Source organism: Saccoglossus kowalevskii, chromosome 12 (assembly GCF_978046115.1).
Source record: "Saccoglossus kowalevskii chromosome 12, keSacKowa6.1, whole genome shotgun sequence".
NCBI lineage: Eukaryota > Metazoa > Hemichordata > Enteropneusta > Harrimaniidae > Saccoglossus > Saccoglossus kowalevskii.
In genome coordinates this window covers 29,784,331-29,856,419 of record NC_140652.1, presented here as the reverse complement: position 1 = coordinate 29,856,419, position 72,089 = coordinate 29,784,331, and the positions used below count along the sequence as shown (strand labels likewise).

Below are 72,089 nucleotides of genomic sequence, written 5' to 3'. Positions count from 1 at the left end.
GTGCAGAATGTAATTACTACAGTTGTATTCACATCCAGACTGTAATTACTAGTTTTATTCACATGCAGACTTCAATTTCTACAGTTGTATTCACATGCAGACTGTTATTACTAGTTGTATTCACATGCAGACTGTAATTACTACAGTTGTATTCACATGGTGACTGCAATTACTACAGTTGTATTCACATGCAAACTAATTAATACAGCTGTATTCACATGGAGACTGTTATCACTAGTTGTGTTCACATGCAGACTTATTACTAGTTGTATTCATATGCAGACTGTAATTACTACAGTTGTATTCACATGCAGACTGTAATTACTACAGTTGTATCCACATGCAGACTGCAATTACTACACATGCAGACTGTTATCACTAGTTGTGTTCACATGCAGACTTATTACTAGTTGTATTAACATGCAGACTGTAATTACTACAGTTGTATTCACATTCAGACTGTAATTACTACTTTTGTATTCACATGTAGACTGCAATTACTACACATGCAGACTGTTATCACTAGATGTGTTCACACGCAGAATTTAATTACTAGTTGTATTCACATGCAGACTGTAATTACTACAGTTGTATTCACATGCAGACTTATCATTAGTTGTATTCACATGCAGACTGTAATTACTATAGTTGCATTCACAGGCAAAATTCACTATTTTCATATATGCACAAAACATCTGTGGTTGTCGTCGCCCGTGTGACATTTGCGTTCCCACAATCCAATGTTCTTTTCTAATGAATTCACGAGTACGTGTTTTGACCTGGGACATTCACCATTTACCACCGGTGACTATTTCAATATCATTCAATCACCAAAGAATATTTATTTATTATTTTGATTAAAGCATGGTAACCTCTCAGTTTGTACTCGTTGGTCGGCGGAAATGTCAAAGTCGCCATCTTTGTTAATACGAGATATATAGCTCATACATGCGTGACAAGACGACCACCGTTTTTTTTTAAGATGGCCGAATGGCAGCTATTTTAAGGTCAATGTGCACCAAAATCACATTGTTAACATTTCGTAACCAGTTCTTAGTCATGGTTGACAGATTTGGTGTAAACGTAGTAACCACACTGTACCATGGACCATCATGCACACAACTTATTTTTTTACGATTGAATTGAAATGACCAACTGGTAAATATTTTTCTTTAAAGAATGTAGCCTCAAATCAATACACCTAACATAATAGTAGGGAATTCATCTCTAGGGAGCGTTGGTTAATGACTGTGATGCTCGCTTTAAAATCGCTATACGGGGTGACCAAGTTATGGACAACCTGAGTTGTAGCGACTGTGAAACTTTACTCATTTCACCCAACCTCCCGCTCACTTCCGCTTTTCGATTGTTTGTTTTTTTCTTGAATTCGATCGGATAATTAGGAGGACATCAGTACCGACGTCTGTTATTCAACACAATCAGCTGAGACAGGACAGACATTGACAATATTTCATAGGAATCATGGTCCGTAATTTGAGTTCTGAAAACTCAAATAACTAAACAAGTACTAATATACATTATATATAATTTCATCGCCAAACTATAAAAGAACTACGTTGTGCCAGTCAAATGGTCAATTTCAACTATTTATTTCTTACATTGAAGTGAGCAAAATAAAAATTCCAGGAACATCGGAGAATATATTAATAACTACTCTTACTAATTGCTACCTTTTTGCTACCCGTTTTTCCGACATTTGTGCCAAGAATGGTTGAAAATGTGGGTGTGGCTTTCTGGCATAGTCATGTACATAATACGGAAAAATTTGCTTCTGACGCCCAAGTCGTGCTTTGATCAGGTGAATTTCGGCCAATCAGTGATGTTGTAACAAAGCGTATTTGACGCAAATTAAAAGGTCGTCTCACCATCCAAACACCGATGTAAATTTCATTCATTTTTGTCCTATGACAGGATTATTCACTCTAGCAACGTCATCATAGGGGTAGTACTTGACCTCAGTTCAGATCGTCGTACGTTGCATATGTCGTCACTTTCACTTTAGTTCCTCTGCCGATTTTTCTCCAACCAACAACGCGATTTTTTATTCGGGATTTTGAAAAAAAACTTATCATCAAAATGAGTATTACATGAAACAGTATGGCATCCGCACAAAACCTCACCATGTTTTAACTTTTAAATTGTCAATAACATTCTATGTGATTGACGTACTAGAATGAATGGGTTCAATTATCAGTGTTCACTGATGACGTCATCGACTAGTCATCTAAAGACGCCATGCAAAAAGAATGTTTGTTTCACAACCCGTTTTATACCCAATATATAGGGCATTCTGCAGCACATATATGTTGTTTTTATTGCAAGAATTCATTCATAGATCTCAAACCCCCTGCACAGAACAGCAAATGTCAGACATCTGCTTCCCTTTAAATTTGGCTAATTATTATGCAAATCAGATCATTCATATGCACAAATTTTAATGTAAAAATAATAAGGTATGTACATTCCCCTGAAGCATCAGTGTACTGGTTCACATCTTCTTGATTTTTGTAATATACGTCTTGAACCGGATAAACACCCGGAAGATCTCTTCCTGTGCCTAATAGCATTCGTTATCGCACACCATGGTGAAACAATGACAGATGATGACTTGAGAACTATAACCATTTCATAATGACCTCACAAACTAATTAAACAGCACAATATGACTGAGCCATAGGCTCGGACACTGGCTTCGATGACACCTGAGATCTCGCAAGCATTGAGCTCTATTTTAGATGAAATCCGTACGACTGAAGATATCATTGTTATGCTCTCAGCTTCTTCACAGCCTCAGAAGTACGCATAACACCAAACCCTGCAAATTATCCAAATACACAGCACAGAGAATGCAAAAAGGTCTCATACCTATTATGTAAGCAGGCTCAACATTCATTTCCTCAGCAATTGTGACACCCAGACCAAGATCATAAGTTCATGACCCGACAGATTGCCAATATACTTGACGAGAATCCCAAGTACATAAACACAGGCGATGATGAGGTCAGTTACTCTAACACTGCAGACTTTCCAATTGCAAAAGATCTTAGCATCCCAGCATGTCAAGCAGATGGTTAATCACCTGTAAAAGCTGTGGCCGAGACAAAATTCGCATTGAATATTGATCAAGGTTGTTGAGAGTCTGGACGTCGAAATACTTATCCCTTTTATATAGGCTAATGATGCAAGTGCAAGTGTTTTCCGAGACAATCATATACATATGTATATGGTTCATCGCCGCAGGGCATTCATCGACCTAGACTTGCCTTCTGAAAACAAAGACTCAAGTGAGACATTTGCACTTTAATCACGATTAGAATACGGATTATGAATCGGTCTGACAAGCCACTAACTTGCAATGAACATTATTACGATCACACAGAAGTTATTTCTAGATTTTTTTGGTAAGAATGTCACTGGGTTCCTGCAGAAACTGTTCATTTGTCTTGAAGTGAGGAAGGACAAGGCCTGATTAATTTACCGACAAGGTTTGCCTCTTTTCAGCTAGAGTATATTCAGCGATATCTGTATTCTAACTGTTTAGCATCCTTTTTTAACGTTCAATGACTTTATTCCGATACAATTTTATAATCTAAAATATGACAAGCAGCTATTCGTCACTGAGCATCCAGATGTTTATGATGTCGCCAATTTCTACGTACGAAAATGTATGCCAAGGACCACTGGCCGAGATTCATTGTGTAACCAGTGCTACTTTAGAAGAACATTGCTTAAAGTCCGCAGGTGCTTGTGTTTGACAGAGCTTGGTTGATGTCAGGATAGCGCATTAAATTTGATTATAGCTTCTTTGGTACAAATGCATTATGTGTCAGCACTAACACTTGCAATATAGAGACAACAGTGACATTCGATGTTCGAAACTGTCGCCCGGTACAAAAACATTTAAAAAAAAAATAATCATAGTGCATGTGTTTTTCTGAGTCTGGCCTTGCCTCAGACAGAAATGAAATGGAAACACTTTTTTGTGTTGCTGTTCTCTCAGTTGAATGTTTGTTCACTGCGATTTGTTGTGTATAGCTATACACGAAGGAATAGTTTACCTACTTGATTTAGTATTGGTAAAAAACATTTCATGAATTCTTGTTTCTCACAACAATTCTTCGTAATTTGCATGTGGCTAACGTATCTGCACTAACATGGGACGTCCATTGATGTCACAACGCATTTAAACGATACCAACTGTTCACATTTAACAAAATTAGTCATCCTAGTGTATTTTATTTTCTACAAGAAACACGCACTACTCAATCCGATCAATCTGCATGGCAAGTGCTCTAGAGGGTACACATTATATTACTATATACTATATTACTTATATATTAAGCACAACTAATATCGGGTAGCAATACTGTTAAAATGAATGTTTGATATTTTAAATCTTGACAATGTTGTTACAGGACGACTACTATTATATATTCATATTGATGGCCACCGGTTCATTTAATAAATGTATATGCACCTACCAGTGGTCCAGAACGAGTTGTATTTTTAGCTCCGCTGTCGACTTTGTCGAGCGGAGCTTATCATATGAGTGATTGTCCGTCGTCGTCCGGCGTTCGTCGTCCGTCGTCCGTGTCAATGTTTTACATTTTCGACTTCTTCTTGACAACTACAAGCCTGAAAGTTTTGATACTTAGTGCATATGTACCTTGGGTAGACCTCTGTAGACCATATGTAGACCATATAGACCATATGTACCTCTTTCAGATTTGTTCATTTCGTGATGATATCTTCAACTCTCTAATTTTAGTGAATATTTTTGTCATTTTTGGTAAAAAGTGATATTTTCGACTTCTTGTTAAAAACTGCAAGTCCAATTGCTTCGATATTACATGTATAGGTACTACATGTGGATCTCTCTCAGATTTGTTCATTTTGTAATGATATCTTCAATTCTCTATTTTTGGTGAATATTTTTGTCATTTTTGGTAAAAAGTGATATTTTCGTCTTCTTGTTAAAAAACGCAAGTCCAATTGCTTTGACATTACATATATTGGTACTACATGTGGATCTCTCTCAAATATGTTGATTTTGTAATGATATCTTCAATTCTTTAATTTTGGTGAATATTTTTGTCATTTTTGGTAAAAAGTGATATTTTCGACTTCTTGTTAAAAACCACAATCATTTATGGTGAAAAATGATATTTTTGAATTCTTGTTGAAAACAGCAAGTCCCATTGCTTTGATACTATACATATTGTTCATTTTCTAATGATATCTTCTGTTCTTTAATTGAAATACGCTATCTCAGCCGAGAGGCTGCTTGTTTTATATGCAAAACATCACATTGTTAGATTGAATAATGATCCTCATCACAATGGCGTACTCTTCATGCAACCACAAAGCAATTCACGTGGTCAAGGCGGAAAATCGCGGATTGGTACATTTGACGTCTCAAAACATAATATATCAAAAGTTGAATCATCATCAATTTAATCATACTGTAATATGTTCGATTACTGCCCTGTTAAACTACTCATAGCATTTAATCACGTGAATAGTAGGAATCCGGCATAGCATCCCAATCTTAACCTCCTTCAGGATGAATATTATGTAAAATAATAAATGATTATTGGTTAAAATGGCGTCGAAAAAAACAACAACTAGCTTCGAATGTGTGGTGGGATATTATTGGTAAGCTGGTGAAGTTTAAGTTCTCCATACAATACTCTGCTAAAATAGCAAATATCTACAAACAGTATAGAATCTAGTTAAATAATGCAATTAAATTCATTTAACAGGGAATGGTTAATAATTCTGCACTGAGTAACGAGCTGAACAAAACAAAATCTCTTGCTAAGAACAGAATCTAAAGAATCGGCTCTTAGATCACGCTATAAAATCTTGAGAAATGCAAAGGAAATAGGGAATGATTGACGCAAGTAGAACAACCAAACGGCGCGGTTACTGAACTACAATGCGGAATGCGCTACTCCATATTTAGGAGATAGAAGCTTATCTTAAATACAGGTCTAATAATAGCATGCTTATCTTATAAGTCTTCTCCCTTCAGCTTGTCCGCTACCACGGAATGGGGATTGCTTGGTGAAAGTATGTCACTACAACTGAGGCAGTGCAGGGAGGGAAATATACCGATAACGAATGCAATAAATCAAATAAATAAATAGAGGGGTGCTAGTCACTGAAACCAGCAAGGAATGGGGATATGCAGTAAACAAATAAAGCTTAGGACTTGGTCGATGCTGCAGTGGTTCCTGTTGATCAGCAGGGATTACTGCACAACACGTCTGCATATATAACTTTACAGGCTACAGCTCATTGGAGCCAGGAATCAGCATCACAGGCTGTTACAGGATCAAATCAGGTCGCCTTCCTGACTAAAGATTTTCACCCTGTCTCAAGGACTGGACTGCGTCTGTTCTGGTGTACTCGCCAAGACCAACTAAAACAACTTTATTCATTTTCAAAACCTTAACCAATTACAAAGCAGTTAAAAGACTCTAAGGCGTAACCTTAATCATACAGTCAATCACACTAAGTACTGAACACGTCATATCTTTTGATTAATCATTCACTACATTAATAACTGCGAATACTAACTGTCAGAAATAGTAGTCCGAATAGCGACGGTTATCTTGTAATTAGTTCCAAATCACTGAGCCAAGTTCCGTCCAGAACCTCAAATGGGCCGAAACGATGACAAACATAACACAGCCATTCGCTCGTAATCAGCTAATTAAGTCGATCAACAGATACGTGCAAATAATTTCATCATAGTAAAGAGGATGCACATTTTGGTAGTGGAATAAACCACTTTTTATCTAACTCTACCAATTTAAGGATGCGGTAGAGTTATTTTCGTGAATTTAGCTTTTTTTGTTAATGAAGAGTTATTACTCTCGTGAAGTTATTGGGCTCATAATTTTATCCAAATTTAAACTGAAACACATCTAGAATACCTTTTTTTTCAAAAAAATAAGAAAAACTACTTGTATAACGGGATACTGTACACTTTGTTTTTGAGATAAAAGTCTGGACGCAAACAATAACATTGACTTATTGCGTAATTTGCATAATCCCTTCACGACGGAAACAGTGCACACTGAAGACGATGGGGTCATATTAACTCCGGCTCTAGCCCTGAGTACAGTCATGTAGTTTGGCTTTCTTCCGCTGATCCTTTGGCCCCCACAGTTCTGAGAAGTCGCAAAGACCGAGGATTCGACACCCGCCTACAAATTTATGGCGGAGAACCGTTCTGCAGTTTTCATGATTGTAACCAGCTAAAACATCTATCGACCAATCTAGCGATCACAAATACTTTTTTTGTGGCCGAAAAATGAACCTACATTACTGGAACGTTGGCGAAAGCTAGTTTTACGCAACGAAACAATGTTTTGTTAATAAATACGTCAAGAACAGGATGGCGGCGTATATTTTCGGTTGACGTTGGAAAATGTCGATTTGATCGATCCTAGTGGGAACTCTTATGTAATTTCGCTTCCAGTTAGGGTATTTAGAATAGTTGGACGTATCGACCTACTTATTTTTTTAACTGCAAAGCTGAATGCCTCTTAAATCGCCCGATGCATTCCTTCACAATAGTGTCGAATCCTCGGTCTATGTGACTTCTCAGGACTGTGGGGACCGAATGATCAGCGGAAGGAGGCCAACCTACAGGACTGTACTCAGGGCTACTCCGGCTCCTGATCAATCACTGCAAACAAACAGAAACGAAATCTCTAGTTCTACTACGACTGCTGCATCTTTTCATTGTTTCGGAGATTTATCATGACACAAAAATAAGGCCCCAAGGAAAAACTCAAAACGCAGTTCAGAGGAAGCGAAACTTTACCTATAACAGAAACGCATTGCCGAAAGTACAATGGGGTTCACACTTCAAGTTTGACTATTCAAACCAAGAGGATAAAATTTCGTTAGCAAAACATGATCAATTTTCATTTTCCAAAAAGTCGGGCAGAAAATTTAATATCAACCGAAAATCTGTATTGGTCGGACGAGCAGTTCAGTTGGGAGAGGTCGGCGAGGTTTGAAAACACTAGTGTCTTATGTGGGATTGCCGCCGGACCACCCATCCACAAAGGTCCGTACAAGAACGCCGTTTCCGAAGTTGTGGTGGAAGCCGAGTGTCAGCTAGAACAAGACATAACGTCGGATGTTGTTGAATTAATTAGCACTAGGGGTTGGCGTTTAGGCATGTCGACCTCTTTCTCCGGTTACTAAGCAAGCGTTTGTTTTACAGACCACGCTTTGCAAGTAAACATGATTTGAATATATGATGAGATGACGTCATTTATCTCTCTAACTGTTCAACGTTATGCCGGGCCGCTGTGTACTGTAACAACTTCGCTTCTTTTTAGAGGACGAATACGGGCCCAACACTTTATAGTTTTTGATTTTAATACTGCAAGGCTATTAAGTGACTCCATGATATGTGTTTTGTTGTAAAAATCAGTCAATCTGATGCTTTAAATGTCCAAAATTAGCGCAACGTGACAAATGTTTTGTTTTTTGGCGTTTTCAGGCAGAAGAGATCTGACGCCATAGAGGTCATTCAAGTGAGTTGTGCGTCGTCAGAAATTGACATACTTTCATGAAATTCACACACATTGATAACGTATTGGCACAGAATAAAACCCTTGAAGCATTTTTTGAAAATACCTCGCAATGAAAAATAAAAGTCTTTTGAATTCCTTGTCTATGCGTGAAATAAAAAAAAATGTAAATTGATGTAATTGTAAACAAATATGCGATCCATGTTCTAACACTCTCGAGGCATTGACGGGGCTGATGCTGCCTTGATTTTTCAGCTTTCTTTTTTTACAAAACATCTACGGTTTTTATACAAAACTCATTTTTATTCAAAATAACACCTCTATGTTTACTTAGTAATCACGTGACTAATTCGTGGTACATGTCGCAGATAATTTTTTTTCAAAAAGCTGAGAACAAGGGTTTCAAGAAAATATATAATTTGCTTTGCTTCAAAACACTTTTCCCCTTGAAAACAGCTTTTACTTTTTAGAGCATGATAACTCATCGCATACCGCATCCTTAAAGTAGGAAACTTTTCTTTTTTCATCCCCACACAACGCTGGGCTCAGCACATTCCAAGGTATTTAACAATCACCACCCTACTGTGTGGGACATACCATTATACCACAAGGTGGAGACATGATGTATGTATATCAAAATCTGCAGAGAGCACAATCCAATGATTGTAATTAGCAGTTTAATTAACATTGTGCGAGCGCGCGCGACTAAGATCGGTTTTTTTTCAGGAATTCTCCCTGTAATAACTATACCACATTGGAAAGTAAGTTAAAGCAATTGACGGAACAAAATTGCTGCTTAAACGTGTTTATGCATTTTTCTTCTACACAGAGAACCATGCAAGAGAAGTAGCATTAAAGGAAAGTGTTATTACAAAATTAAATCATACATTAACTGTAAAACAGGACGAATTACTACAGCAAGAACATATCATGGAAATTAATAAAGGTGAGCATCGTCTTTTGAGTCAGCGAACTCGATGACGTAGATTGACTTTGTACGAATGCTTTGTTGCTTGGTTTCATTTGGTTATTCAGAGTCACTGGTGAAGCTAGCGACTAAGATCTTGTTGTCAGGGTTGGTCGCGTTGTTAGCTCGTTACGATATATTCTACTTGAATATAAAAACATCCGATTTGTCAATACGGATAAATTTTCGAAAACAAAATTACTCATTAAAAGTGTTCATTATTTTTACTCCATACAGAAAACCATGCAAGAGAAGCAGCATTAAAAGAATTTGTAATTAAAAATTTAAATTATACACTAGTTACAATACAGGATGAAACAGTTCAGCAAATTCATGAAGGTGAGAACCGTCTTTTATGTCAGTTAACTCGATGACATAGACTATCTTTGTACTAATAACTTATTCAGAGTCGCTAGTGAAGCCAACCAGTAGTTCTTTGTTGTGGGTCTTTTCAGTCCCGCATCTCACATGGCAATCAGTTTGCTAGGTTGACCCATAAACATAGCGTCAAACGTGAATCAGTTTATGGTGTCAGCCTTTGAAATTAACGTTCGCCTGAGTCCATCAACTTTTGTGTTGGGCCACAAAATTTTGTAACGTCGTCGCCTGGTTGTACACCTACTGTTTTGAGCGAGAGCTTATATGTTGAGTATCATTGAGGTTATAAACTATCTAGTATACCGTTTTCTGTAAATTCTTCAAGAGAAATAGCAAATTAACGAAATATTAAAAAGCCATATTTGCATTGTAAATATTTACGAGCTTGTGCACATAAATTGTACCGCGCTTGTTCCACAAATATACAGCACGCCACTGAGTATAATTCTGCCTTTTTAACAAATGCCACTTTCGCTGACACAGTAATTTTGGACAATTTCAGTGGGACATGTATTATGTCATCTATGTATTTTTGATGATTCGTTTTCTAGATTCATTGTAGCATCCAGAATCTGTAGGAAATTCTAAGGGATGGTATAGGGTTGCCACTGGTTATTTACTTAAGAAAGCCTAAAGGGGCTGCACCCTGCTTTCAAACCATTTCGGTTATGAAAGGGGAGATGTCAGTGAGAGCATTCAAAGTAATAATGTCGACCGACAAGTAAAAATCATCACATTTCAAGGAAACTTGTGTTTGACGCTATGGGCTTTCAATAATGATGTTATATTTTATCACAGTATCAATATATTATCTTACACGCATATTCAATTAGTGCATTGTACATTGTAGAACTCGTGGTAGAATGTTACCGAAGCCAACAATAGGCTCCACTATTATGATAGCATGTCATGACGGTCAAATTTGGCTAGAGGATGGAAAGTTGACTCTATTTATTAAACCTAATAGTTTCAACGAGTTAGTCGATTTTGACCGTGTCGAAGTAACACAAAATGCAGTAAGCCCTAAAAACAGGCTTCACCCGAGTTCCTGACTATATGGTCTACTGTGACCTGGTTGATTCCATTCGTCAAGAAAGCTGCACATATCATTGATTACGTCCTATAATTGCAGAACACAATGGACATTAGTGAGAAGGTTATCTACAATATCATCAACCTACTTCAATTTCTCTGAGGCAGACTGGTTTGTTATTTAACTTACCAGGCGAATAATCCATTAGACTCCCATATTTTAGAGTCACATTTGGTTTGGAGATATTGTAGATATATACCAAAATTTACAGTTGTGCAATAATCAAACGTACAAGTGGATTTCACTCGAACTACTCAAATTTCCTACAAATTGCTGCAATGCAATTACATGCTGATAAAAAACAACGATGATTTAAACCTTTCTTACCTCGTTTATTGGCATCATCCCTGACCACTGTGGAAGTCTTAGCAATCCTTGGCACATTTTACAGAAAACTAAACACGGCAGGACAATTCAGAGAAGGCACGTCTTCACTCTTGCAGAACCACATGCAGAACTAGAGACAATAGCCTAGCCTAGTTTAACCTCAGGTCTAACAGGTGAAACAAAGGAATCTAACTATGCAGTCACTGTCACATGTGTATAACCAATCGGAGGGGAGGTTTGCACAACTAAATGTGGTGTTGAGGCTGGAGACCCTAGCTGCATGTGAGAGCCAAAATCAGGGTCGAGATGGCCAGGCAAATAGCTGTGAGAATGCTTGCGAAATTGGTGCCTTGTTCCCGAAAGAGTGTGCGGCTGCACTCAACCAGGGTAGTTCAGAATCTGACTGTTTCTCTGACATGACTGATTGGGCTGCATGGCTTTATCTAACTCACATATCTCACATAGGTTAAATGGAAGGTTGTCCGTTGTTCCGACAAGCTCACCAGTGAGCGTGTTGCCAACCATAACAACAACTGAGGCAGTATGTACATCAGCTCCGAGGTCTTGCAACTGTAGTGACTATTATGGCAGCGTAAACTTTCCTCAAGAGCAGTGACTGCTTTAGAGAGTAGTTGGTGATTTTTTTTATATTTGGATCCAATCAGTAAACTCCCACCAGGCTGAGAGACACTGGCTCTGGTGTTTATGTACTTGAGGCCAGGCTAGGCCTTTAATCGGAGTCAGCCACACACAAGCTCACATTTTTGAGGGGTTACAGCTGAGGCTGGTATTAGCCCATTTTCGGCAAGGGTATTATAATAGTCATGACAGCTATTTTGCAGGTGCTCATTTCCTAATGTGGAACTCAGAATCACCTTCATTTCTGGGAAAAACATACATACTGTCTTGGCCATACCATCTATGATCAATATGTCATCATCAAAAGAACCAGGCTCGTATTCAAGTTTATTTAAGGCTAAAGTCTGTCATATTAGATGTATAATTGACAGAATTACTGCCAGTTCAATAATTATGTCTACAAAGGTGAAACGTGTGTGTCAGTCTTAATCACCACCGCCCACAGTATGAAAGATATACCAAGGTGTTCCACAACCCACATATCTAGAAGGTTGAAGGGTGTTCCCAACCAGCACTTCAGCCAGGGGCTGTATGCCTACCAGTCATGTGATGAAGCAAAGATGGTCGCAAAAGACATGCAGCTGGGAGAATATCTCACTACTAAGTATGCAATGTTGCTAGACCTCGGAACTACTGACGATGTCTAGCTGCATGGCACTGACAGTTACGCAGTAAATGACTTGAAGGGTGTTATGATCAACCCAGACCCAGATGTCAGTACACTCTACAAAAAATTCAAATACTTCAGTAAATTACATACATCAAAAGAACGTCACTCTGCTATTATCACTATGCTGACAGGCTGTGGAAAAACAGTTTTTATCCCTGATGAGAGGGCCCCTACCTCAGCATCTTTCAGCACATTTTGTTCCGTTGTGCGACAGTCTGCTATAATCCAGAGTTAGCGAGACCAGCGCAATATAGACGTTACCTTGGGATTGTGTTTTCCCGACTGTTCAAATAATAGAAGCTGACATTTTTTGGACTAACGTTATGTATTTGAAAAACAAAACAAAAGTATTAGATGGATTACAAAAGAGGCTATAGTTAATATGGGCAAATGATTTCATTGAGCCATTGGTAAATTTATGATTTTGCTGTGACAATGTATACATGTATGAACAATTATGTGAATATGGTGTTGTGTATTAGACATCACTAGCATGACTAGTTGGAAGACAACCATGTAAAAATAGTGTGAATAAAATAATCGTTAAAATAAACAAGGAAATAATAAAGTTTTTATTTTTTATCTTAACTAACAATAAACAACAAGTTTACAAAAAACATTCGAGTAAGAATAGAGTAAAGAGTTTAACCAATAAAAGATACAGGTGATTGTTGAATCATCTCGCCTGGAAGAAAATAAAAAAAAACAAAAAAAACAAGTAAGTGGTAAGGATTATATAATTGTAATGAATTATTTGAGTCAGGTGTTGATTAGCGGAATGTTCAACAGGCAGAACATTGTTGAAATAGATAATGCTTTGGAAATGATTGGACTTTACATAATTAAATCTTCAGGCACATTGTAAATAACTGGTGAGAGGATGTTGAAAGCACTACCGTGCATTCAAGCATCCTCTCAATGACAATAACACAGGTTATGCACATTTACATTATAATGAGGTAAATTAATGTTGTAAACAGAGTGTCATGATTAAATCTGGTATGATGTGCATGGAACAACTTACGGTGCAAAAGCGCATAAGTGTTGACGGAAGATTCAAATGATAGGTATCACCATCGACAACCAATTTGGAGGTAGTCATATTGCCGAAAATACTATATCTTGTTGTTTTCAATAAGTATATGCGCTGCAACAATAAACTGTACAAAACCAGTAGTTAACAACATTGTACAAGACAGTATTATAGACCCATATAATGCGAAGTTACAAGGTGTTGTACAATTATATCCCCTTAATTTTAGGCTATTGTATGTTCATCCAACTGTCCATTCAGAATGAATAGGAAATAAAGTAGGTGCAAAGAGACTATATGGAATGTAATTGTACTTCATGGGAATATCATTGATGATATCAATCCATTCAGACTACCCCAGACCATTCGTCCCGGTGTTATCGCTATCGCCACACGAGACTCCAGCTTGTCTCCTATACAATTTTCCTTCCGCCCACTTAATTTTAATATTCATATGACCTTTGCACTGACATCGATAGCCAATCGCATTCGACCGCGGACGTCACTCTAAATAAACAACTGAATAAATTAATATACCATATTTGGAAGATAGCGGGTAAATTCAACGTTGTTGGTGTGTTCCTTCGGGTTCCGAAGTCGCACGAAACGAGTTCATGTTCCGTTATCTTTCGCAAGTAAAACAGGTCGATATGTATTAAACATGGCATTTGTTTTCTTGTTTTAACCCCCTTATTACGCAAGCTTCCGTCGAAGTGGTGTTTTTTTCGACGATTTGTGGCATGTTGCAAAACGAACGAAACATTGCGGCATTCTTAGCGGTGGATAAGGGATCGATTATGTCGTCACATTTATGTCTCGTTTGAAAGAGAATAAACAACCGCTCAGAAAAATATGTTGCTAATATTTAAGTGCGGTGCCTTGAAATCGCCTGCCCGACGTCCAAATTTCAAAAGGATGTTCGATTTGCAATGACGACCGTTCATATGTACTAGGCGACGTTACTAATTACTACTAGGGTCGGTGTTTGCATTAAGAATTATAGAACAAAAGATCAGCAAAGCGGTGCTTTTGTCGGCGATTTTGTCAAAGGGAATATTGATAAAATGTTGCAAAACAGAATCGCGAGTTGGATGAAAAATCGCGCCGGCGGCATTCTCAGCGATGGCGACACCCGAGAAACACCGTGTCACGGTGCATTCGTGCATCAGTACACCGAAGAAATACATACATATTGTTGCGGACGACTATTGTAGACTGTGTTCGTGTAGTCTTCGAGTTTGTGGACAGTTAAAGTCGTGTGTGAATTTATTCAAGCCAGGAAAAGCAGGAGGGATAACTTATGGAAATCGTCTTTCCAATTTGATCCAGTGCGACGTTGTGAAAGGAGCGACTCTGTCGTCTCATCTATGTCTAGTTTGTAAGAGAAAGATTGATAGCGCAGAAAAATCCGCCAATAATGTAAAACAGTGGCGTGAAATTGTCAGTCATTCTAATATCTCCCAACCTGTGAACAAAAGGGTTAAGCGTGCTGCCTTGAAATCGCCTGCCCAACCACGTTCAAGTTCAAAACGACGTTCCATAACTTTCTCACATTCAATTTGCAATGATGACCGCAGTTCAAATGTACTTAGCGACAATTTCCTTAGAAATCATTTTGATTTGATTTATGGATGGCGAGCACCGACACTCCGATCCGATGAACTAATCAAAACTAAAATGGCGCGTGTCAGGTGACTTTGTTTACTAAAGATAGCGTGGACGTTTGATTGACACTCAACTCATTAGTATTCCACCAATCACAGCTACATCTACTTTCTGGATGTGCGCAGTCAAATTGTATAGGAGACAAGCTGGAGTCTCGTGTGGCGATAGCGATAACACCGGGACGAATGGTCTGGGGTACATTCAGACTGATAGAACCCGTAAAAGTAAAGAATTTATCGCATGGCAATGGCAATGACATATTACCAGAGTGAATTGAACATGTGCAAAAACAGCATTGTTGGTTTGCATAAGACAGCCCACACACATGCTATGAGGAGTAAAATCCTGGTATCACCAATGACAGGGTTGTAAATGAGTCAACATCAAACCAGAAACATAGAATGTAAATGTATGGACCTGTTTGTACTGAATACCAGTTCGTCCCTCATTATGTATGTGGACCATGTTAAAAAGATCTCAAACCATTATGAGGCCAATGAAAAACAGATTTGATGTTTCCAGTATTAGGGTAAAAAGTATTGGGTAGTTAGGCAGGGGTTTTATTATTTTAGATTTATTTTTCCCCCAATGTTCAGTCTATATTAAATTGGCCCCTATCAGTTTGTGCCTAATAAATGACAGTTATGTACATTCCTGGTCAATTATCTACAACAGCAACAACACAAGCATGATACAAGCATACTGATGTACTCATTGCAGCTCCTGCTGTTTATTGAATGTGACAAAAATCCTCCTAAATCATAAGAAAATTGTAGTGGGCCAAACAATGGTCATGAAAAAGTAAGAATGAGTACAGCGAGCAATGCCAATGTGGTGAATGAAATGCTATTTCTTGCATGACTTTCTGCTCAATATTATACAGTGTGTGGTAGTCTATGCCAAATAGTCGTGGTCACAAATGATCTTGAAGATTAATCATGATCACATACTTCATAGACACTATAACATTACATTAATGGGCAAAGACTATAAATCATATCCATGCCCTAGACATGACTACATCCGAAGTCATCATTTTGCCAATGCCATTCTTGCAATTTCATTATTGCTGGCTGCATAGACCAAGTATTTACACATATCGGCCTTATTTTGGTTTTAGATGCTATTTCATGCAGATGCATCGTGACAACTGTGGCCGTGAAGGACCGGTATGTTAGGTAATTCTTACTAGTCGCACCGTGCATGTGCACATCACACAAATTATATGAGTTCACATGCCATAGGCCTAGTAAATCGCTGTCATTTATGTACGATGCGATTTATTTTTGGCCATTTAGGCCCATTTAGATTCCCTGATTCGTGATATCGTCCGCCAATAAATCCTGAAAATCGGCTTTGCTAAGCGATGAGTCGTTTAGTTCAAAACACTGAATGATCATATCATGGTGTGCAACGTTTTATAGGTAAAGCAATATTTAAGAATATATTAAAATGTGTGGACCTTTAGTACAATGTATGTACGGCGTTCTAGGCTCGCCGGCAAAATAATCTACGTCATCGAAAGATGTGTGTACGTGTACTGTAGACAATTTTCATGACGCTGCATTGCATGCGTAGATTCGACGTCACGATTTTAGTATATCAATTTTACTCCGCTTTTTTCAACAAATAATTCACTTTTTTCTCCTGGGAAAACGTCGTCAATCTTATTTTATTAACCTGAACTTTGTTTTGACAGCACAAATTATACCAAAATAAGCGTCCTTGGTTGATTTCTGGCACCCAAAATTGATTCTCGACTCAGTCCTAATTACGCGTTTAGGAATGACCTGTTGATCCGAAATTGACCTCGCATGAAATACTACGGCGGGTCTCGGGATTATTGCGTCAAGCCAATATGGGCCAATCCCGAGGTCTACATTGTAGATCCCGGAGATTTACTCCGAGATTGTTTGCAGGGTTTCTACCAACTTTTTCAAAGCAAGCCCACACTGTACATAATCGATGACTTTTCAGTCCCAAAGGCACTATCTGTCTAAGCTGGCCTTCTCAGGCCGGCACTCAGAACAACGTGCATTGGTTCTGAAATAGAAAAACAATGCTGTCCTGAAGGACCTGCATGACCAAATTTGTTGGGTTGCTTTTTTTCACTGCAATAAAAGGGATGTGATGTAGATACAAGTAGAACATGCCATGGTCCGTCAGCTGCGTACGGAGATAAAAGAGGCTAATCTTGTATTGAAGACTGATTGATTATAAAGTAATGATATGACATTTCATCACCCTAAAACATGAAAATCTATTATGCAGAATTTATGTGACATCGGACGATATTTTCTGTAACATCCAGAAAGATTGTCATTCAAACGATGTGGCTGCGAATAATACTACAAATACAGATGACAAAAACCGTCAACAAAATTTTAATGTAAATACTGTTGTTCCAGTTTACCTTGTGAAACCAACACACCCATACATAAAACAAGTATTAACAAAGATGTAAACAGGATCGAACCATAAATAAACACACACAAACAAACAACAAATGATAAATATAATGCAAATAATTCCATTGATAACGATATTACTGAAAACAATATAGACCCCGACACTGAGGTCACTGAAGCTGTTAAAATATTATAGGTGAACCCTGGAAAAATCCGATTGACATGGACACATTTGCCAATGACACTCAAAATAAATCACTAATTAAAAATATTAATAATGATGTTGAAAATAATGAAACCAATAACGTGAGTACTGTGAATAAAAAACACAAGTTGTACATGCAAACAATAACGAGAATGAATTTCCTGATTCTCAAAAGCAACTAAATAGTATGAATACGACCAACGTAGTAACTGATGATTTGTCAATGTAGGATGGCATAAATACCATTGAGGAGTCGGTACTAAGCTGGTCCTTGTCCATCACTCAGTCTGCTGAAGAGGTTGCTTTTGCAATTTCAGGTTCTCAAATGAGTACTAGTGATTCAGCTAAAGACAAACTGTTAGATCAAGCGTCGGTGTTTGCTTTCATTAAAAAGTCATATAACAACAAAAGAATTGTTGAATTAACACTAGTTTTTTGTTCCGACCTTGCTTTACTTATCAGGTCTATCATTAATGTTAAAAAAATGTTGAGATGCCAATCAAAGATAAAGCACGTGTTATGCGCATGCTCTCTAGACTTTAGTCTCACTATAAACAAAATTAAAAACAATAAGATTGCTATAAGCGCACATGAAAAATCGGACAAAGACATACTAAACATACGTCGTGGTCTACCTTGCAAGCAAGGAGGTGGAAAACCAAAGCATCAATTGCTCCGATCTTGCATATCATTATGGATTGGTTTGTTTTATTCTGTCTTTGTTTGTTCATGGATAATGTTTCCTATGTTACATGGAATATCCGAGGCTGCCGGGATTCTCTTAGGAGATACCAAATATTCATATCCTAAAATCCTGTTATAACAGTGATTTTATTTTTTACAGGAAACGCACACAATTGCTGCTGATGAGTATACTTGGAAAGTAGTATGGCGCACGCCTGCGTTCTTTTCTCATGAAAGCACACATGTTTCTGGTGTTACAATTTTGTTTCATCCAAATAAAAATATAAATGTTCTCAACATTACCAACGCCGTCCCTGGTCGTCTGCTTCACTTGCACGTAGAAATTGGTGGTTCTCGGTTTCACTTGGTCAATATGTATGCTCCCACTGTGGGTGTGGTGCGTGTTGCTTTCTTTGCCTCACTAAAACATTTGTTAAACGGGCTTGAGTCTGACCCTGTCACCGAGGGGGAGATTTCAACTGTACGCTAAACGCCAATGTGGACAAGTTTAACAATGACGAACCTCACCAACCATCATCTGCCTTGCTTCTCGATATCACTAAACGATTTAAACTCATTTACTCACTGCGTTACGTTAATCCAACAGCTAAGCAGTTTTCATGGTCACGCAATCAGTCGAAATCACGACTCGATACTTATTATATTTCAAAGTCACGAGGATAAAGCATGCTTCCATAAAACACCACTTTGACTTCTCAGACCACGCTCCCGTTATTATAAACTTGTCATTCACAAAATATATAATCGAAATCCTGTCTGGATATTTAACACAAGTCTGTTATACGATGTTGAATATTGTGAAATTTTATACAGGCTACATTGGCGGAAGCAGAAATTCACTCATATTGAAACATGGTGGAAAACTAACATGAAAGAAGTAACAAAACAATATATCGCGAAGCTGTGCAACAACTATAGAAAAAACTGAGCTTTGTCGGGAAATAACTGAATTGAAAATGATATTTACAATAATCCATCGCTACAGGAAAAACTCACTGCAAAACAGACACTATTAAATGAATTTATTAAAACTGAATCTAAGGGTGCTGCAATTAGGACCAGACATAAAGTGAGATACATAATGAGAACGATGCGCCTACACCATTTTTTTAATGTTGAGAAACGTTAATGCAGCAAACAAATCATGACACAACTTGAAAGACCAGATGGGTCAATCATAGAGTCACCTGTTGTTCTGAGGAGCATTGTTAAAGAATTTTATTCTAACTTATTTATACCAAATCCTATCTCTCTTGATTCACAAAACACCATACTTGAAGTTTTTCCCCCAACTATCTGTCACCTCAAAAGAATGTTGTGATGTCTGTTTACTTTTGACGAACTGTCAAAACGGGTCAAACTTTTAGCAACCGGTAAGTCGTCTGGTGTTGACGGGCTTCTATGCGATTTTTATAAACACTTCTGGACCATTTTTAGCCAGGATCTGTTTGTGGTATTTTCAGCCTCAATCGATGATAGACTACTTCCGTTATCGTGCCGCAGGGCGATTATAACACTGCTTCCTAAAAAGGGTAACACTAATCTCCTAAACAATTGGCTGCCGGTCAGTCTTTTGTGCTCGGATTATATAATCTTGAGTGAAACTATGTCTCTGAGACTAAACATGCACTTCCCGAAATAATACATATAGACCAATCGTACTGCGTATCCGGTAGACAAATATTTAACAATATTAATCTTGTGCGTGATGTAATTTCATACTCAAATCTCACCAATACACTACTTGCAGTCGTCGCCTTGGATCAACAAAAGACTTTTGATCGTTCACCGTGATTATTTATTCAAATCACTGCAGTCATTCGGTTTTGGCGGAAATTATATTAAATACATTCGTTTTATTCTGACACACAAAGTGCGGTAAGGGTGAATGACACCCTCACAAGTCCTGTTAGTTTTCTTCGAGGTGGGCGCCAAGGGCGCTCTCTGTCTGGCAAGTTGTACATCATTGTCTAGGACCATTTCTACATAATACAAGTCATTGAAAATGACACAGTCCCAGTTATTTTTTTGAAAGTTCTCTTTGTGCTCGCCATACATGTATTAAAGTGGAGGGGCTGTCGCAAGCGTGTCCTTGAAACTTGAGTTCTAAGTGGCGTATACAACACATTGTTTATTTACATCAAAACACGTGTTCCGTGTAGTAGTAATATGGCCAAAAATAAAAACAGCCGTTATTCGGCCATCTTTGATCTGATTATGAAACACACTGATACGTATGATGTTTGTATGTGCCAAATACAAATGAAAATATTTGATCCAATTGCGAAATAAATCGTCATGGATATGTGTCCTAACATGTATAATCCATGTACCAAGTTTGAATGAAAACTGACAAAGCATGTCCAAAATACAACATTTTCAAAAAACAAGATGGCTGCCAGTCGGCCATTTTGAATCGAATCGCTAAACTACTACATGTGCATATGTCCCACATAAAGTACTAGGCACATGCAAAAATGAACGAAATCGGAATTCGTCCGAACGGGGACTAATAAGAACTAGTCAAATTCAAAGTATTAAAATACAAAACTCCAGTGATAAGCGAATTCACCTTTCGGCATACGCTGGTGACATTAGCTTTTTTATAACAAATAACAGTGATATTCATAAACTAAGTCACTGGTTAAGAGTTTATGAAAATGCAAGTAATGCTTGCATAAACTATACCAATTCCCAGGGTCTATGGGTTGGTAGCTGGAAATCACGCACGGATACACCACTTAATAATAGCTGGAATAATGAACGTTTAAAGGTTCTCGGCGTGTATATTGGAAATAATTCAGCGATAAACCTGGATAGACGTGGTCAACAATATCAAAGCCAAACTTTAATGGTGGGAAAAAATTTGCACCCTTGATAAATAAATTTGTTTTCTTATGTCCGCCCAACAAAATCACTGATGAGCTTCAAGAGCTGTTTCTAAACTTTTTTTGGAATGATCGGCACCGGATTCATAAAGAAATTGTTTATCTAACAGTCAGGAAGGGTGGCCAAAAATTGATTGACCTCCATACTCGCATATCTTGTTACCGCCTAAATTACATTCAACAATATTTGTACTCCGGTCTTAACCACCCCTGCTTCACTCTCACTAATTATTACCTGCAACAGATACAACAAATTAATTATGAGAAACACATATTTGTAATTATCCCTCCAGAAATTACCACTGATACCCGAATGCATATGGAATTCAGTACCAATAGTCCAAAATGTAGGCCAGACACTTTTACCAAGATCTGCGAAGAACCCCTTTTTCAAAACCTGCTCATTTTGCATCATTTACAAATAGCACCATTAGAACTGGTGCACTTCAAATAAGCCGGAATTACAAAGATCGGAAACTTGGTTGATGACAGTGGCTGGTTAGAAACCGAATACATTCACGAGCTTGTGCCCATATATTCAAGGCGAATTTTAAATATGACTCTTGATGTGGTAAAAAGAGCAATTCCGTTGGAATGGAAACATTCTCTTAATGGCGGACCTAAGCCGAACGATTATATATAAAGCTGATGACCAGGCAGTGCTATTAAATTATTCTTTATATAAACTTGAAAAGGGTTCACTCTATCACGAAAATCCTACATTCGTAATTCTGACAAATGTCCATACTGCAATGATAAAGATGATTTGTTTCACATTTTTCTAGAGTGCCCTAGGCTGCTACATTTGTTTAAAGCACTCAATGATGTAATCTCAGTATTGCTTGAAATATATCATATTCCTATTCACTGGTACTGCCTTCGTCCACCCAGACAAAAAACGTACTTAATCTGTATATCGACTACTATGCTACCTGCTAAATACCGCTAAAGTAGCCCATCACATCACACGGTATAACAAGCTAAAAGAAATGGAGCCAACCGCTGTACTGCAGTGCTTCAAAACAAGAGTAAGGAGAAAATCTTTTCTAAAATTGTGTGGCGGGCAAGTGATATTGGCAGCGAGATTCGGTCCAATGTTAGTGAAATACGAGTTCAAACTCTCTGCAATGTCTAAGCTATCACTTATTGTTTTGTTTAGCGTAGCGCAATGCAGTTTTTGAGTGGCGCTTTTCATTACAGTTTTATTTAGAATTTCGTTGACTTGAGGAGTTGACTTGAGTTTTGTCAACGTGTTTCTATACGTTTTAAATTTATTTTTGAGTTCAGTGTTTTGTGGGTGTTTCTTCATTTTACTAAATAGGTTGTATTTTGTATGAATTGATTCAATTAGGGCTTTACATATCCAAGGTTTGTGGGGACTGTTGTGTGATTTTTTTATTTACATTTACCTGTATATGCTTTAATGATATACCATGAAAAATGTCATAAAAGGCGGAATAAACTTGATTAGGATCTAAACGTGTTAATACGTGTGACGTTCAAAGAGCATGCAATATACAGTGCTACTCTCCCGTCCTGTGAGTTATCCCGATCACATGTAATCAAATTATAAGAAGGGGTACTATAAAGAATAGGGTTTGAGGTGGAGTTTAACCAGGTTTATGTAATACCCATAAATAAAGGTGGGTGGTTTAAAATAGAAAGGTAACGAAATCATCAGAATCCTTTGTGAGGTATTTAATATTTAGATGCAAAAAGAAGTTGACTGTTTTGAAAAGTCCACCTTTGTTAATCCTACACTGTAGAACAGTTTAACTGTTATAATTAATTGTTGGTAATTCATTGCGAGGTGGATGGATGGCTTGGTGTATGGACATGGTTGTACTTGAAATGCAATGTGTTCGATGTCATCAATCTTTGAAATACGTATGGCGTTGTCTTTGTTGTTTTTCCTTACAAGTATACTGCCATTCTGTGTCCATATGTACTTCCATTGCTTTGCTTTGCGTTGTTGATTCGTTAAAAAAACAGGTGTTTGTTTGCTGGCGTGAGGTTTTCATTAATGAAAATCGTGTTATTTCCGAGTAATGCCATATATTTGGTAGTTTTGTTTCTTAATTGTTTTCTTGAAGCATATAATTGCTTTCTAATTGTGCGCCTGGTGAATTTGACTATACTTGATGCTGGTTCTTGATTCTGACGGGTTGATCTGCGTGGAAGTTTGTGTTAAATGTCAATATCCGGAAGTGAAATATACATACCTACGGCAGTCGCTATCTGTTTTTTCGTTTTCCGATTCGGGTATATGTATATTGTTGCAGGTCGCTGAGTGAATCCTGTTTTTGTCAATCTTGTTTTGAGCTATTTGTTCTTTTCCCTCAGTGCCGTCATTTGGTCTTTTAAATCGTCAAACACATTACTCACATAACTCACGCAAGCCTGAAGATCATTAATACTGGTTGCCGTCCTGTAAGTCAATTGTGGGCCGATTATAAAATCTCGCAAAGGCATTTTCCCTTAGATTGGAACTTGCACTACGTAACATCATTCACACTGACTAGAGTTATTGTATCTCTGGCAGACAAATACCAATCTCGTGCATTATGTCCTCACGTATGCAAACAACAATAACATCACATTTGGGCATCGTTTCGTTGGACCAAGAAAAGGCCTTCGACCGTGTACACAATGAGCACCTCCTGAAAACACTACAGGCATTTGGGTTTGGTGATGTTTTCATCAAATATATAAAACTAATCTACACACAAACCAAATATCTCATTCATGTTAACAGTTCACTCACCTCACCACTTCCTTTTATGCGTGGCTTTACGCCAGGGTCGCTCGCTGCTACTGAGCCCCTATTACATAAAACTAGAACGAAAAGTGGTATACAGGATCTAAGACTTCCCAATGCAGCTCAAAAACACTCACTGCATACGCTGATGACGTCAGTTACTTTCTAAGTGGGAAATAGCGATTTCAACAGACCGCGAGACTGGCTAACTATTTAAAAAATGCCAGCAATTCACATGTTAATTATGCCACATCACGAGGTCTCTGGGCTGGTAGTTGAAAGACCAGGACGACTGACAACCCCTAAACATCAACTAGAACAATGTAGGCTTGAAAGTACTTGGCTATGATCCCAAATATGTGGAGAGAAACTGGTACGATACTGTGGGAAAAATAAAATCTAAACTTGAATGGTTTTCCAAATATGACTTACAGAGGGCGCACTCTCATAGTCAATCAACTGGTTGCCTTCAAAATCATACATACGCGTGTTTTCCCACCTAAAAATATAAACAACTAAATACAGAAACTCTTTCTGGATTTACTTTTGCAGGGTCGGCATTGGTTCCCGCTGAAATAGTCTACCTACCTTCTCCTGAAGGTGGACAGGGTCTTATTCACCTCCCATCACGTATTGCCTCGTTTCATATACAATACATACATCCAAAGATACCTGAACCTCAGTTTCAATCATCATTGTTTCACCTTAGCAAGTCTTTTTCTCAGTAAAGTAAACAAACTGAAATACGGCAGTTATTCATTACAGATGTCTCCTTTCAAAATACGCCTGAATATTAATGCAGGTTACTGAAATCTTCCTTAACTTCAATAAGAAAATATTTACCAACCACGTATGATGAAGCCCGCGAGAAATAAACTGATACTGCATCCAATCCATACTGAATTTACCCCCACACATTTTCGTGAGGCGGGAGTCACTATAATTGGTGACCTGGTGTCAATCAACACATTACTAGACTGTGATGAACTACAGGGAAAAATACCAATCTATTCATAAAGCTATAGATGCAGGTTCGTGGGCACATCTTAAGTTCATTATAGAAAAATGCTTTTGTTTTTACTCTAGTTAATATTTGACCTTTGTGTGAAGTCACTGTATGGTAATTAGATCTGTTTTTTTTTTTTTTTCAAACACATTTGTAAGTTTATACTGTGATCAGCAAGTTTCTCAAATAGCTGCATTGGGTTAACTTTGTACAACTATGTGTGTCATTTCATTTCCATTGTGTAAAATGAGTATGTTTTTCCATCTTATTATAATCAGGGTCATCTGGAGTTCATTATTTGAAAATGTCTTCTATTTATACTTTAGTTATCATTTTATCTTTGTTAGAAGTCATTGTATGGTAATTAGATCTGGTGAAGGTTTATATTCTAGCTCGGTTGCCAACAATTGCTTGAGCTTGGTACTGTCATCAGTACACACACATTCTTTTATTTTACATAGTTTTATAAACCATATTCGTGAGGGACTGATAATATTATAAGATAATATTCTACTGTAAGCAGTTGTACTCGGTACTAGTCCCCATTGTTCAGTGAGTTACGAACTAAGTGCAATAGGTACATCCCAGAGTTCAAATATAATAATAATAATAATAATAATAATAATAATATAAATTGCTATAACTTCAGTGCAGTAAATTTTCTATTATTACTGTATAATCAGTTATATCCTATTAAGTCACATACATGTAAGATAATTATACTATAAGTTGGCATATATAGTAGTTGTTAACTGAGCAGTATTTGCTAATATCCAGACCATTAAGTTAACTTTCCACAATTATATAAGTGTGATTTCCAATATTATCATGATTTAGAATGCCTTAAGAAAAAGTGATTTAGACTAAAACATGAACAAAATTGTCAATACATGCAGGAAATAAGAGCATGCGAGTCACAGCCTCAACAGTACAGTAAACAACAAAACCTTGAACTAAATAGTGAAAAATCAGGTAATCATGTAGAATTACATGTTGTTACCCATGAAGTTGATAATTTTATGGACCAATTAATGAACAAACTTGACAGACCAACAAATCAAAGTGAAATATCTTCAAAAGAATATTGTGAATACTGATCGGATAGATGTAATAAATGGACTCCCTGGTGCTGGTTTACAAAACCTTTGATTTAAATGTTATTGAAATGTCACACAAGTATTAATACACACTCCAGCATTTGCACGCTACATGTTTACCAAATCAAAAACCCATCAATGCAGAAAAAATAAAACACCATCTTGTTTGTTATGTGAATGGGAATCATTTATAATCCAGATGTAACTGGGTAACAAGAGTTTTAATAGTGCGGCATAGTTACAGAAATACATTAAAAGTACAGAATTATTTAATCCTCTTAATGAAAATGATGCTCATGACTTTCTTGTGATTATAATTGATATATTAGAACAATATGACTTTAACAGTAATAATATGCCAGTACATACTTTACAAAGTATATTTATGGGTATCTATAATAACACATACATCAAAACACTGCATATCAGAATGTTAGATATAAACCATTTGCTGTTTTTGGGAGATTGGCTTATAGGTACTACTATAATTATTATTTACAATTTCCTATCAAATATTCTAGTAATAATGAACCAGTTTCTATTTCAAATTGCTATAATTATTATTTTAGTGAAGAAACAATACATGAATATTTGTGTAGTAATTGCAACGAAGTTCATGACATTGTAAAAATGTGACCGATTAATTATTACGACCATACCTTGTTATACAGTTGAAACGTTTTTCAAATTTAGGGATTAAAATAGAGACACATGTCAGTTGTCTGAGTATGTAAGCAACAGTTACTATGGTAATATTTCATACAAGTTATATGATGTAATAGTTATTGTATCATTTAATAGAAATAAATACTAATTTTTAAGATTCCACCAATTACAGTCAAGTACTTAGTTGGCAAGATTTATTTACTGATGTTAAGATCATGTTCAAAATAAGGCTGATGTTAGTTCATCTCTTCAATATGATATGTTAAGTAAAGAATTACACAGGCAAATTGAGCTTGATGAAATAAAAAATAGGCATGTGAAAGCTGATGTTATTTATCGTAAGAGAGAGTATACAAAACAATCAATCAGAGTCTAGAAAAAGAAATATCTGGAGAAGAAAAGATATTTAAGAAGATTAAGTATGGAACATTGGAAAAGTAGAAATATGCAATGAGGTCAAATATAGAAGAATGCAGTGAGACTAAAGAGGAAACATATAGAACAATTAGAGAAGGAGAAAAATGCAATGAGATTAAAGAGTAAAAATGTACAACAACTTGAGGAAGAGTGTAACGTGAAGAGGTTAAGTCGAAAAAATGTATAACAGTTGGAGAAGGAGAAGAATGCAAAGAAATTTAAAAGTAAAAAAATATACAACAACTTGAGAAAAAGTGTAAAGCTAAGAGATTGAAATGTAAAAATGCAGTTGGAAACGATCGATTTAGTGAACTCATTAATGAATTTCAGAGAGATGTATCTGAAGGACAAGAATATGTATGTAATTGCTGTTATTAAACATGGTATAGACATTCTGTTGTTGAATGTAATCATGATAAATATATAATAAGAAACTTGCTAAATTATGTGTAACTGATTTTAAATCAGTAAGTGATAAACAATGGATATGTAATACTTGTTCTAATTCCATGAAAAGGCGAGTTATCCCATCATATTTATATACTAATAAAATGAAATTTCGTGACAAAAATCCTAAATTAAGTTTCTACCTACTTGAAGAAAGATTGATTTCTCCAGGAATTCCACTTATGCAAATACGTGAGCTACTACGTGGTGGTCAATTAAGTATCCGTGGTAATATTGTCAACGTAGATGCTAATGTAAATAGCACAATTGTGAATTTACCACTAACATTAAGTAAATCAGAAACAGTACCCATTAAATTGAAAAGGAAAATACCTTACAGCAGTCATGCTCAGTTTGAAAATATTCGTCCTTATGAAGATTTGGAGTCTTTGCACTATTTAGTGAGCAAGACTGAACTGTTCAAATCACAGGGTATAACTTTTAATAAAAGTGGTGTTTGGGGCAGTTTTGTGAATGATTTCCCTAACAATTAGAATACTGTGGAATCAAACAACGACAATGATAGAAGCAGAACACCAAAAAATCAACACCACACCCCAAATGTATAGTTTAGAGTAATATTTGCTAGTAAGAATGTTAAATTACGTTATAAAATTTCACTATTTCAAGAATATAACCAATTCCTGGACTCAACTTAACCAGTCGTATCAACTATTTCCTTGTGGGCAAGGTTTCAAAAGTTTTGCTATGTTTAATTTTATTGTACTTAATTTAATGGTTATTATTAATTCATCAATCTATCCTTCCATTCGATTTTATCAATTCAATATTCATTTCAATCGCTCCCCCCCCCCCTATGTGTGAGTTTTTATACTGTATACAGTGTAACTATTAGTCCAGCAGATTTAGCCCTGAAACAGGTCTAACCGGGAAGTAAATAGTACATTAACAAGTTCAGTATCAAAAGTTAGAATTTTTTTTTGTAGATTTGCCAAAAAACGCAAAGAACTGATAACATGGCAATTTTTTTACACGGGTAGAAGTAAGGGGTAGTGTTTTTTGTACATTTTAGATTTTTCTTACATTTATATTTTGTAGTTAATATTACTTACAGCCTACATATTATTTCATATAGATATTGCTAGTGTTTTCTATACACTTTTTATTTAGATAAACTGAAGGAACTATCCGCCAGTTATAGAACAGAAATTTGCTGATGTCAGCATTTTTTTTCACAATTATTTTAATCCTGTCAAGTAGTCAACCAATCGTTTGTTTTACCAGATACCTATCGGTATAACAAAATATCTTTCCTGTATTGCTAAGCACCAGCATCTACGAAACTAAGCACTGTTTGAACTTTTAATGACTCATTTGTAGTTTCCAGGGTTTTTTAATACCCTGATATTCCCAAAATATAGCTGAATCCTGTTATGGTAAGACTTATATAAACACTTTGCTATGATTACTTTTCTTTTGTCCTTCTGTATTACCTGCTCTGTTTAGAGTAATCATATTTTAATATAGTTAAAACAAGTCATTTGCAAGTCCTTGCATGACTGTCAATCATACTAAATTGCCCAGTTTGTATAGTCAAAGTGACTTTTGATTATTATCACGTTCCTTATATGGCAACCAGACGAACCTTAAGTAGCACAAGATTATGTCACAATTTTTTTGCTCGAACACTTTCAGACTTTCTGAATGCAAACACGGACAACTTTTATTAAGATTTGAAGGCTTTTGTGCATACTAAACGCGTCTTGTTTATGCTTGTGATAAATTTAGCGCGTCCCTAGATCGCAACATTGCAACAATAAAACTTAAGATCTATGAAGATGAGTACAAGCCAGACTTCTCAGCATCAGCAATTTTACATGATTTCCACTATCATGCAAAGAATGAAGGCCGTGAATCCGAAAAAAAATCGGCTCATTAAAACGGTTGCACAACTTATTTAAAATGATATAAAATCGTCCAGCACAACTAGTCATTTATATAAAAACACTGAAGAAATGCAATGCACTGAGAAAGCCATTGAGTACCTTCCATCCACCCTGAAAGTTTTACTTTAAGATACGTTTGTTGGAAAAGCACTGATGTTAATGTGGCATCCATAGGGCGGGTCATCATGCAGTCAGTTCGCCCACGAGTTATAGTGACTCCGCTACAAATAGGACTTGCTGTTCAAATGCATCGCCAGTTTGGCTCACGATTTCTCATTGATTCTTTCCATAGTCATGGGTTTTGTTCATCATATGCAGAGGTACAGAAGTTTGAACGTAGTGCCACCTTGGTTTTACACCCGGACATTTCATACAACATTTAGCTGATAATATTGACCATATAATGTCCGGACCATTGATGGGCTGAACACGTTTCATAGTATGGGCATAATAACAACCACAACACCATACCTAAAGTTCATGTCACATCCGAGAATATAGTTTCTGTTGCAAAAGTCAATATTAAATATTATATGCAGTTATCAAAGGGCATGGCCAAATTAAAGTATGCCCAGTTACCCAGTTTGATAGCAGGTGACGATACATTGAATATGGTTCTTCTGTGGAAAATCTCTTGGTTGTTACATCCATCTAGACCATCTTGGAATGATTTTATGTAAATGGTACATCAAGGTCCTCATCCTGGGGTTTCATTAATAATGTTCATGCCAATGATCGATATGAAATCAACTGATGAATCATGTATATTCTCAACTATGTGCTTCATCAGTGAACAAGCCAAGAAGTATGATGTAACACCAGTGCTCACCTTCGACAAGCCTTTGTGGTGGAAATCACTGGAAATCCAACAGAATGAGCCCACAAGTAGCATTGTGAGGAATATTGTTCACAGACTCGGTGGTCTACATGTGCAAATGAGTTTTCTGGGTTGCATTGGACATTTGATGAGTGGATCTGGACATAAGGAACTATTGGAGACAATTTATGGCGAGATTGCTGTTGGACATATGATGAGTGGCAAGACCATTCCCAGGGCTATTAGGGGGTCACATTCTAGTGGAAGCATCATTATATGCATTGCTTTTGTCAATGACCTATGACCATTACCAAGAAAAGAATCAGACATTCAAGAAGATATCAGTGCTAGTAAATTAACAGATATACCCGAACATGGCGATTCCAGTAATGCAAATCAGTCACAAACAGAAGATACAACAAATGAGTTGAAATAAGCATGGTCCATCCTAGAGAGGCTGTTGCGCAACCAATTCAAGGAAACACTCGCTTCTCTTAGAACATCCAAGTTATGGTTACAGTACATGGAGTTGATACTCTAGCAGTTCATTAAAGCTGAAAGAACTGGTAACTGGTCTCTTCATCTAAAAGCTTTTTCAGACATGCAACCATACTTTGCTGCATCTGGCCATAATCTTTATGCAACGCCAGTGTACATATATCTTCAGATTATGTCAAAACTACCAGAGAGTAATGCAGATGTATTTTGTGCATTCCTGAATGGATACCATGTGGTTAGGCGGTCAGACAGGTACTGGGCAGGTATATCGACTGATCTTGCAATTGAACAAGTGTTGGTGAGAAGTGTCAAAACAAGTGGTGGGCTGACAAGGGGTAGAGGTATGTCAGAAATACAACGTACCGTTTGGCTACTCTCAACACCAATATGTGCAGAAGTCAACCGTGCAATGCAAGAGTTCACTGGTGTTTCTTACATCACAAGTGAGCAACACAAAGAAAGTGCAAAGACCAGGCAAATTAGAGATCATAATGATCTAATGGAGTTGGTACAGTTTCTTCGTACAAGAAATCCATTCACAAACAACTATTCTCTGTGTAGTATAGCTACTAGACTTGTTGATGATGACACAGTAAATGTCGATAGTGCTAGGTATATTGGTGCTGAAATAATAAAGTCTACGATTGGAAAAAGCGCGAGTGATTTTTCATTCACTAAAAAAGAACAGAATAAAACATTTGGTGTGAAAACATCATTAAAGCTTGATGCAGATGAAGTACAAGTTGATCCCTTGTTGTTATTTCAAGGACTTGTTTTCATTGCAAATGGGAATTGTATCAACAAACGAGTTGTCCAGTCTTTTTACATATGAGCTGTGTACTCATCCACCAGCATTGTTTGCATCTGATGGACTGGTGCGGGAAGCAAAGAAGCCAGCATAGCCATTACTAGTGACATGTCCATTGAGGTTAAGTATGTTATTGATAGAGGTACACTTTCACAGAGAATTCCATGACCAGAAGGACTAACATATAAGGGCATCTGCAAACTACCTTGATTACATTGACCGCAAATATGGTAAAGAATCAACAGTTGTTTTTGATGACAATCCAGATAGACCATCAACAAAAGACACAACTCATCTTAGGCGTTCAATAGGGAAAATGTCTACTTGTGTTAACTTTGATTCTGACATGGTTATGAATATGAGTAAACAACAGTTCCTTGCAAATACAGCACATAAGCAGCGGTTCATTGATATCCTGGGAACTGAACTTGAAGTGAATGGAATCAAGGTTCGACATGCTGAAGAAGATGCAGATGACCTTATAGTGATTGCAGCTGTAGACTCTGCTAGACAATGCACCAATGGTAGTTGTATGTGATGACACGGACTTGTGATAATGAAACAAACCCAGATCCTGGTAAGATACAAAGATCTGCATTAACAAGGAAGTCAAGTTGTTATTAAAGCTACATCAAGGTTTACTCAGATTTGTGTTTGGTTACACTTGTGTACTCTGAGAGTTTGGACCTGGGTCAATGAAAGTTATCAGATTAAGGGATAATTTGATGAGCCAATTAATGAACACATTTGACAGACTAACAAATCAAAGTGAAATGTCTTCAAATATAATGCAATTATTAAATCAGTTTCACCTGTGTCAAAAGAATATTGTGAGTACTGATTGGATCGATAGATGTTATAAATAGACTCCCTGGTTCTGGTTTACAAACACACTCCAGCATTTGCAAGCTACATTCTTACCAAATCAAAATGCAGGCAGACAAAATAAAACACCATCTTGTTTGTTATATTGAATGGGAATCATTTATAATCCAGATGTATTTGGGTAACAACAGTGCAACATGGTTACTCGTAGAGAAATACATTAAAAGTACAGAATTATTTAATCCTCTTGTGGAAAATGATGCCCATGGTTTCTTGTGATTATTTTTGACATATTAGAACAATATGACGTAAACAGTAATTATATGCATGTGCATACTTTACAAAGTATATTTATGGGTATCTATAATAACACATATAAATCAAAATAATGTGCATAACAGAATGTTAGACTTGAACCATTTAGACTTGAATCATTTAGCTATTTTACAACTCCCTATCAGGTATTCTAGTAATAATGAACCAGTTTCTATTTCAAATTGCCTTAATGATTATTTTAGTGAAGAAATATTGCATGAATATCAAAGTTCATCAAAGTTCATGACATAACATCACAATATCAACACCCCTCCCTCAAATGTATAGCTTAGAGTAATATTTGGTAGTAAGAAATGTAAATTATGTTATAAAATTTCACTATTTCAAGAATTTTTAAATTAAAAACTCAAGAACAACTTTTTGTCCTGATTTACCTTTGTTGATGCGCCCCCTTATGCACTATAAAGAAAATATCAGAGCAGAGAAAACGTCAGAATACGGAGAAATACCTTCATATACAAAGCTGACAATACCAACGAGAAGGCCTCCTAATACACCCTGAATTCAAAACGAGAGATCCTCACCAAACCAGACGGGAAGTTATCAAGAATTAATTGTTCAGTTCTATGTTATTATGATTTTAAATAAATTCAAGGGTCATATTCCCATTATCATCGATATAATCTTGGTTATACTATATGTCTTGTATACTCTGTTGATGTCAGTTGCTGGTGTGTGCTATTTGTGAAAAACAATTTTAATTTTGTTCAACTATATGCTGTATGATACACTAATAAATCACAAATCTTGTCAATTATATCTGAATATCAACCACTGGTTATTTTCAGTCATCTTGTGATGTCTAGTTGTTCAGCTCCAACGTGTAATATCCACGGTTGTTGGGACTCGCTTAAAAGCCATGTGACAACTTCCATTTAAATTCACACCTACCAAATGACAACACACCTACAAAGTGACGACCCTCACTGTTTTTGCTATAATATATATTAAGTAAGGTACGCTACACGTTATATTAAATCAAATTGTTAAGTCACATTGTGTTTGATGTTATTTCTACTTCTTTATTTAGACTATACTATATTAAAAGTTCATCCAATATAGTCATCAGAACACAAGTTAATCCAATAGAGTCCTGGAGTAGAACGTGGGTTCAAATTTACATATTTCAAATTTGGAATGTTACAGGGATCCTTCTGAGGTATATACACCATTTATATGAAAATGAATTATGTCGATTACATTTCAATTAACTTATATTTATACTTATAATACAATAACAATTTCGAGAAAGTCGCAAGAGCAAAATGATGAGAAGCAAATAATGAGTGCTCAGCTACATGTATGTGGTTCCACATCGGAGATGAAATCATCCACCCGAAGTATAATTATAGCCACTTTTATAAAGAATATGAATGGGGAGGTTTCTACTACAGACTATAAATGCATTGTATAGTTTTGAAACAAATCTCAATGCAACCAATGTATTTCTCACATGGTCAGTTGATGTTGCTTATGTGGGGGTAAGAATGTAAATATATTGGAATAAATTTCTGATTACGCACCAAGATAGTTTACGTATATAATTTAAACTTATGTCTTGCGCTTTGATGTTTCAAAACACGTAAAATTCAGATAAGTTGTGTAATTGCAATTGAAAGAACGTGAATGATAATGTTAGTGAATAACGTTAATTCCAGTTGTTTACACATATACAACACTACAAACTACTTTATAATTTAGAGAAAGGCAGAATTGATAGATTGTTAGTCCTGTCTAAAAAATTCTGGCAGGAAAACTTGTGCGATTTGCTATCACTGCATGAAAGGAAAAAAACGACTTCAGGTGTTGGTACATTTCACAAAAATAACGGGAATCTGCAGTGGAGACTTATTTACGATACCTACCTTACTGGTGTAATATGGTAAAAATATGGTCCGCCAGAAATCGATAGCTGCCTTGTGTTTATTTCAAAATTATGAAATTCCTAGTCCTATCTAAAAATGGCTAAGGACTCCATGCCAGGAACACTTTTCTGTCGCTAAATGGGATAGGTTAAAAGCCAAGGTATACTATACATACGCTTCTAAACAATAGGGATTATTTGCTTGAAAGTCACGCTACAGTAAACAGCTCCAGCCAAGCTCCGGTAAAGACGTATTTTCTCAAACTTACAGATCGATGTCGTGCCGAAGTGGATGTATGTGACTGTGGATAACACAACAGTTAGCATTTATGACAATAAATAGTGTACGAGTTGAGATTTTGACAGATAATTGTCAAAAACAAAAACCGGGAAAAGAGACGCGCTACTAAGCGTGAATAATTAACTGCTGTCAATCACGTCACGTGACGTTAAGCTGCTGAAACAGGTGGTGGCATGCTTTTCTCATTATCACATAGCTGATTCAACGAAGAAAATAAAAATTTTGTTCGCAAATTTAAAAAGTTACCACAGAGAGTACGAGCCAGAAATACCCCTGGTCGTGTTTTAATGAAATGAATACTGTGTTTAGTATTGTTTACTGTTACTTGGTAATAAAAAGTGTATCCCGGAAATAGCGCAGCATATGATGGTAAATGTAACAGGAATGAGACTCGAAACAGACGATCTTTAAAGTTGCCGATAACGGACCAATAATGTTACATATGACTCGGTACGAATTAATTTACTGGCTTCTTCGTGGCTCTTTTACAGTTGTTTAAGAAAAATGGCAAAATCGTGCTGTAAATGTGTACCCATGCGCCGGCCCACAGTAGGTGAACAAATGACTAAAACTATTTATTTCAGAAAATACAAGTTCCGACTTTCCTTGTCTGACCGGCCTCGTGAAGAAATGTAAATTAGTCGGCATATGTATAGCAGTTTTATTTTGCGTTAAAAGTGGTGTGGTCATCAGGTTTTTGCACGCAGTGATGCATCGTCTTAAATTTGTTATCTTACTATTGCCACGTATTAGTAGCATCATTTATGCGAGTGAAAGTGTATACGCTGAACATTGAATATTTTTTATTGTTGACGGTAGCGAGCTTGACAGCATCATAAGCATGCGTGCATCGTGGCCATCTTCGTGGTGTCGAAGGGTGGCAAATAGATATGATACGTCAATTCTGCATTTCAGATGAACGCCATTGTCCGCATCCTTTATTCTATGTTTTTGTTATATTACCTAAAATACTGCAAATGGAAGTGTGCATGAAATCGTGGGAGAAAACGGTGTGCATTGCCTTGTGATAACTATCATAAAAGTGATTGACAGGTCATACTTGTTTTCAAATCTGGAATGATATTTGAAATCTACCAGGTATGCTTGTGATTTACATAACAAAGGGTGTTTACAACTTTGGAATGGGAATTGAAATCTACCAGGTGTGCTGTTATTTGAATAAGAAAGGAGGTTTATGATCTATTGAGTTGCCTACCTGACCCAGCTGCTAGCAAGATTACATTCTGATTGGCTTATATGGAAACCCAGGTGGTGTCATTGAATCATGGCTATAAATTTGACAGACTGAGGACATTTTAGGTGTAGCTACTGCGATATTGTGAATCAGGTAATACAGGATTCAACCATCATTCTGTGAGACTTGTATGAACTGCTTTGCGATCTCCTGCTTTCAGCGATGTCCTCCAAAATACCAGCCTTCCCTTGCAAGCAATCCTCCTGTATTTCTTCGTTGTTGTGTTGCAGAATCCATTGACTGTCGTATATTATTACATCCTGAAACTGTGAGTTATCACCAATGCCCACTTACCTAAGCAATCCCCTATATTAGTGACTTTATTCGTTGTATTTTATGTGCTTTAACTCGATATTTTGTGTATGTATTTCATTTCCAGTGCTATTGTCTTGTCTACCCCATACTAGCAGTGAAAGAAGCCCCTGTCCAGTGTAAGTTCTGTGGGTGCCCTCTCGTTAGCGATAAGCAAGCCTTACACTGTGACAACCATTGTTGAAATAAATGTAATTTAAAGAAATGGTCAATGCCACATCACTTTGTAACACGTTTATATTAGCTTGTCATTACGGAATGTCTATGCAGCTCACGTCTGTTCTCTGTGGAAGCAAGTCTGACTGACCTGTTATATCTTTTGATGCTTATGGGTATTAGTGCTATCAGCTTGTGAATAAACTACGAATTTATGTAAACTTGGGCTAGACAGGTGATTAACGGGACTCATCAGCATAGCCACACCTCCAATGAACACGGGGCAAGTGAATTGGTTCTTTAAAACTTATTTGTGTTGCCTACCATACTAGCGTTTTTTTTTTCTTGGAATCTGGTGTGTGGGAAATCGAGAGCTGCCTTTTTTTTGTAAACAGGAAAGAACCATGCCTTAGAAGAGTCCTGGATAATAATTCATTATGGTAAAAAATATGTTATAAAAATAAGATAAAGATGATAAATATGGCCTATTTTAAATATGTGCTAAATGTTTACAACACTCAAAGAAGAGATCCACATTTCCTGTATCAAAATCATGATAACAACTTCACATGAACTGATGTTCTGCTGGACTTCAAAAGTCCAAATGGAAGGGAAGAAGACAAATACAAGTACCATGTTTTACGTCGTTCAATGCATGTGTTCAACAACCAGTCGTGTCCCAACAACATCCTGTCGCCCATTGATAAAGATGAACTTTTTAAAATGTTGTTAATTACCATTCAATTTTACATATTGTTTACAGCGCACATTGTAACTATGAATTTAATTACTTTGTGGTGTAACATATTTGAAATTTGTTCGTTTGCACATGTTTCTGTGTGTGTGTGTACGTATATGCGTGCTTCATGAACTTTACACAGGTGAGAATGAAATCATAATTATGTGCGCTTAATAATAAGCATAACTGCGTAACAGATTTGACATACGCGTTGGTTTGGTCGATTGTTTGCTGGTTATGTATTTTCATATAACATAATACATACGCTGTTGCATGTGTAATTATGCATACGTGAAGGGTGAATTTAAATTCCAGTGGGGTCAACCTATATTAAACCCTTACACCATGGGCTTTCTTGCTAAAACATAATAGGCCCCTAGGGCTGGCAGCATATTGGCAAATCATATCCCTATTGCGGACGCAATGTAAATTTAGTACACCTTAGAGCTGACATATTGAAGAAAAAACGCCCCTATTGCAGACATATATTGAGAACATTCTCTGCCGTTTTTTGACTCAAGTGGAGTTTGATCAACTCAAACAAGCTTCTGTTGGTTTCATTCGTTTTTTTATGGGACAGCCAATTCGGGCCGAGGTGTATGGGAGTGGTTGTTGCAAGAGGGGCCTACAGAGGGCGCAACAACCTTTTGAGTTTTTTCTTTGGCGCCTATTGCAGACATTGGCATTTTAAAGGAGGCTTATTTAACTCACGCACCGGCCCGCTTTAGAAGGTGAAAAACACCGTTCGTTCCCGCTAAATTTGGATCGCACATGGGGTAGTAACGGCATATAGAGTGACCCCCTGGGATTTAAATAGCTTCACAACGCTCGTAACTGAGTATGTAGTGTCTTGTTTTTAGGAGAATGCGGTATTGCACGAAGAAGACCTAGAAGAATAATCGGCGGACAAGACGCAGAAATAGGGGAGTGGCCCTGGATGGCTGTGCTATATCACACGATCAAACGCACGCATTTCTGTGGAGGAGCTCTGATATCAACAAATTGGGTTGTGACAGCTGCGCATTGTATTAATTCAACACGTGTCAACACTAGTACGCTAACGGTTTACCTCGGAAAACACGATTTAGATATAGTTAAAAGTGGGATTAGTGTGGACGAAATTATTGTGCATCCTGATTATAATCGAGCGTTTGATGCAGATATTGCTCTTATTCGATTGACAGAACATGTTGTTTTCACAGAAAAGATCAAGCCAGGTATAGTAAATACGCAGTAAAATTTTATCATGTCACCTATATACATCTATGCAATACTTGGCGACAACTCTATATATTTGGTAACAATTCCAGAAACTCAATAACTAATAAACTCAATGGTTTGTTAACATCGAAATATAAAGGTGCAAATACAAAAGATAATTGTATGATAATATAGTTTATTGTATCCGGGTTGAATGCATTGCCATGAGACCAATATCAAATAGGGCGCGGTGTAACATCAGTCACCCTTTAGCTAAAATGTATACGGCGATATTATTTATTAATTATTCAAACGTGTCAAACGTGTTTTTTAAGTGTTTTAATCGTATTCACTCAAATATGAATATTTTAACTACAATACAATATTAAAAAAATATCATCAAATCAATAAAAATTATCACTGAAATTGATATAAGAACGGATAGTTAAATCTGCAGAAACATAACAAATATCATTGCTCATTTATTAATTTGTCATTCAATATTCATCCATTCTTGTCAAACTTACTACTCACCTCTCTAATCGAATATGGCATTAAACCTCTGAATAATTTCTATATTTATAATACCAAGAAATGTTTTGTTAAATATGTTTTATAATTGTAGTGTGCCTGCCATCAGTTGAAAAAGCTGAACAGTTGCTTCAACCAAACACATATGGTACTGTGATAGGATGGGGTGAAACTGGGGAACATAGACGATTCGACACACGTAATATACTACAGGAGGTAAGATTGGTACTACTTTAACAAAAAATTCGTAAAGGAAAACTAACTTGATACTCAAACAAATGTTAGGGCCATAGTTATTGAATCTGGATTATCTTGATTGTTTCACCCACACAGTTTTCTACAGAACTGAGTGAATGATAATTGATATGGAATTATTAACCATAACTTTATAACCATCTCAACCAAGATGTGCACATTCTTCATAATGTTCATCATCCAACCAACTCCACATTAAGTTTTACTGGTTACCAACTAGATGAGATTGAGGGATTGAAAGAAAAAAAATGCAAAAAACTACACAGTCACAGGCAAGAATGTATGCCCCAAATAACAGTCGGTGTAGCTGATGGAATTCTAGCTGACAGAAATGCAGTAAAATTGCACTCGGGTAATTGCCATCTGTTTGAAAGACCAGGCAAATCCTATTCTGGCAAAATTGCGCACGGAATTCGGTCTGAGTACAGAATACTAGGCAACAATGCAATGTTGTCAACTAGAGCGCCCCAACGATCCTCTCCTATATGATTATTATTACCTGCACTAGATTGAAGTAGCGTTCAGTGAGGTATGAAATTAAATACGGTGAAACTAGTGAACGCTACCCCCAGCAAACGCCGGAGAAGATACCGAACCCTATTTTCAAATAAGCATAACTCTTATATTTTAGTCAATTTAATAAAAAAAAATAGGCAAACTGTTCCTTCATTTATATGTATATTGAACATATAAGTGAGCTTTTCGTTCTAAGTCGTTAGTATTAGCTTAAAGCGGGGGGGGGGGGGGAGTCGTCACCTGCGCATGCGTCAGATGGCCATTGCGTGTCATTGTTTACAACAAGCGTTTCTTTCTAGCGTGTGTTGTTATCGTCGATTGGGACTCAATTCCCTCCCGCTTTAAACTAGTTTTAGCAAACGAGTTTTGTTTTCGACATTTTATGCAGTACACTATTCACAAATGGTTTAATTATTAATATGCAAGACATATAAAGGCCAGCCAGTACGTTTTTATCATAAATATCATTAAAATATGTGCTAAAAGGGCCCCGGTAGAGCTGATGACAGATAAAGACTGGTATGTGCAAATGACGGAAAAGTGACTGCTGTGCAATGGGAATCAATTCTCAAATCAATTGTTGTTAATAGTACGGTGACAAGTGTAAAATTAAAACATGCCACCAGAGTCATTCATAGTATCGTCGTTTTCTTTGAATGGAATAAATAGAAAACAATTATTTATTTGGATGTTAAAACATATATACAGTAGTAACTTTAATTAAATATATACAATTCTCTAATTGACCTATAACATACCTAAAATACATATTTAAATATACATATTTTTTATATCAAAATATCAAGCAATTTATGACATTATAAACTATTTTTCCCAATTTTAATATAAATTAGTCACGAACAGGGAAAAGTCATTCAATGTCTTGTTTCCTTTACTTTGTTTTTTTTAAATAAATTATTATAAATGTTAATTGACATGTACAGTAATTGTCAGACGTCGTTGTGTTGGTCTTGGCAACTATGAAAGATGGACATGGACTATGTCGACAATAATTTCAGCGACAGTCCCTCTGGCCTAATGTTTTATCAGTAAAATGATTTAAGCAATGCGTTTGCGTTTGACCTGGGTGCGACTTGCACAATCAGAGTCACTTGTAATGTGGTCGATACATTCGACTGAAGTGCCGACATCTATTGTCACGGTACTTTCCGCGATCTCTTTGTTCATTTAGATTTGTTTGTAAAGTCGAGTTTGAAGTTTGGCCTGTCTTCTCGTTATGACAAAGGTTACTGGATATGTTCATAATCTAGGTGTATTCCATCGATCGTATATTTGAAATAAAACGATTCAACATGTTTTAACATTCTAAATATTGAACTATAACGATCAATGAAATAGAGAAACAATTAAAAATGATATAATGAGTCGATGATTCATAAATCACAGTTACTGAATGATAGCCGTGTGCAAGTTAATTGACATCCTGTTCAAATGTGTGGACGGACGTTTCGGCCCCGGATGTTTCGGGCAAGAGATTCGACCAGGGCGGCATCACGTAATAGACTGTGTATTAAATATTTATATGAAAAACTGTATGCCGACATCACGTAATAGACTATGTATTAAATATTTCTATGAAAAACTGTATGCCGACATCACGTAATAGACTATCTATTAAATATTTCTGTAAACAACTGTATGCCGACATCACGTAATAGACTGTGTATTAAATATTTCTATGAAAAACTGTATGCCGACATCACGTAATAGACTATGTATTAAATATTTCTGTAAACAAATGTATGCCGACATCACGTAATAGACTAAGTATTAAATATTTCTGTAAACAACTGTATGCCGACATCACGTAATAGACTATGTATTAAATATTTCTGTAAACAACTGCATGCCGACATCACGTAATAGACTATGTATTAAATATTTCTGTAAACAACTGCATGCCGACATCACGTAATAGACTGTGTATTAAATATTTCTATGAAAAACTGTATGCCGACATCACGTAATAGACTATGTATTAAATATTTCTGTAAACAACTGTATGCCGACATCACGTAATAGACTGTGTATTAAATATTTCTATGAACAACTGTATGCAGACATCACGTAATAGACTATGTATTAAATATTTCTATGAACAACTGTATGTCGACATCAAGTAATAGACTGCGTATTAAATATTTCTATGAACAACTGTATGCCGACATCACGTAATAGACTATGTATTAAATATTTATGTAAACAACTGTATGCCGACATCACGTAATAGACTATGTATTAAATGTTTCTGTAAACAACTGTATGCCGACATCACGTAATAGACTATGTATTAAATATTTATGTAAACAACTGCATGCCGACATCACGTAATAGACTATGTATTAAATATTTCTGTAAACAACTGCATGCCGACATCACGTAATAGACTATGTATTAAATATTTCGGTAAACAACTGCATGCCGACATCACGTAATAGACTATGTATTAAATATTTCTGTAAACAACTGCATGCCGACATCACGTAATAGACTATGTATTAAATATTTCTGTAAACAACTGCATGCCGACATCACATAATAGACTATGTATTAAATATTTCTGTAAACAACTGTATGCCGACATCACGTAATAGACTGTGTATTAAATATTTCTATGAAAAACTGTATGCCGACATCACGTAATAAACTATCTATTAAATATTTCTGTAAATAACTGTATTCCGACATCACGTAATAGACAATGTATTAAATATTTCTGTAAATAACTGTATTCCGACATCACGTAACATACTATGTATTAAATATTTCTATGAACAACTGTATGCCGACATAACGTAATAGACTGTGTATTAAATATTTCTATGAACAACGGTATGCAGACATAACGTAATAGACTGTGTATTAAATATTTCTATGAACAACTGTATGCAGACATCACGTAATAGACTATGTATTAAATATTTCTATGAACAACTGTATGCCGACATCACGTAACAGACTATGTATTAAATATTTCTGTGAACAACTGTATGCCGACATCACGTAATAGACTATGTATTAAATATTTCTGTAAACAACTGCATGCCGACATCACGTAATAGACTATGTATTAAATATTTCTGTAAACAACTGCATGCCGACATCACGTAATAGACTATGTATTAAATATTTCTGTAAATAACTGCATGCCGACATCACGTAATAGACTGTGTATTACATGTTTCTATGAAAAACTGTATGCCGACATCACGTAATAGACTATGTATTACATATTTCTATGAACAACTGCATGCCGACATCACGTAATAGACTATGTATTACATATTTCTATGAACAACTGTATGCCGACATCACGTAATAGACTATGTATTAAATGTTTCTGTAAACAACTGTATGCCGACATCACGTAATAGACTATGTATTAAATATTTCTGTAAACAACTGCATGCCGACATCACGTAATAGACTATATATTAAATATTTCTGTAAACAACTGCATGCCGACATCACGTAATAGACTATGTATTAAATATTTCGGTAAACAACTGCATGCCGACATCACGTAATAGACAATGTATTAAATATTTCTGTAAACAACTGCATGCCGACATCACGTAATAGACTATGTATTAAATATTTCTGTAAACAACTGCATGCCGACATCACGTAATAGACTATGTATTAAATATTTCTGTAAACAACTGCATGCCGACATCACGTAATAGACTATGTATTAAATATTTCGGTAAACAACTGCATGCCGACATCACGTAATAGACTATGTATTAAATATTTCTGTAAACAACTGCATGCCGACATCACGTAATAGACTATGTATTAAATATTTCTGTAAACAACTGCATGCCGACATCACATAATAGACTATGTATTAAATATTTCTGTAAACAACTGTATGCCGACATCACGTAATAGACTGTGTATTAAATATTTCTATGAAAAACTGTATGCCGACATCACGTAATAAACTATCTATTAAATATTTCTGTAAATAACTGTATTCCGACATCACGTAATAGACAATGTATTAAATATTTCTGTAAATAACTGTATTCCGACATCACGTAACATACTATGTATTAAATATTTCTATGAACAACTGTATGCCGACATAACGTAATAGACTGTGTATTAAATATTTCTATGAACAACGGTATGCAGACATAACGTAATAGACTGTGTATTAAATATTTCTATGAACAACTGTATGCAGACATCACGTAATAGACTATGTATTAAATATTTCTATGAACAACTGTATGCCGACATCACGTAACAGACTATGTATTAAATATTTCTGTGAACAACTGTATGCCGACATCACGTAATAGACTATGTATTAAATATTTCTGTAAACAACTGCATGCCGACATCACGTAATAGACTATGTATTAAATATTTCTGTAAACAACTGCATGCCGACATCACGTAATAGACTATGTATTAAATATTTCTGTAAATAACTGCATGCCGACATCACGTAATAGACTGTGTATTACATATTTCTATGAACAACTGTATGCAGACATCACGTAATAGACTATGTATTAAATATTTCTGTAAACAACTGTATGCCGACATCACATAATAGACTATGTATTAAACATTTCTATGAAAAACAGTATGCCGACATCACGTAATAGACTATGTATTACATATTTCTATGAACAACTGTATGCAGACATCACGTAATAGACTGTGTATTACATGTTTCTATGAAAAACTGTATGCCGACATCACGTAATAGACTATGTATTACATATTTCTATGAACAACTGTATGCCGATATCACGTAATAGACTATGTATTAAATATTTATGTAAACAACTGTGTCACAATTTTTAGTTTTGTATGTTAGCTATTGACAGTTTAATGCTATACTGATTGTGTTCCCCATATAACTAGTCCAATATTGTGCCTGCGTCTACTGTATATTTTATTTGTACAAAATGTATTTTATAATGTGCCCTTGAGAATCAGGTGTTGTGTCTCGATATGTCTATGATTAAACATTGCATCATGGTGAATGTGTACGGTTTCTCGGTGAACTGGGACTTGACGCTTGTTGGGCAATCAGCGCTCGCGTTTCAGGCGAACTGGGAAGAGGGGTAAATTACAGTGCATGTCTCATGTGTGCGCGTGAAGAAAATGGCGACTGATCATGTCGACTGATGCAGTTGATGTCGGCAAAAAATTAACATTAGTTGTGATTCAAGGCTACTAACTTTAAGACTTTGTGGAACTGTTTCACATGCATCGGCGAGGGATTGAACGAATCTTGGAGGCAGTGTGATCGAAATATATGCGCTCAGAAATTTGTTCGAGTCAAAACGGCTGGACGATTGTGTCAGTACACAACACATCGCCGAGGGGAATGATAACATCTCGTTGATAACTATTAAATCTATGTTACGCGTATTGGGAATTTCTTCTTTACTGTCATAGAACAGGGATTTCGTACACAACAGTTTACGCATATTTATAATAGTAATTACGGAGGGCAATCTTTTACCGACAGATCACCCCAAGTCGAAAATTGATCTGCACTCATTTCTAAAAAAATGAGGTTTCATCTTCATTAACCCGGAAATACTCCGAAACTGAGGTAAATTTCGTGCGCCCGTTATTTGCTGTATTATTATCAAAACGTTGAGGCGTATCCCCCAAATCATATGGGAGGGGCATAGGCATGACTATCACCTCACACTCCTTGAATATTTCGTTTTTTATTGTTATGGGGATTTTAAACTTTATGTACACATTTTTGTCTGTACGCCGAAATGTCACTCTCGCATTATGGTAATAATAATAATTCAAATTTATATATGCTATATTAAAACTAAAATATTTCCTTTGTACTTTCTTTCTTTGTACTCTGTCACCAAGTTGTTTGGTTGGTTGGTTGCCTCCCGTGCCTCCCGTGCAGTTGGTTGCAGTATTTTACGGGTTGGCTTCGCTGAAGTTGTGTCGCTCTGGTCGTGGGTAGTTCGATGATGTCTGTTTTCCTGTCTTGTTGTTCCACCTCAAGTTTAGCGATGTCATTTATGTCGTTGCTTCGCTGATACCGTCTTTGATCACGCGAAGTACAAAGTAGCTTTCCACCAACTGCATTGCGCGTCTTATTTTGTAGGGAATAACTCGCTAGCTTCTGTGAAGGCACCGTCAGCCGCACCGATTTCAGCTGATTTCGGACCGTTTGATTCTAACACCATGTAACAGACTCATATTTTGAACTGTTGAGGGTAGTGGTGATACAGCCAGATATTTATTACCACTACAATCGTCACCATACGCCCCCGGTCCTCTTCTCCCTTAATACGCTGGAACCCCCCATTTTTATAAACGACAGACAGTGTCACCAAGTTGCATTGATGTTGTCATGACGATGCTATGGGGCGACGCCCTCAATGGCGGAGTCCACATGCCGTCATGGCAACGCATGCAAAGTATTTAGACTATTGGTTGAACGATTAACACTGTCGTTTATAAAAATGGGGGGTTCCAGCGTATTAAGGGAAAAGAGGACTGGGGGCGTATGGTGACGATTGTAGTGGTAATAAATATCTGGCTGTACTATACTGCTGATGTCTTAATGATTGAATGGTGCGTATAAGTGTCGAGCGATCCTAGTGTACCACTCACTGCCTTGCGAGTTACCCATTCCCCGTTACAACCACTTCCCGTATATTCAACCTGACGAACCATCCACACTTAACAACCCCTGATAGACGAAACCCGCACTGTTTACAACTCGCCGCTCTCAAAGCATTTCCTAACACCTTTGGTACGACTTACTGCAAGGGCAATCATTCTTGCAATAACACGTCAATCGAACCCACCTTACGATGTGTCTCCCTTTCAAGTAACTGTAACGTTTGCAGCTGCTGGACACCATCTCGAAACATGACATGCGTGGACCGCCGTTCATAATTCATTTCTACCCATTTAATAAGATATTCTTTTCTACCATTTCTTAGTCGCCCTTTAATAATTTTTTCGATTCCTAAATATCCGCTATTCTCACTATTCGACTCTGGGCCCTACAGAACCAGTTTCTCATTCAGGTATATAATCTAAATTGGGATCAATTTCTTCAGTAATTCCCGTTGGAGTGGGTTCAAATTGAATTTCTGTGTCCCCAACATAGGTATTCACAATTCCAAATGTGGGGTCTTCTCTAATTCCAACCTCGTTATTTCGTTCTCTACGTAAGGCCCCGTGTTTTAATCTATTCACGTGTACAATATTTTTGAATTTACGTGTTACTTACGTGTTGTAATCGAAAATTTACCGGAGACACTTTTCAACCGTGCAATATGGCTCCTGCCAATGGTGCTCCAACTTCTTACTTAACCCTGATGTTGTTTTAGGCATATGCAACTAAACAATGTCGCCAAGTTGAAAAGTGATCTCCTTCGGCCGTCGGTCAAAATAGTATGTCATTCTTCCCTGATTAGCTTCAATGCATTTCAAAGCAGTTTCATGGGCGACCTTTATTTTCTCTTTTAGTAGTTCCTCGGGGTATTTTATTCTCTCGGTCCGGTTCTAATAGTACTGTATCTATGGGCAACGTCGCCCGTCTCCCGTACGTCAAATAAAACTGTTTCCTGAATCGTTTCCTGTCTGGCTACGCTATAGCCAAATAATGCAGCCGGTATGAATACGTCCCAATCTTTCTGTTTAGAGTCGCAAAACATACTTAATACTTGAATTAATGTCTGATTAAAACATTCCGTATTCGCGTTACGATGTGGGTTATATGGTGTCGTGTTGGCTTTTCTGATTCCAAACATTTGACAGGTCACCCTGATTACTTCAGATAAGAAATTGTGACCCCTATCTGATACGAGACATCGCGGAGCGCCGTATCTACATATAATCTCGTCAAACAGGATTCTAGCTGTTGTGCGATGATATATCGGTTTCCCGCTCGACTTTCATGCACAGGTCCAATGAAATCAACACCGACCCTATGCCAGGGGGCTTCTGTCTTCAGTGGGATTAGTTGGGCCTTGGCACGTAACTTAGTAGATTTCTTGGTATCGCAGTCTACGCAAGTAGACACCCAACTGTGAATTTCAGAAACCATTTTAGGCCAATAATAACGCTGTCTGATTGAAGCATAGGTTTTTCAAATCTAAAATGACACACTGTAACTTCATTGTGAAATTGTTCTAAGACGCGATTTCTTAATTTATGGGGAATGACCAACTGTTTCACGCAATCCTGATCTTTACTAAATCTACCCTTGGGGAACCAGAGATGATACAACTTTCCATTTTCCATAAAATATTCATCCCTAGTACGCGCCAATATTCACGCTTTACGCGGTTAAGGTGGTAGGCCCTGTTTGTTAAATAATCTATAATTTAGCTTAATTCTGGGTCGGCCTGTTGCATTTCACTAACATTGCACCAGCCCGTGTTTTCAGGCGTTCTATCAACTGTATTCTCCTCGCAATGTACATCTACCGGTCCTTCATCGTTAATTTCTGGTTGGGCTCTATCAGTTATTAAGGATATTATTCCAATTAAGTCGTCATTCTCCTCTAATTCTGTGGGCATTTGGGGCTCTTCATAAGTACGTCTAGACAATGCATCGGCGTTTTGATGAATCTTACCGGGCCTATGCACGACTTCAAAATCATACTGTTGTAACGCAATGACCCACCTTCCGATTCGCCCTTTTGGGCTTACTAACCCGAATATATACTTTAAACTTGAATTGTCCGTTATTACCTTGAATTTCGCGTGCCCCAAATACGGGTCAAAATATTTAATTCCTACCACTACAGCCAATGCCTCTAATTGAGTTATAGGAAATTCCGTTCCGCCCGCCTGCAATATGCAATAACTCCCTCGCGTTCGTCTTGCAATTGCGATAAAATAAACCCGATGACTTGTCCAGAAGTGTCACAACTTAATATAAATGTTTTCTCGAAATCGGGGTATGCTAATGAAGGTGGGTTTGTTAATGCTTCCTTCAGCTGTTCGAATGCTCAGTGGTATTCTTCTGTCCACTCAAACTTTACGTTTTTACTTGTCATCGCGTTCAATGGCCTGGCTATTTTCGCATATTGGAACACTAACTTTTAATAATAATTGCAAATTCCTAAGAACCTTCCTAAACTTCTCATGTCATGTGGAATAGGGAAATATCTCATGGCTGCACATTTATCGGGATCCGCCTTTATGCCGTCCCTATCTATTGAATGACCAAGATACTTCACTTCCTTACACGTGAACTTACACTTTACCAACTTCAGGTTTAAATTAGCCTCTATCAACTTTCGAAATATTTGGTTTAGATCTTCCAAGTGTTTCTCAAAAGTATTGGAAAACGTGATTATATCATCGAAATAAACCAAACAGCTCTCCCAATTTAATCCCCTAAGCACAATGTTCATGAGTCGTTGGAATGAATGTCCATTTTCAGCGACTCCCATTGGACATTGGTTAAATTGATAATTCCCAGCATGGGTCATAAATGCAGTAAGTTCACGACTGTCTAATTGGAAATATCTGCTTTTTAAATCAAGTGTTGACAAATATTTGGGTTTGGCTATCCTTAAGGAGTCAAACAAATCTACAATTAACGGTAACGAATATGGTTCTAATTTCGAAATAGCTTTTAATTTCCTATAATCGACACAGAATCTGTAAGCACCCCCTGGTTTCGTAACCAAGACGACTGGAAAACATCATTCTGACACAGAAGGGGAAATTATAAATGGGTCAGGGTTGCCAATCAATCTAATGTTATGTTGTAATATCTTTGTGTGGCCCATATGACCGGCAATTTCTGCAAACACATCTCCATTCATATTTAAGAATTTCTTTAATGTTTTATTTTTTGTCTAAATCAGCTCCCGTCATGTCAACATTAAAAAGGTTTGCATTTTCATTAGGGTAATTATCATGCCTAAACTCATTCAGATTTAAGGGCTCTCTGTCTAAGCCAACGTCAATTATGCCAGTATCTGGGGTCAAGCAATGTATAATTCCAACCTTAATACCTCGGGGAATTTGAATTTCTGTGTCCAACAGATTCATTATTCTAATTGGCACTTTATTCTTCTGTATTTCGAAAATTCCCTTTGCAGTCAATAACCTGTACTTAGATAAATTATTCACACATCTAGTCTCTGCTATCACGCCATTGGGGTAATGCGACCATGTTTTACAGATTATAATTTGTTGCGTTTTCACGGGAATAGTGGTACTACTCTGTGTCTATATTGGGGATTTTGGTCTTAAGTGAAACTTTCGTGCTCAGAAATCAATAACTGGTTTACGTTCCCCAAGAAAATCTGTTCCTATTATTACATTACTTTTCGTATAGTCAACAATGTGAAAAGGAAACGTTACTTTTTTATCCTTCTGTCTTGACATAGATCCGGCCTCTGAGTGGAACTATCTGGCCGTTCACGGTACGTGCTGAACTTCGAAAGTGAGGATATATTTTACGATTTCTCAAGCTTGGAAAATTTCGCATGAAACTCTTTGAAATAACCGAAATTTCCGCTCCTGTGTCTACCAACGCCCAAAAATACCTGTCATTTATGTTAACCTTAATCAAACTACTACTATATATATCGGTTGATATTGAACACAAAAGTGGGCTTTCTACCATTTTTCCCCATGGATAGTTGGTCTATTTTCCGCCCTCCCTAAAATAGACTTTTCGGATTTAAATTGTCACCCTGTTTTTGGTTGTTACAATTTCTAGCAATATGGCCTTTCCCCCACAATTATAACAAGTTATATCTTTCAAATCCCTTTTTTGTACCTTTCTCCAAACATTTTTCGCAATATGACCTCTTTTGCCACAATTATAACAATTACCATCATTATAATTTCTATGGTTGTAACAGCCAGCTGTGGTATGACACTCCTTATTACATATGTCACAAATTGGGATTGAATTAAATTTCCTACCCTGATATGCAAACTTCGTTCCACCAACGGTTTGGTTTTCATTCATCCTGGGTCCCTCGAACTGCAGCGAGTTGTATACATATTGCGGTCGATGTTGTTGTAATAATTGTTCAGTTTCCTGTGCCAATCTCTCTACACTGAGTACAATCGCTGATAATTCAGCGCTTGTCTTTTTCTTGTCTTCTTCTTGCATGTGACAAACTATTTTACTTAGTCGAGTACTTTGCCGTGTTTTGTCAATGGTTTGCGGCCGATGCGTAATCACTTGACCCATAATGTCATTTCATAGTCCGGCGCGAAAATAACGCAATTGTTCTTCAGGTGTCTTATGAAGTCGGGAACAACGCGACTTGATACTTGCTGCATAATCTTCTGCAGATTCGTCGACTCCCTGTTTTCGCTCGGACAGTTCTCCACCATCAGCATTTTAAAACCTGCACTCTTTCTATCATCTAGTAGTTGATTAAAATCTGCATATGCATTAAATTTGTTGCATTCTCTGATTGTTTACCTTTAAACGGAGTCGGAACGATCCCCATGTTGACAGGTGTTGGACGATTTTGCAGGCCCTCGACAACTTCCTGTATCTCAACAACCGCCTGTTGTGTTATTCGCTGATTGCCTGCAATAGCTTGTGTCATTTGTTCAAGATGTTCTGTCAAAACCTCATGAATTATTTCCATTATGTGTGTTCTTTGTCTCGTTATCATGCAGTTTTTACAAGATGTCTTTTTTTGTGTTAAACACAGTGCCCAGGTTCTCCAACACGTGTGATGGCTAAATTTGATGTCTTTAAACCCTTCACTCAGGTACCCGGGAATCCGATATTCTCCACGTTGGACTAATAGAACACACAGAAGCTCAATTCGTGTCACCTTTGATTCTCCGACTGCTTCGTGGCCTGTTCGCCAAGACAGCTTCAAATCACTTTATTAACTTCTCAACTCTTAGCCAATTACAAGAGAATATAAGAGACTGTGATGCGTTGCCTCCAATTATATAACCAATCAAATGAAGTTTTTAACATGTCATAACACAATTGATTATTCGTTACTATGTTAGGAAAACTACGACTGTACTGTGAACGTCAGCTTACGGTACTGTAATAACATTCCAGAGTTGCCATCTATATCCATCATTCATTCCAGATCATGGCCAAATACCCCTCCAACATGACGCATAAGCTTGGAAATACCAAGTTCATAAGAAAGTATTGACAGATCTCAGCCATTCCTGCCATCTGGCATTAATCAGCCAGCCATTATCGGTGAATGTCATGGCAACTACCAACAAGCAGAAATATAAATGATGACAACACAGAGTGTTGTACCCTGACAGCAAAGACGATACATGCGAATGTTTCAGCAATTATTTGAAAACTAATCTATGAACAGTTTATAAATTTACTAATTAAAGTTGTCTTGTAATTTGTATATAATTTTAAAGCAATTCTGGATTCCGGCCGGAATTCCGGAATTCTGTGTTTTAGGGTTTGCCAAAGACCACGGCACAATGCAGAATTCGACGATATATGGTAATTGTAATATGGGTAAATAAATTACAGGAGATGATGTAGGGTAATTTCGAAAGGTGCAGATTTGTGCCGAGTGTACACCAACGAGGCATAACATGTACATGTTACAAGAACGATGCGAGAATCCGATCTTACACCAACAAACGTACCCCAGAAAAAACAACGACAAAATTTGTCAGGCATACTGTCACAAAACTTTGGTTATACTAAGATGTATCCAGGTCAGATGTTGGGACTGGGGTCACAGTGCCGGTCACCGTACATGATACACCGTCGCGTCTCAAACTTTGGTCAAACAAAGTACCACTGAACGTCAAATATCTACAGTTACAAGTAGTATGAAGAGTCAGACATCTGGTTTATTTCACAACTGGACCAATTACAGACCAAATTGTAGAAAACCGAAATGAAAACGTGGAAAATCCGTTGTTTTAATAATCCAAACTGCATTTCAAATGGCGTTGACACAGTCAGTAAAAGGTCATCTTTTGTTATGCTAATTTGTACGTTTACGCTGCTCTACTCACTATGAATATGTTTTGGAATAAAAAATAGTTTGTATTCAATTTGCATGTGCCTAGTACCTTATGTGGAACATATGCACTACAGTGGTTTAGTGATTCGATATAAAATGGCTGACTGACAGCCATCCTGTTTTTTGAAAATGTTGTATTTTGGACATGCTTTGTCAGTTGTCATTAAAACTTGGTACATAGCTCATACATGTTAGGATACATGTCCATGACGATTTATTTCGCAATTGGATCAAAGATGGTCGACTGGCGGGCATCTTGTTTTGTTTTTTATGCAGTATCTTGGACGTGCTCTGTCAGTTTTCATTCAAATTTGGCACATACATGTACTTTATACATGTTAGGATGCATGTCCATGACAATTTGTTTCAAAATCTGATCAAGGATGGCCGATTGACAGCCATCTTGCTTTTTGGCCTTACTACCATATTTCCACAATTTATGTACCATTTTCATTCGTATTTGGCACATACATCATACATTTCAGTGTGTTACATAATCAGATCAAAGATGGCCGAATAACGGCTGTTTTTATTTTTTGCCATATTACTACTACACGGAACATGTGTTTTGATGTAAATAAACAATCTGTTGTATACGTCACTTGGAACTCAAGTATCAAGGACACGTCCGTGGCAACCCCTCTGTTTTAATATGACGAGCACAAAGGGAACTTTCAAAAATTTAACGGGACTGAGTCATTTTCAATGACCTGTTTTAGTATGCATTCAGTGTGCAACTACATACTATTCTTATAAATATTCATGTTTAAGGGCCATAATCACGATCTTATTGTACATGCAAGTAAACCCTTTTTTTAGTAGTGGTATTGAATTATTAATATACTGGTATAATATAATAGCAATAACCCCCATCCCCCCCCCCCGCCGAAGTTGGGTATACCACTTGATATTGCACAATTCACGATATGTATACACCAGCTGCGGCTTGTGCATATATGTCGTGAATTGTGTAATATTTCGTCGTATACCCGCCTGTGGCGGATGGTTATTGTTTAAATAAGGAATATTTTGGAATAAGATAAGTCTGTTATCACATATCTCTCCGATATACACGAACAATATCATCTGACTGAAAGCTCCAGAAATCTCCACACAATATGCAAATCTATGCAAGAATATTAATGAGCTGAGAGCGTAGTACGGTGCCTCGTTTTGCAAGCAGGCTGGACTGATTGAAAACCATTCTTTTACTCCAAAATATAGTAATTAGCGACAAAATGGGACAACTTAATCGTTGTATGACGTTATAGCAAGGATTCCGCGAGACCTACTTGTTGGCATTGCGTAAAAAATCAATGTCATCAATGCGTCGATTTCAATACATTATCGGTCGCAACATAAGCTTTATTACGTTACTTTGTTAAAATATCGCACGATTTGGTATAATCTGAGTAAAAGAAAATATTCCTCAAATCACCTAATAATAACAACACGCTCTACTTTGACGCGTTTTTTGTTAATTTCACAAAATTACGGACCGTAAATGTTGCTGTGTCATGTTGCCTTGCTGATGTAAGACATCGGATGACTCATTATATCTTGCATCTATTTGAATAAAGACAATCGTTTCGAATAAAAACGAAAAACAGTGGATGTCACTGAAATAAAACCATTGACTACGGAAAAAGGAACTATACGTCCCTGTTAAATCTAGGTCATAAGTTAAAGTACGTGTCGGCGACATTTTCCAAATCACGTAATAATATTACACTTTTGCGTAGATATCATAAAATTAGGGGCCGTACGTATTGCTTGGGTCATGTTGCCTTGTCGACGTAAAACATCCAATTACTTGCAGTTTATTTTCCGTGAAACTTTTTTTGCACAGAAAACTGTTCTTGTATCATGGCCCACCCACGCTGAATCTTAAAATAAAAAACTTACTATTGTTTTACCATAAAATTCATCTTCAAAATTTCACGACTTTTGCTCAAACTACGGTATCATGCACAATATTTTTAGCCTAAAACTTTGTATACATTATCCATGTTTTCTATATTTAACCAGATTTGTTAGAATCTCATACAGACGTAGTTCCAATAAATTAGAATTGCCGAAACTATTTTTTTACATCACTAAATTTATTTCAAATGACAATAACACGTAAGGTTCACTTTTAACGAAAGCAATTTAATAACTGAATATTGGTCTTTCGTACATATATGTTATTCAAAATGTTGTGTAATTTTCTTCACTTGAGGCTAAGATATTTCTACTCTTGGGTGCACTGTGAAGTTGTGCTAAATCGAGTTAATTTTAACTTTTATGGCAGACAACCATCAAATTATAAATGACCTGTTTGGCATTCATTATTATTTTTTTAATGTTAAATTATTTCTATAGTGCTATCATTCACAATTGTAATATTTAGTGATGAAATATCGCTTTTGATATGGTAAGGCACAAGTCATATTACATCTCATCATCGTTATAACAGCGATTTACGAATTTTAAACTGGATAACAATAACTTTCATGGTACAACACACTGACTTGAACACAGTGATTTAAACTCATGGTGAACGAAAAGTTCAATTCACAAAAAATATCACCATGAAAGTATAGTAATATTTATGCTGGTTTATGAGAAATCATCAACCTCCAAAACTATAAATGCCCGTTCATCGACGTGATCAGATGCTTAATTGACATGAACTAGCATATAACTCGTAAGTGTAAAATAGGAACAAATATCACGATTTAGTCATTAGCCACTTCTAGGTCGAATTATTGTTTGTTAATTCAATTGTAAGGTGACGTGACGGAACACGTGACAGCGATAACCACTATCAATATGACGGGCGTTGAAACAACTTACAAATGACGCACTATATTGTAGAACAATTTAATAATTCCACACCGAGAGTTAACATGTGTTTCAAAGTAGAATGCTATCGTACGACTTTGGACAACAACATGCACGTACTACCTTGCATTAACGATGCACAATGCACATTCTAAATTTAATTCTCTCCACAGGTTGTCTTGACAACACGTGATAGGGATACCTGTCTTGACTTTGATATAAGTGTCACTGATAATATGTTTTGTGCAGGTCCACCGCCCGGACAATATGGAAAGGATTCGTGCACAGGAGATACTGGAGGACCATATATGAGCAAGGCAAGAATGTTTATATCATATATATGATTGCAAATATGGCCAACAGTGGTCTTATATGCATTTTAGTTATTAGCTGTAACGTGTTATAATGCATCACAAGCGTTTTAAGTAAATCACATTGAATATAGAAAAACGCCACAACGCACGCATTATATATTTATGCGTCGCATTTTAGTATATTACGGGGTCCAGGAGGTTTGCATTTTTGACGATTTTGAATCTAAGCATATGATCCCATGCTAACAATCCCCTCATTATAGAAAATTAGTTGCATTGACATGGTGGAACATACATTATACGATTACATCTCACTTTATGGGATCTGGCTTGGAATATGAGGCTAGATCTTTTTCGCATTTAACTACACAATCGAATGTTAAAAGTGCTCAACTAGTTGTTTCGAATTAAACATAAAAAAATAATGCCAAAATAATAGCAATACATGCACTGTTTAGTGCAAGGACATATATAATTTGGAGCAAAAGGTATTAGTTCAACAGGTCGTTGTTTAGCGTAAAGTTAAAAACGCAAATTTTACAAAGATTCTGATGTTTAATTGGCTGTAATGTCGCGAGTACAACAATTACCAACCTTTCCCATTTTAGTATTAAATTAATTTAAGTCTGATTCTTCAAAATGACCAAAATATAATGTGTTTGTTTACAAGTGATAAATATCTGGTAGTATATGACATTCTACTATTGGAAATGTGTTTATTCTATTTGCTGCATGCAAATATATTTTGCATTATTTGTCCCAATAAGCTACATGGGACGCTATGAATCAGTATGTCCTCGGGTCATCCCACAGGATAGTATTAATATAGTGTACAATTAGAGGGAAATATTTTTTCCAAAATATACAACACAATATACGCATCTTCATTCTGACTATTTGAATTTTTCTGTCATTGCTCTACTGTAACAATAACTAAATATGGTGTTAACAATCTGCAATATACTGACAGTCTTCAGAATTGAGTAACATTTTAACAGTCTTGAAATTGAATGTTTTGAGCACTTGTTTATCTAGGGAATTGAATTGTATGGTCTGGTGTGTGTTGAGAAAACAAAACAAGCAATTCGTTATAAAATGAATGAATAATGCTCTTGAGTTTTAACTTCACAACACTTTCGAAAGTAGGGCGATCACTCCATTTTGCTCACTCGTGGTGTTTCATTATAGTTCACTTTTCCGTAATGGGAAAGAGAACTTTTGGATTAGAGAATTAGCTACTACCATGCCTTATAGTTGCAACAACATCAAAGATATTGGCAGTCTCTCAAATCCAAGGTCAATGTTTTCATTGTATATATGAAATAAGATATCTACCTGACACGATTGGTCTTGAGGTTCATATATCATTTTCCTGTACATTAATTGGATAATAACTGCCACTGTATACAATGTCTAATTTATGTATGCAAATGTACTTTATCACATGTATATTGCTATACATCTATTGAACTATTGAGTTTAGATGAACGGATAGGTATTTCAGTGCTTTTTATTTTACAGAGTGGTAATCGGTGGTATTTATTAGGACTAGTGAGTTGGGGAATCGGATGTGCTCTACCAAACAAGCCAGGAGTATATACAGCTGTACATAAATTTCATGAATGGATAAAAGGCATAATGCACTATGGAGAATTTTTTGAAGGTAATTAAGTGTAAATACTTCAGGAAATTGAAAGTACATGTACAAGATTATGTCTTGTTTAAAAGCTAAATATCCACTCCTACCAAACTTGAGATTGGCTTATCAATCATACTGGATTATTACTTAAACTAATTTATATTTTGAATTATCTGCCAGGAGAATTGAAATTGGTAAGAACTGCATGTCATATATCGAAATGATAACCTGGGACCCTAACTATGATTCGGGTTGTATTTTTTTCATTAGGTGTTTGGAAAATGACATAATTATTTTGCTATATGTCGGTATGAAGAATATTTACAACAATAGGTTTCAATTGAGTAATATATTTTCAGTATTACACTGGGGCGACAATAACAAATAAAAAAAGTTACTTAGCATTAAAACTATTTAAGTTAATTTAAAAGAAGATTCAAAATGCTAATAAGCAACACAAGCTGGTACATCGCCTCTGGAATTTCGTCAATTTTTTCACTTTTGAGGACAAAGTCAATCTAAGGTTTCAGTGGTTTCATTTGCCCGTTATTTATGTGTTTAAGGCCGATTTTTGGTTGCTTTTGTATCTCTGTGTTGTGGCATTCGGCCACGCTGGTACCCAAGATAAAAAGTCAACTTATTAATTCATTTGCTGAATGACTCGCAAACATGTTGTGCAATGTGAATCAATTGATAGCGCCACTATTATAAGCTACGTTCAAGCTATTTCTGAAACTGTTGGACCACAACATCTAGTGACAGCTTCTCAGGTTATTGTTTTTCTTGATTCGGTTGGCTTAGTTGAGCAAATCCGATATCAGCACTATTGGCAGTAGTTGTAGCTAGCCGCTATTCATTCAGGCACCAAATTAATATTATCAGGAGTTCCATAATTTATTCCAAACGAAATACTTGAAAATAAATTGACCCGTAATAGGAAAATATTGATTAGTCTGAGCATTATACCACTGGCATGCAAGAAACCTGAATTGTGTCACGTCAAATATTTCTGCAGACATGTTTATATGCTATGCGAATAAGATAAACTTGATGTAGTTGTTATTGTTACGTATGAAGAACGTCCTTATCGAATATATTTGCCGACATATGGTGTTACAAAAGAGACACATTCAGAGAAATTGCAGAGATAACATTTTCTGTGTCGCCCTTGTTGATACCACTTTGACTGATACGCCTAAAACGATCAACAAAACACAACTTCACATCTCTCAAATCACCAAAATTGACATGCAAACTGAAACTGGCATTGGCATGCGAGCAGATATCATATAACCCGATACAATCGAGAAATCCCCAAAACGTACTGAGGAATGTTCTGCAGCAAATGTCAACTTTTCTTTAAATATAACTAAACGATCGGAAATAAAAACGCTAACCAAAACACAAAACCGAATAAAACTAACGTAACTGACATATGTGATGAAAATTGTGGCGATAAAAATGTCAAGTTGTTGTAACACTAATATTAAACACTCAGTTGTTAGTTACTATAACTACTATATTACTGGGTTGTTCTTTTTTCACCCTTGACAAATATCAAAGCTACGACAGAGTACGTACGAGGCTGTCGTTACACTTATAAAAGATAGAATTTGTTTAATTTTTTGAAACCTAACAATTCTAGCGACTTTTATGTACTTCAAGAGACGTATACAAAAATATATGATGAACCAGCATGGCATGTTGTTTGGCGTGCGCCAATTTTTTTTTTTTCAGACACAAGCATACACTCATTTGGTGTGGCTGTTTTAGTCAGCTCAAAGAAAAAGGTTAATGTCTTCAGCGTAAATAATTTCGTTGAAAGTCGACTAATTCATGTTCATGTCGAGGTCTATAATTCTCGTTTCTGTATGGTAAATGTTTATGCTCGCACGAGTTAAATTGTTAAAAGCGTACTAAAGGGTTTGAACACAGACACAATAATAATGGGTGTCGACTACAATTGTACGCTAAATTCTGATATTAATAGTCGTGAGCAACATACACTATCTTCATTGTTTTGTTAAACGTTCTAGTACGATTCAAGCTCAGTTGATGTATGACGACATGCCAATCAAAACATGATACACCTGAAATGCAACCACGGCTTGACACTTATAATATAATATCAATTTATTTGATTTTGTCAAATTTGTTTAATTTGGTTGAATGTGGCTGAACGAGGTTGAACTGGATTTGGTAAAATTCATTTTTTTCTCTTGGTTGAACAGGCTGAACGTAATTGAACACAGGTCTGGAATGATTGGGCAGATGTGGCATATAAAAGTATTAATATATTAATCAAAGTGACATAATATAATTTTCTGCATGATAATATGTATGATTGCTGTGTAGAGTAATATATGCTCTGTATTGCAAATGTTCCTTGCTGAATTTCAATCATGCTAATATCATTCATTGAAATAAAATATAAAGTAACACACACTGAAAAATATATACATTAGCAACAATTTAAAATATGTGACCTCTAACACAAATGTTTAATTTGCACTATTAAACAAATAATTTAGTGGCGATGGTGTAAACTTAAATGACAAATTAAATTTGTTAAGCTTCTGCAACGATGAAAGGTCTTGTTTTAAACTGCATATCATGAATGAATATTTTTTTTTAGAATGATTAGTTTGTGTGTGTGGACATTTTAGTTTGAACTATCACAAACCACTCTCGATTTGGTTTTAAAACTATTGTTATTTAAACACTGTCCACCAAACAATACATAAAAAATGGTAACTAGGGAACACTCTTTATATACTCCTTGTTGCTGTATGTGTTGCACTGAACACAAACATACAATTAATAGTCCGACCTTATACACAGAGAATCATTGGCAAGTGGTGAAGCCAACGCGTCACCATCATAAACTTTACGGTCATCATTTGCACTGAAAAAACGGAAAGAAGTCAAAATGTAGTAATTATGCTTGACAAATACTTAATTGTAATTATAGCAGTTAATTATATAGCTTTACAATTAGAGAATTGAAGATATCATCATTAAATACAAAAATCTAAACAGTCTTCAACTAGAAGTCAAAAATATTAATAAAAATAAAAGATATCTACATGGAACGATTGTGAAACTCATTGTCGTAGACATGTATCATAACATCTCAATGATACATTTTGAAAAGAAACAAGATAACTGCCAGTTGGTCAATTTGTACTCGAACACGAAACTAATCATTTTGGGCATTTGTCCAAAATGTATAATGTTTGCATCAGATTTGAACGAAAACCGACAAATCTTGTCCATAATAATTCATTTAAAAAAAACAACAAGGAGGATGCCAGTCAGCCATCTTTGATTTGTTTATAAAACAATCTGACATGAATATGTATTCCTATATGTATGATGTATGTGTCAAATATGAACGAAAATGGTTCAAAAGCCTTGGAGATATAGTAGTATGATTAAAACGCAAGATGGCTGTCAGTCGGCCATCCTTGATCTGATTATGAAACAAAAAGTAATCTAAAATGTGCAGTGTATATAAATAATTTGAATGAAAATGACAAACCATATCCAGAATAAAATATTTCCAATTAACAAGATGGTTGTCAGTCGGCTATCTTTGATCAGATTGCGAAACGAGTCATCATTGGGCATGTATGATGTATGTGTCGAATTTGAAAAAATGTGAAAGCTTGCATAATATACCACATTCTCAAACATGCAGATTGTTATTAATAGTTGTATTCACATGCAGACTGTAATTACTAGTTGTATTCATATGCAGACTGTTATCACTATAGTTGTATTCACATTCAGACTGTAATTACTACAGTTGTATTCACATGCAGACTGTAATTTCCACAGTTGTATTCACATGCAGACTGTTTTTACCTTGTCCGTACCATCAAAGATGGAAGGGAAAGGTATATTAAGGGAAAAATTTTGTCCGGCGTTGTCGTCGTCGTCGTCGTCGTCGTTGTCGTCGTCGTTGTCGTCGTCGTTAATAATTGTTATTGTGTGCATAATAACTTTACTAATTCTAGTCCAAACTTTATCAAACTTGGTCACCTTATTCAACAGTATAAAGTCTTCCCTGAGTTTGAACAACAAATGTCCTGTATGAAAATATCATGCAAAAATTGAGAAAATCTGATAAAATATTTTGACTGTTTCTACTTGACTGATCACTGGTGATACACATCAAAGGTCACTGATCTCAGTGGAAATATGCATTGTTGTACGTGTTCAATGAAGCAAATGATATATCTTGTAATAATATCCTTGGTAATGTATCTCAGAATCCCATACTGGGTTTCAAAACCAACTCATGGAGAGATTGCACAGTCTGATACACATTTGCAAACCTACCAATAAAATCTTTACAGAAAACAAGATGTTAGAAAATCAATATAAGCACTCCTATGAAGTGGGTGCCTAACTTTGATCAAGATCTGAAGCTAATAGGAAATCTGTTTAGTTCAAAGTTATCAAATCAAAAACAATACATAAAAAATACATTAAAAGCAAAACATTTCATCCACATTTTAAAAAGAAAATTATTCTAAAATATATGTATTCTGTATTTGACAAACAGTTCATTCGACAAATGAAAACTCACAGGAATATGTTTCAGCTATTAGAACAGAATGATAGAGTTTTTATAATACTAGTTTAAAAACGCACTTCAAAGATTGCAGTGTTTGAAGATGTAGATTCTCAGGAGGCAACAGTACTGTTGACTTCTCCCTCCACTGGACACCAACTATTTAAGTTGATTTGCATACAAAGCAGAGCTTGCAACATGATAGCTATTCATATGGGTGTTTTTTTACTTTTCATATAATACAGTAGTCACACAATGAGGCAGTTCATATTTGTCTCAGTGAATCATTAATTTTTGACAGACACCTGTACAAAATACTTGGACTAAAGCCAGCTAAAATTTTCTGTTATCTTGCATGTTTTATGAATCTATTCACATCTAAATGCAGCACTTTTTTTTTCAATGAGACATTTGTTTTTATACTAAAATATCTGAATTACTTTGAAGAAAGCTGGAAATTATGTCCCTTAAAATAATTAAACAAATAAGGCACCAATGTTTTTGTAAGATATTTACATCTTTTAAGGACATTCGGTAGACTGATTCCCCACTGTTGGTTCACCCCCAAAACTTGTTTGTATTTACAATTAATTATGACAATTCATATTTAGATTGAAACAAACTATGATAAAGGAAATTATATTATATAACAAAGGGCAAGGTCACCAGAGTTCAACTATGTTTACTAGTTGTTTTCACATGCTCGGGCGAGGATCTTTGCTTGAATAATTTGTCAAACTCTCAAATATTATAACGAATCACGAAAACTGAAATATCTCACACAGAATATGTACCAGCGCCAAAAAAACTAAAAAAACTAAAAAATATATTTGTTTTCTGGTCGTTCGACAGTTGCGTCACGTCACGCAAATTTAACTAGTATCGACTTAATTTTAAATGTATGACCATATAATTTGTTTCTTTTGTCACTAATTATTCAATGACGTCATTGTGTATTTCGCTGCAAAAAAATAACCTTTAAATGCAACTCCGCCATACTCTTTCAGAGGCGGGTGTACCATTAACCTACACCCCGCCCATGTCCACTATGAATGCACAGTGACATTAATTATTTATACTGTATTTCACTGAGAAAAAAAGAACGATATATATGAGCGACAAGGACAACGTTTAACCTATTTATAACTAGATATATTTTCAAATTGTATATCAAATTGTATAACATATTCTGGCTAAGCTCAATTATTTGGTTTTGTTTATATATATCTTGCTTTGTGATTGTAACAACTTTTGAGATTTCCAAATGAATGTCCATGTCCATTTTCCTTCATACAGGGCAGCGTTTGGAAAACCAACATGTATTATATAATGCACTGCGTACAGCTTTGGACGACTTAACGCATGATTATGATAAAGGTAAGAACCATATAACCAGGTGAGATAATACGAACTATTCCACTATTCGTGGCTGCATTACCTTTAACATTAACTTTTGACATCATTGTTGAGTATCAAAAATACGCGAATAACTTTTGACGTTGGTTGTCCCTTATACTAGATATGTCTATTAGGGGCAAGATAACTGAACATGCATATTCAAATAGCTACACATATATGTGAAGTACTTCATGTAAATGATACACCCATACAGATGGTTGATTGGGATAGTTTTATCAGATTTAACAATGTACCACTGTGGGTTAAATCATTTGTTTCACACAGTATTCACACTAGATGCAAATTGTATATATATATATATTATGTATATACTCGTTTCGTTTTACCAGATTCAACAATTTACCATCATGGGGGAAATCATTAGCTTCACACAGTATGCAAATCATATATAATATGTATATATTATTACATTCAAATAGCTGGTTGTTCGGAGTAGTTTTACCATAATGAACACTACATCACCATGGAGGGAATCATTAGCTTCACACAGTTTCAAGGGTAGCATTCAAATAATTAAGAACCAAAAATAAATTTATTGAAATATTTGAAAAATAAAATAAAATCAGAGTTCAGTAGACGTCTACTTACAAACAAAAACGAACCTGAAACAAAAGTAATCGTCCGATCTAAACGACCTGCGTCTATCTCCTTTGCGTTCCCGAGTGAGAGAGGGTCAAGGCCAATCTGCCATGATTGTTTGGTTATCATCAATTCAACCAAGCTGTTAGATAAGGTGACAGGGAACACACATTTAGGACGTGAATCCCTCCGGCACCGTAAACGGTGATAATAACCAAGGGATGAGAGAATTTTTACCTCGGCGATAGCTACGGTAATTGCGACCCAATCAATTCCGGGAGACGTAGAAACCAGTGACACACACCTTTATGATTTTAGAACATGAATTCAGTTTTATTACAGACTCCCGGGGAAATAAACGTGCGTGATTCTCTCTGGTCAGAGAATAGTCAAGATATATAAACATGGCGACAATAATGCAACATTGTATTCCCCGTCTTTGCTAGTTTTCGGGCCCAGGAGGTTTTATAAACGTATGGTAGTGAAATATGTTATATTGTTTACTGGCCTATTGAATTCTTTCGTTGAAAACATGATTAGGCAGAAAATTCAGAATCTTTCTTATCGGTCTTACATAAATGTTTTGTAAATGTAAAGTTACACCAAAAATAAACGCAGTTCCAAAATTGCATAGTGACACCATTTGTATTACTTGATTATGAATTCCCGGGGAACAAATTTTAGTGTTGTGAATCACCCTGGTGAGGGAATAGGTGACAAAATTCAAAAACGTTTTTAAACGTGAATTTCACGGCGAACGTTTTAGAAATAGTGACACCATTGTATTACTTGATTATAGTGGCTTGAACACTAGCGTTGTGTTCAGGGATCAGGGAACTGTGTCTCGCTTGGCTGATGTCTCACGTAGAGGGCCCAGATTCGACTCAAATGAATACACATAAGTTCATTACAGATAGTCCAGCTTTATATTCCCAATCAATAAGCCGAGGAACCCCCCCCCCCCCACTGTGCCGTTCTCTCTTTCTTTGTCTCCGTTAACAAACATTTACAAACTCTTCATTAAAAGGGTAAATTTCTAAGGCGTGGCAGAGTAACCATACGACCAGCCAATCGCTGCAGTCGTTGGCACGATCACGTGATTACCAGGGTTGTGTCTCAGTTAAAGCCTTGCGGAGTCGCCACTACTAAATATAATAAGTAAACAATCTATTTATAAACTTCCTGTAATATATGTTATATTCTCCACCCTAAACATGTAAATTGTTGATTCTAAACACTAGTCTAATGGCGTCTTTACCGAGTGTGCGGACGTGACGTCGCTATCATAACACAAATTTGAACTCTCCCTTAGTTCAAGTTGGTGAAGCTAAAATTACAAATAATATAATCCTTTAAATGATCTAATCTGCAAAGAATAGAAATAGGTAAATATACAATGTTTTATATACTGAGAGTAATGGTAATACAGTGTTTACATAAATGTTTTATAAATCACTTATCTACTAAGTTATCGCTACCTTCAACTTTATAATATAAGTAAAAGCAAAATTACAGTAAAGCAGAGTAAACGTACACTAAGCGTAATTTACATAACACGACTTTGCTTGTTGACAGGGTGCTTTAGGCTACACATGGAAGTCAGCGGTTGCCAGTACTTGGCCTACCCCGCATGTCTTCTCGAAACGGAGCTAGACCTGAGTTTGTGACACCAACTAGTGGTACTCCGCCTCATTATTCTCCAAGGCAGATATTAATTCGGGATTTAGTATATTAAGCCATGGTGGAAACTTTCGAACTTTAATTGAGCCATCTTCTTTGTACACGACTTCAGGCCAGGCAAATTTTAATTTCGTGTCCGAATCTTGTTTTTGCGTGTTTCGCAATTCGAGATACCAGGAAAATTCCCTTGGCAACCTTGTGCGGTAATTCGTTCAATTTTCAAAAACATTCGTTTATTAATACATTAATCATGAGTATCAATTTGGTCATTATTTCTCGTGGTTTCAGTTGGGATTTAAAACGAGTGTACAATTTGTTTATTTACAAAATACATAACAATAAAATAGTAATAACAGTTAATATTAGAACTGTTTGTGTTTCTGTGTGTAGGCTTTGGATAAAAGAATTTTTTTGTTTTTTTATATAAAGGTTTCTATCTGTCCTACGAAAGGTTGTGTCTGCATTATTGTAATAACTTTCCAAATTATTAAAAGCTAAGTCAAAACCAGAGTATTCTCTTTTAATACGTTGGTGCATGCGTCGTAGTACTTGTTCAAGTATTCGGGGTACTATCATTTGAATGGCTAGTCGTCCTTGCAATAACGTTTCTATTGCGTGTAAACGCCGTAAAGACGCAATTTCCATAATAGTTGAAGGCGTTGGACACCTTATTTAAAAATTCAATAAAAACCTTGTCTATTATCCAATATTTGCTCGGCTAATTTGTCTTCTGTTGATCTTTGTCAACCTTCTAGATCGTATTTTAGTGTCATTAAATCCCTATGGTCATTATGAATTTCTGATATTGCGTTGTAGATCCGTTTGTTAGGCAATATGTTATTTGAGTTTAAGTCTTTTTGAAATATTATGATATGCGTGTTGATTTTCTATTGACCTTTTCAACGTGATCAATATATTTTTTTTTTTATTATTATATCTTCTGTTGTCGCTGTTCCAAATAATGCTTTTGATATTTTTCCATTAGAAGGGACACAGGGACCAAGTGTTCCGAATGTGAAGTGCGTTGTGTGGGATCGCTCCACACATCGGCACGAATGATAGGGTACGGCTATTACATTAGTATAAAATCAGATTTGTTTTGAGTTATCAGAATGAATGATAGTATAGGAAGAATTTCGTGTTCATCCAATGGTAGTGGGTGATGTAATTTGTATATAATTTCTAGAATGAAGAGTTATTAAAATCAATAATAAAAGTTTAGGCCATTTTCTTTTTTCCCATAATATTTTTTTGTTTTCAATTCGCCCTCCCATTTTTATGTTTTCTATATAGCTAAATCTTAAACTGTTAAATCTAGCTTTGCGATTCGAAAATGGTGACCCAGTTATCTTAACCTCGTATTGCTCTGTTGTCCAAATTACTAACAAGTTCCCACACATTCTGTGATGTTGGATACCCCAACCACTTGATCAAGTACAATAGACGTCCGTTTTTATATTTTCCTCGTATTATCTTTTCGATTCCCAAGAATTCTTGTTTTTTTTTCTGATGTCTTTTTTGTTTGTTTTTTTCCTCTTTATTTGTTAAGAAGTTCGCGTCTTTGTTTTGAGAATTTTGTTACGCGACTATTTTGCAGTGTCTATTAATGTTTTTGGCTTTGCAGGGTAAATATATTTTAGTTGTTTTGAGGCGTGTTTTCGTCTTTGTTATTGGGATTTGCGTCATTTTCTTTATTGAATTCTGTTCGAATAGATGATTTTTCAGTCTATTAACGTGTACCACGTTCCTAATTATCGAACTATCGCCGATTCGTCGTAGTTTAAAGTTCACTGGCGATTTTTTCGCATATAACTTGAATTGTCCGGACCATAAATTTGTAGTTTCTTAGATAATCCTTTCTAACCTCTAGGAGTATGTGGGTAAACTACTAGTATATCGCCTACTTCAAAATTACTTTATTTTGCTTTTTGGTCGTAATTATGCTTCATTTTATCTTGACTTTGTATTATGTTTTGTCCGGCAATTTCGTGTATGACTTTTAATCCATCTTTCAATTTTTCTACTGGTTTTTCTTCTAATAATATTGTGTCTATTGGTAATACTGCTTCTCTCATATTCATCATAGCGAAAGGTGTTGTTTTTGTGGTTTCGTGTTTTGGTATTCTGTAAGCCATTAAAATTGCTGGGATGAATTTGTCCCAGTCGGTCTGATGGGTATTACAAAACATCGATATTCTTTGTATTAAAGTCCCATTATACTTTTCTACAACGCCTTGAGTCATCGGATGAAAAGTGAAGGATTCTGTCATATCAATGTTTAACAATTTACATGTCTCTTTAACGACTTTTGAAAGAAAGTATTTGTCTTAGAGTCCCGTGCCTGCAAATAGTTCCATCGAATAAAATACGTGCAGTTGTCTCTGTGGTTTGATGTGGTGTTGCAAAGACCTCAGGATATTTTCTGAAATTGTTTACGATTACCTATATATGTTTGTTTCCTTGGGAACTTTTGTGAATCGGGCCAATATCTATTTTTAGTGAATTAAATGGAATGTTGTTGGTTTTAATCGGTATTAATGGCGCAGGTGTCGATTGTTAGGTGATTTTGGCGATGTGCAAAACGTGCATGATGCGACAAATTTTGTATATCCCTGCTCATTCCTGGCCAATAATATCGTTCACATATCGCTGTGTATGTTTTACGAAATCAAACTGTGTCACAACATAGAATCGTGCATTTGATTCAATACGAATTGTCTTAAAGGTTACGGTATTACTAACTGTTGTGTACACTGTCGTTTGTTATTCTTTTCTTTTATAAACCAACATTGAAACAACTTGTTTTTATCCATAATATATTCGTCACGGGTGTGTAAGATTACTCTAGCCTTACGAGAATTATGTTGGAGTTCCTGTGTTTCTAAATATATTATTTTCTCATTTAATTGCTGATCTTGCCTTTGTAAGGTTGGCAAGTTCTCTAATAATGTTTTATCTGTATTTTCTGTATCAGGTGTTTTTTTTGTATTAACCGTATTCGTTGTTGTGGGTGGGTCGAGGTTTTCTTGCTAAGTCACCATGCCTGCCAATCCGATACAATCATTCTGTGTTATTTGTCATTTTTGTTCGGTGTTAGGAGTCGTTAACCCTTAGGCTATTATTCCTATGAGGTCATCGTCCTCTATGATTTTGTTTTCTTCACTGTTTTCTAGGTTTGAGTATTTTCGTCTCGATAGTTCGTCAGGATTTTAGTGTTTCGTGCCTGGTCTGTGTACAATACTAAACTCGTGTTGTTGTAGTGCCAGGGTTTTTTCAAGCTAAATAAGTATTTCAGTGCATTGTGACCCGTAATTATCTCAAATTCAGCGTGCCTAAAATAAGCGTCGAAATACTTTACACCAACGATCACTGCTAAGGCTTGTAGTTTTGTTATTCCGTATTTACTTTCTGCTGGGGTTAAATCTCGTCCCCAGTAAGCTATGTTACGTTCATGTCCGTCTTGTACTTGTGGTAATATGTACCCCAGGCCCGTTTGCGAGGCGTCGCAGTACAACTTCAAAGGCTTTTTCGAAATCTGGATAACATGATATGGGTGGCTTTGCTAATGCATCCTTTTATGTTTGGAACGCCTTATCACACTCTGGGGAACATACAAACTTTACGTTCTTTTAGGTTTAGTTGTATAATGGCCTTGCAATTCCCGAGTAACATTCTATGAATTTACAATAATACTGGCTTAACCCGCAGACTGCTCACAGAGTCTTAACGTTTGTTGTTTCAATGCCATCCTTAGATCTTATGCGTCCTACGAATTGTATTTCTTTGCATCCAAATCTGCACTTGCTTAATTTCAATTTCAAATTGGCTTGTCGAAATCTCTGAAATATATCATTTAAATCTTGCAGATGTTGTTTGAAAGTTGACGAGTAAACAATTACGTCGACGACATAACTAGACAATTTTGCCATGTAAAACCTCGTAGAACTGTGTTCATCATATTCACTACCATTGGACATTGTTTAAACATATGTGTATCACCATAAGACGTAAATGATGTCAATTCCGAGAATCTAGGTCTAATTGGAAATAGCGGCTTTTTAAGTCCAGTGTAGACAAATATTTCGGTTGAGCTAAACCCAGTGAATCTAGACAACCATTTATTTGTGGTAATGGATAGACGTTGTCTTTAGTTACAGCATTTAATTTACAGTAGTCAACGCAAAAACGATACGTGTGGTCCGGTATTTGATATCTTTTAGCTCGATTTTATGGTTCGTATTATTACAATGCCCCATTCCTCCTGTCTCTGCAAATATATTACTATTATCATTCAAAAATTGACTCAACTGTAATTCTTCTTGTCTATTTAAATCTGTGTGTCAAATGTTATGCTCAATGTCGAGTTTCTTTCGTGTAATAGTCTTACCGTTTTCGTGTTTTTTTATTTCTGTCAAGTATATGTATTTGTGTGTGCTCGTCAATACATTGGAATCGTCCGAGGTTTGCACCTCGTTTGACATATACTTCCCTATCGTGCAGATTTTATATTTTGTTGGGATGTCAACAAGACCTTTTAAATGAACCAATGCACTATTAATCGTGTCAGCCTTGTGGGGATAAATGTTATATCGTTTCAAAGGCGCATTTTCATTCATAATTTTTTCAGAAATCACTGATAAGTGCCCCCACGAACTCAACAAGGCTGTAGTGTTGGCGTTACACAGTTTTAATTTTATATAATTATCACGTAGAATATTTGTTTATAAAACATTTATAATAGCGAATAGCCGGTTTTAGTTCTGTCAACCAAAATTAGCAACGTTGCCGAACTACATATATTTGAGGCGCCGCAAAATTGACTACGTTGTTGTAAAAACATAGATATACACATGGCGCGTTAACAACGCTTTGTCGCCACTTCAAAGACACTGGCATATACCCGACACAGAGCTAATCAAGAACAAGACAGCATGTTTTAGGTGGTTATAGATTTATTGCACAAGTCTAAACATGAACGTAGTACTGCAACACTAAACTCTCAGATAATTCTGTGTCTGTAAAACTCTAAAATATCCGTAAGCATTATGATGGATAGTGCATCGTACACCGCCACAGGCACACTGTCATGTAAAATAGGACGGTAAAGGTTTCTGTGTAGAACAGTTGTCAATTTGTTGAAACATTCTTCAACAGGGTTTAGCTCAGGGTAGTGCACAGGCACAAAAATACAAGTTCCATTCCCATATCTCCCAACCAGTTTGACAATAGACGTTCTCCCTCGTGTCTGTGTAACGGTGCCTTGTCGACTACTATAGTATCACCTGGTAGCAGTATTGGTTGACCATCATTATCACGTACCTCGGCTGCGTCAACAAAAAATCTCAAATATTCATTTGTATTTGATGGTCCAGCAATGATGTCACTGTACTTCATTCCATTTACATCTATGAGAAGACTAATGGAATAGTTGGCACTGTTTGCGTATTTACTAATCTCAATACATCACTCCTCTGGGGGAATGTCCATAGCGCGACTGGCCACTGTTTATTTTTACCCCCGATTCATCCATGAACTTGACTGTGTAAGGATTGTTTGTTTGGATTTACTGAATAAAAGCGTTGTAATATCGTATATTTTCTGGAGTAAACTAACTAACCGTTTATGTGTTCAATTACCACAATTTAGTTTTTCCCGAACTTTTCCTCCGATTGTACTTCTGAAAACATTTTCTACAGGTGCGTAATGAAGAAGCTCTTCTTTGATTTCAGCATACGTTGTTGAAGGCCTCTCTTCTTTAAGTCCCTCAATTAGGTTTTCC

The 72,089-nt window shown here is 36.2% G+C and overlaps 1 protein-coding gene across 1 annotated transcript; it reads left to right on the top strand.

Moving 5' to 3' along the window:
* Positions 1-32,294: 32,294 nt before the first annotated feature.
* Positions 32,295-58,085, top strand: LOC146735712 (testisin-like). The gene is made up of 5 exons (XM_085506025.1): positions 32,295-32,502; positions 38,627-38,983; positions 39,592-39,713; positions 56,274-56,417; positions 57,936-58,085. Exons 1-5 carry the CDS (start codon positions 32,295-32,297, stop codon positions 58,083-58,085), a joined length of 981 nt encoding a protein of 326 aa, XP_085362151.1.
* The last annotated feature ends 14,004 nt before the right edge of the window (positions 58,086-72,089 follow it).

What these genes read in the sequence shown, in the direction of transcription:
- LOC146735712 (XM_085506025.1), top strand. Translation starts at nt 32,295, where the DNA reads ATGTCTACTTGTGTTAACTTTGATTCTGACATGGTTATGAATATGAGT. An exon ending in TGCTAGACAATGCACCAATG is followed by an intron (nt 32,503 to 38,626) that starts GTAGTTGTATGT and finishes TCTTGTTTTTAG; the next exon opens with GAGAATGCGGTATTGCACGA. An exon ending in CACGTAATATACTACAGGAG is followed by an intron (nt 39,714 to 56,273) that starts GTAAGATTGGTA and finishes TTCTCTCCACAG; the next exon opens with GTTGTCTTGACAACACGTGA.